This window comes from Phocoena phocoena, chromosome 7, assembly GCF_963924675.1.
Source record: "Phocoena phocoena chromosome 7, mPhoPho1.1, whole genome shotgun sequence".
NCBI lineage: Eukaryota > Metazoa > Chordata > Mammalia > Artiodactyla > Phocoenidae > Phocoena > Phocoena phocoena.
This window is the reverse complement of record NC_089225.1, coordinates 98,328,058-98,400,146: the sequence shown is the minus strand read 5'-3', so window position 1 is coordinate 98,400,146 and position 72,089 is coordinate 98,328,058. Positions and strand designations below refer to the sequence as shown.

Sequence of the window (72,089 nt, the reverse complement as noted above, 5' to 3'; positions counted from 1 at the left end):
CGACTTTAAGCAGTGCTTGATCAGATTTCTCTAGCCAGTGGGTGCAAGTGGGATAACAATAAAAATAATAGTTAATACTTACTGAGTCTTTCCTATATGCCAGGAGCACAGACATAAACTATATTCCTGTGGCTGTCACCAGCATTTGCCATTCAGTATCATTAGTAACTTCTGAAAATCCTCCAAGATATCTCACGTATGGTCACAGACGAGCTGGTATCTTTGCCAAGTTTTTCCTCTCCTGCTTCAGGCTCCTTCAGTGATGTTGGCTGCTGAAGTTGTCTATAGAGGTTTGGCTGCCTGCATTAGAAGATGCTTCATTTCCACCCTGAGGGCTTTGCCCTAAAATTCTGGTGAGTTGGGGACACTACCATCACAGGTTCAGCCATGGCTCTGGAGCCCTCAGTATACCAAAGCCTCCCTGTGTTTCAGGCAGATAGTGGAGGACCCAAGAGGCATCCACCCAAGTCAATGGCTCCTGCTGCCTCAGAAAGCTACACCCTCATGGAGATATGGCTGTCCAGCTTTCTCATTCAAACAGACCTTGAGTTTCTGAGCCAGGTGCAGACAGTGGGGAAAACGATAATGGGTCTTCTTCCTTTCTTTTAGTCCTACTGGCTTATTCACTGTCTTTTAGTGTGTAAACATTTGTTAGGTACCAGCTGAGTTTCTCCATTTAGCATCATCAGCCTGATTTAGAGGGAATACCTTTGAGAATATGGCACTCCTAGAGTTTTTGGTGGTTTTATTTTGGCCTTTGTGATTTATAAATATGTTAGTGAGAATTGAAAGGTGCTGAATCAAAGGACTGCTTAGCCATTTTTGTTACTTTTTGTTTGAATGCATTTTAGACTTACAGAAAAGCTGCAAAGAATAGTATGGCATTCACTCGTATCCCTCATCCAGCTTCCACTAATGTTAACATCCTACATAACCATCATACAATAATCAACACCAGGAACTTAACCTTTGTCAGTACTACTAACTACACTTCATCTTATTTGCTTTTCCATAGTTTTTCCACTAATGTACTTTTTCTTTTCTAGGACTGTTTCCAGGGTCCCAAATTTCCTTACTTTTCCTTAGACTCCTCCATTCTCTAATAGTCCTCAGTATTTTCTTTCATGATCCCAACACATTAGAAGAGTACTGGTCACTTACTTTGTTCCTAAATTTGGGTCTGTCTGATGTGTTCTCGAGTTATAATGAAGTTATAGTTTTCTTTTGGCAAAAGCGATGTTGTGTCCTTCTTAGTGCATCATATCACATGGTTCATGGTGCTGAATTTTCTTATGCTTGATGATGTTAACCTTGATTCCTCAGGTAAGGTAGGATCTGCTGGTTTCTTTCCAAAGTTATAATCTTTCCCTTCATAATTCATAAATATCTTATGGGACCTGCTTTGAGACAACACAAACATCCTCCCCCTCCCCCCGCCTGCCAAACTTTTATCCATCAATTTTAACTCCATTAGTTGATCTTATCTGATCTTATCTGCAATAATTACTATAGTATTTGCCGAATGGTGATTTTCTATTTTTCTCTTTCTCTCTACATTTATCATTTGGAATTGTTTTGTAAGGAGGAATTCATTCTGTTCTTTAACTTTATCAATATGGACTTATGGATATTCATGCTCTATTCAGTGGGTTAGAATCCAATGATCTCATTATTTATATTGTTTCTCTAATTGTTCCACTTTTGTCATTGGGAAGTCCTTTGGGTTGGCTCCTGTATCAGGAAGCAATTTTTACTGGAAATTGGCCTTAATATTGTTTCTTTTAAATCATATATTACACTTTTCTACAGTATAATAATCCCCTGAGGGGGTTGTTAAAATATAATCCTTGTCCTCACTCCCAATGTTCTGATTCAGAAGATGGGGTTGGGACCCTGTAATCTACAATTTAACAAAATGTAGGCTGGATTGTTAAACTAATGGGCCACAGAAAACATGTGAGGAACACTGTTTTAGAGACAATGTTTCAATATATATCCTGTAGACTTTTGTATCAGTATACCTTTATGTATTTCTATCTAGCTGTATATCAGCCAATATGTCTACCTACCTTATATCCATACATGATATGTACTAGATGTTCTTTTTTATAACCTGCTTTGTTTTCACCCAGTAATTTCAAGAAAGTTTTTGCATGATAAAGGATATGCTTCTACAGTACCTTTTCCAATAGCTATTGTATTTTATGTGTTAGATATTTTTTTACCTTTATAAATAACACTATTGACATATATCTCATATATAACAAATTTTTTTTTACAGTAAATTTATAGAAAGATGTCAACTCAAAAGTTATTTACATGGTTGAGGCTTTGGAAATCTATGGACAATTTGCCTTCTGTTGATAGTAGATGGTAGTGCTTTTTCCCCCCACACTTTAATCAATGTTTAATCATATTCATTTCGTAAAATATGTAGCCAAAGAAAAAGTATCTGTTATTTGAAATTCTTTTATTTTTAATGACGTTAACCTTTTTAATATTTTTATTGGTCATTTATATTTCTTCTTATCAAATGCAAAGTTGAACCTCTACCTCTTGATCAAAGAAGCTAAGTGGGAAAGCAAGGTTTTAGGAAGAGTGACTTTGTAACAAAATGAAGGACTGATTGTGCTATTGAGATTTAAATAGAGGGGTTGCATATCTGCTCAGCTACTGAAAAAAGAATCACATAAAAAATTTTCTCCTGTGTGTACCTCAACATAGCATTTTTGCACTGCTTTATTTGTCTATTTATTTGGCTATCTCCCAAGTTATGAATGCCCCAGCTCTTAAAGGCAGAACTTTATCTTGCTTGATGTATAAATCAATGCCCATCTAGCAGACTCTTTGCCATCGAGTTGCATTCCAAGGACATGTTAGCTGGAAGAATAAAAGGATATCCCATTGATAGTGAAACATCTCAGATCATCCATGCACCAAGAGAAGAGCATCATTCACTTTTCTGACTCAATATTAGAAGTAATAGTAACTTTTTTTCTTCTAAAAACTGTCATTTATCTTACTGCCTAGAGTAATTGTCTGCTGGCTTAACTTTTTCTGCTTTATCATTTATGACCTGCCTATTCCAAAAAGAAAGATGTTTTGTGGGTTAAATTAGTTTAAAGTAATTAAATAAACGTTTAAAATTAAAGGACAGTTTCCAGGAACTTAAAATAAATTTGCTCTTGGCAGTAAGATTTAGTTATAAGATTTCTGGGAGCCAAGAAAAAAGGTAAACATGTTGAGTTGTATAATTTTTATTGCCTCTAAGAGGAAGCTCAGCAGAGAAAAACCAGGGGAAAAAAATGTTTAATCACCAGGATCATTATGTAAAAGACACCTTAGGTAATATCAAGAACAATGTCTTCTACTACAGTTTTGTAAGAAAAAGAAAATGACACACATACAAACAATCATGCACACACACGTTCTGCCTGTAGATTGAAATATGTTTTGTCTTTCTTTGACTGCACAGTTGTATAGACTAATTCAGTAAGCACATTTTAACAGAATATAGTCCAGGTATATTGTTTTCTGAATACCCAAATTTATAGAGAAACAGCTCAGAAAACCCAGATCCACAGCAGAAAAGAGAGCTGTGACACAGGTTACGTTGTGGGGGTACTAACCTACCATGCGCAGGTGCATGAACGGGCTTCCAGATGCCTGTGAACTTCCCAAAATTCTTTGCAATACATAGATATTCTCTGGGGAGAAGGTCGATATCTACTTCATATTTTCAAAGATTGTTCATTGATCCAAACTGCTTTAGAAACTACTTAGCCAGAAAATTCCCAAATCATTTTCATTTGATTTAAAAATTCTCATTCCCTAAGCTAAAAATCGGAGGAAGTATCATGGGATTTTTCTGGGAAGAGTCCAGGGTGACAGGGGAAGTAAAAATAGGATTGATGCTCTGGGCTTGCATAACCAAGCATGCAGATGATGTAGGGGACCTGATGGATGTCTGGTGTTGGCTTTTCAGGTGGGTCCCTGCTTAGTGAGTCACTCCAGGCCATAAATCGCAATTGCTTCCCTCCTTTTCTAATTTCAAAATCTCTCATTAAAAATTTATAGTGGGCAGTCATCCAGCTATTTATGACTATGTCTAGACAACTGAAAAACAGCAGACAGTGGCAGGGGCTTTCACTTGTCTTGGTGACCAGTTCAGATCAGGGCAGAGTTGATCAGATCAATTAAGTGGAAATCAGATGTTAATGCAACCAGAGCAATCAACCTAGGGAGAGAAACTGATTGTCCCCACTGGCGGTAGCAGGGGCCAAAAATGAATATCCGTTCTCTTGTTTGCAAGCATTTGTCAACAGTGTCACTGTGTTACTCTGCTTGGGCTGGCATCACAGAATTCCACAGACAGGGTGGCTTAAACAACAGAAATGTATTTTCTCACAGTTCTGCAAGCTGGAAGTTCCAGATTAAGCTGCCATCAGAAGTAGTTTCTGGTGAGAACTCTCTCCTTGATTTGTGTACAGCTACCCTCTCCCTGTGTCTTCACATAGTGCACAGTGGAAAGAGAGACATCTCTGTGTATCTTCTTTGTCTTATCAGATAAGGATACCAGTCCTATCGGATTAAGGGCCCACTCTTGTGACTTCATTTAACTTTAGTTACCTCCCTAAAAGCCCTGTCTCGGAATACAGTCACATTGGGGGTTAGGGCTTCAACATAGGGGTTCTGGGCGGGCACAATTCCGTCCATATCAGCCACTGACTAAATAGGGCAAGACCTGTTGAAAGCTGCTTGTGCAAGTAAGGTGACACCTCATTTTTTCTAGACAAGATGCCTTCATTACCTCTGTGACAGTGAGACCTGTTAGTCAGCTCTCTTTGGGCAGGATTATTAGCTGGCATTCATAGCTTGCTCAGAAACTGTCTATGCTTTTTTTGACATTGTTACTGACAAAACACCTGGAGACAGGCAGAAAACACTCAGGACACCAGAGGGGAAAGATGAGCAATGATGAATCTTGTGGCCACTAGAGAATTCCTACTTTTAGAAACAGAAGCCTACATTATAAGGTCTTGTAACCTGTGTCAGTGGAGTTGGGCTACAGCAGTGAGAGAATGCACGATTCAGTGTCCAGATTCTGCCCATTACAGCACATTTATTTGTTTGCTTGTGGGGTAATGGGCTATGTGTCATTCTTAATGACGTGGCAAATTGGAGGATGGTGGAAGAACAGGGCATTCTCAACCTGTGTGTGGCAAGATCACAGGATCCTAGACTTTTAGAAATAGGAGACTTTTGCAGGATTGAAGACTACTAATAGTCCCCTGTGTCTGTTTGGAGCTTCGTGGTCAAGGAGGCTGTTTCGTACACTTACCACCTGGCCAAGGCTGACACCAGGTGTGGACACCTGGATAAAGCAGGGCTGACCAAATTCTCTCTGCTACAGATTTGGAATTGGAACTGAAAGAAATTGGTTAATCTTTGCTGATGTCTGGACCTAAGGGTATATAAACACAGGAGCTATAAGAAAATTGTATCCAAATGGACCCAGAGAAAGCTGTTTGGCAGAGACAGAAGAGTGAATTAGATATTCAGAGAGTAGCAGAGATAGATTATGGAGAAGGAGAGGGAGAGGGAGAGAGCTAGAGAGATGAGAGATGGGGAGGCAGAGACTGTGAGAGTAATGGTTCAGTTCCTTATGGACTCAGAAGCTAAATCTTGCATGGCTTTCTTTGTGGGTGGGGAGGTAGATAGGAGCAGTTCACAGAATAGCAGAAGGACTACTGTCATGAGTTTTGGAAACCTCCAATTTTTTTTTTAACATCTTTATTGGAGTATAATTGCTTTACAATGGTGTGTTTCTGCTGTATAACAAAGTGAGTCAGCTATACGCATACATATATCCCCATATCTCCTCCCTCTTGCGTCTCCCTCCCACACTCCCTATCCCACTCCTCTAGGTGGACACAAAGAGCTGAGCTGATCTCCCTGTGCTATGCGACTGCTTCCCACTAGCTATCTATTTGACATTTGGGAGTGTATATATGTCCATGGCACTCTCTCACTTCGCCCCAGCTTCCCCTTCCTCTTCCCCATGTCCTCAAGTCCATTCTCTACGTTTGCCCGCAAATGTTTTTAATAATTTTACAGTTTAGACTCTGGCCTAATCTTTATTTCACTAAACAAAATTGCCTTCTAGAACACATATGAAGCTATGAATCCTGTAGTTTAATCCTGAAGGTGTACCTCAGTAAAAAGAATATTAACCCTTGCAAAGAAATCCTTTCAAAATATCTCAAGATATTTCTATATAGATCCCAGAAATGTCTTAAAAATATCTTTATTTTTCCTTTCTGGTCCACTGTTCCCATACACCACAGCTATCCCCGTGCATCTTGCTCCAATGACCTGTTTCAAGAAAAACTCCTTTTGTGCTTTACCTAACAACCTCCTGAGAGTCCTGTCACCACATATTTTTTAGTTACAAATGCAAGAACTTTCTAGAAGAATAGAGAAGCAAAAGAGCATGAGAGAGTTAAGATAAAGTTCTCCTATTATAGTATTATGCAGAGGAAAGGCATAGATGGCAAATACTTTACTTTTATCATTTGTATCCCTGTAGACTTGTAAGAGCATATAAAAAGACAGTAAAATCTTAGAATTTAGGATCTGAGAAGGACTTTTTTTTTTTTTTTTTGTGGTACACGGGCCTCTCACTGTTGTGGCCTCTGCCGTTGCGGAGCACAGGCTCCGGACACGCAGGCTCAGCGGCCATGGCTCACGGGCCCAGATGCTCTGTGGCATGTGGGATCCTCCTGGCCCTGGGCACGAACCCGTGTTCCCTGCATTGGCAGGCGGATTCTCAACCACTGCGCCACCAGGGAAGGCCTGAGAAGGACTTTTGAAATAATTAAATCTAGACAACAATTCTACAAATGAGGACACTTGGTCCTAGATTTGAGAAGCACCTTCGTAAAGATTATAACTTTAAATAATCGCAGCCTGCACAGATATAGAGATCAAACGTATGGACACCAAGGGGGGAAAGCGGCGGGGGGTGGTGGGGATGGTTGTGTGATGAATTGGGAGATTGGGATTGACATGTATACACTGATGTGTATAAAATTGATGACTAATAAGGACCTGCTGTATAAAAAAATAAATAAAATAAAATTCAAATATTAAAAAAAAAATAACAGGCAGCCTGACAAAATGAGTGATTGGAAGGACAAAATACTGAACTTCTCATATAATTGTTTAGTGCTGGACCAAGAAGGAACTTAGAGGTAATTTCTCTAGCCTCCTTACTTTGTAGGTGAGTGTACTAAAGATTAAGAGCATCAAGTGACCTACCCTAGGTCTGAGATCTAATTAAGATTAGAGCTAAAACTTAACCTGGTTCTCAAAGTGCTTTGATGAATGGTTTTATCCCCTTAGACCATTGGCTTCCAAACATTATATTATATTTTAATTTAAAAAGTGGATTCATTGTTTAAACAAATTAATGTAAGGAACTCTAATTGGTAATACTGATAATCCCTTGAGTGGAGAAGAGTTTAACGATTTCCCCCAACACAAACACACACACATACATACACACACACAGAGTCCCACCTGCTTACCTTCATTATATACCTTGTGAACCCTGGGGGGATGCTGAGAAAACTTTAGGCCTCGGCAAAACACAGTTTGGAAACACCTACTTGGAAACTGCCTCACACCAAGACAGGAGGATTCAGGCTTTAGAAAGAGAATATAGCAAATACAGCAAAGAGAAAATGCATTTGCTCCAACAGGTCACATTGTAAATTTACATATGTTGACAAAGCAGCATAGGACAAGGGGGAGCAAAATAGATGAGAAGGAAGAAGAGATTGATAACTACCCTGAGATCGGGCCTAGGTGGCGTTAAAGATCATTATTTATTCATCTTCTGAAGAGGCAGAAGTGTATGAACCTGGTCTCTCTGTTAGACTGAAAATCCATCACTAATTGAAAGATGTTTGGACAAGAAAGCTGGTTGTCATTCCTCCCCAACATACTAGTCAGACACAAATCATTTTACTGATTCCCAAGGTGCTTCCTAATTCTCCAAACATCTTTGCATCATAAGGATCTGCTCACTTCATTAAGAAACAAAAGTATCTTCTTTGCATGCACATGTTTGTTTTCCTAAAGGCTTGCCTGCAACCTTAAAAAAGAATTTCCTGAACTTTCTAAATATTGAAAACACAGATTGGGGTAATGAGGCCTAAGAGAAGGACTAACTGAGGAAACTTAACAATCTAATACAAATGAGAGGCAAATTTTAAGGAATGGGGTCAAAATGAAGAATAAGGGGGGGCTTCCCTGGTGGCGCAGTGGTTGAGAGTCCGCCTGCCAATGCAGAGGACATGGGTTCATGCCCCGGTCCGGGAAGATCCCACATGCCATGGAGCAGCTGGGCCCGTGAGCCATGGCCACTGAGCCTGCACGTCTGGAGCCTGTGCTCCGCAATGGGAGAGGCCACAACAGTGAGGGGCCCGCATACCGCAAAAAGAAAAAAAGAATAAGGGGATGACATTTCTTTTATGACAGTCATTAGTGGAAGAGTTCCAAAGGTAGCTTCCCCTTAGTCACAACCATCTGTCAAATATTATACCAAAGGCCTATTCTAATAATGTTCTTAAACTACTTTGAATTTGAAATGTCACTAAGATCAGAAATAGAGATTTTTCTAAATTAAGGTTTTGTATTTATCCTTGTATATTAAAAACAAGACTAAATCATGATTTTGAAAGACTTTTTTAAAAGTTTAAAATCTTAAAATACATATTTTCTATGAATAAGAATGTGATCTTTCTGATTAATTAATATAAAAAAGAACACAAACACATATTTTTTTAAGGTAACTAAAACAGTTAACAAAGCACAAAAAGAAATCAAAGTAGTTTAAATTTAAACCTGGAAAGAAACTAAAACAGTTAACAAAGCACAGAAAGAAATCAAGGTGGTTTAAATTTAAACCTGGAAAGAAACAATCCCAGTGTCAGACTAAAAAAGATGTAGGATGTATTTTCAATAAGATATTTATTTTTACTCTTTTAAGATTTTAAAGACTCTAAGTGGAAACAGGCCTACCTGAAACTCAGACTAAAAAAGTCTGCTGTATAATTCTGGTTGTAGTATGCTCTCATTTTATCTACATTAAAATAGTCTTATAGAGAGAAGAAAGCTATTATTGTGCTAATCTTGCCCTCCTTTTAGGGTTCTTAATTACTCTGGTTATAGGCGCTATAGAAATTCTTAGACAAATAGATTTCTATGTAAGAAAATTCAGAAGCAAAGGATAAGTCACCCCCAAAAGGACTTTTATTTCAATATCCGCTTTTATAATTTCAAATAATTTCAAACTGAAACAATAAATACATTTATGTCCAAATTCATTTGGCGTGACTCTAAACTTAGAATGAAAATGAGAAGGACTCGCAGGTAAACACTGTGATTATCTTTACCCTCTCATGGATAATTGTCATTCAGGTTAGTTGGGACAGCTACTTGCGTGCATGGGCAGAAGAATTAAGGGTAAGGGTAATATTGCTATTATATCTTAATAGGATGAACCAACACCAGTTTGCATGTAACATCAGCTTTTTTATTTTGCAAAAGAGGGAAAAGTGTCTGGGAAATGTTTCAAAGTTAGTGTGCTGGGGTGAAATGAATTCTGGAAGTGGAACCAAAAAACCCAATTTGGAGTCCCGTATCTGCCATTTATGCAGTGTGTGACCTATGTCAGCTCAATCATTTGGGGCTCAATTTTCTCATCTGTAAAATGAAGAGATTGTACCAGACAATCTTTCAAAGACCCTTCAGAACTAATTGTTGTTATGGTAACTCTAAATGCTTATGAAATATATTTTAAAATCGAGAATCTAAAATGGAAATTATCTATCAGTGAATAACTTAATAACAACAACAAAGGACTACAGATGGCATAGACTCCATATATAATGAATATACAAAAGGGAAAATATGACTTAATTCCCATATTTGAGAAAAATAAAGAGGAGACGTAACTGAAAACTTGGGGCATCAATACAAAATATACAAAGGACTATAACTTCAAAAACTACCCTTTGTCTTACCACAGTTGCATTACATATTAAATATATTTCTACTGGAAAAAAATGGAAAAGATTTCAACTTTTACCATTTGGGGAATTTAAAAGAAGAAATTATTGAGTTGGCTCTTTTGATTTAAATTTTTCATGTAATGACACAAGCTGAACTGCATAACTGACATAACATTATATTTTTAGATATTTGATAAGACATTGAATATTACTGTTTTTAGTTTTCTTCTACATCTTAGAGCCAATGAATATATATTTTTTCTGGTCTCAGATATTTTCTTAGCTCTTGAATGTTCTCTAGGTACAGGACAGTGGGCTTATACTGCCTAAATAATAAAAATAGCCCTGCAGTATTTCTTCACCTAATATTTCTTGAATGAGTAAATTCTAGCCCTGTACATCCTTCAACACTTAGTTTGTCTTGCCACTGTTCCTCTTTATCTCTTCCCTTTTGAGGTGAGGGTAAAATTTCTCGGGACTGATTGACTATAAAGTCATTGTTACTCCATTTGGGTAACATAGAAACCTTGATACCGTGTCAAAGCTTTATCTTCCCTCCAAACACCATTCCGGACAGAGTAGATGCTCACTGAATTTGAGGCAGCCACAGTGGGGAGGAAGAAAGTGTCCCTTCTTCTCTCCCTCCCATCCTCCATCTCTGGGCTGGGTTTGTATGAGATCATTGCAGCCCTTCCAGTCTCCTTTTCTCTGTCCCCAGAGTGCGCTGGCTATGACTTACTTTTTGATCCCTTCCCTGGAGGACAGGATCCAGCTAATGTCGAGTTTAGGAAAACAGGAAATAATAATATCTGTGGTGGGAAGAGACAGGAAAGGATGCCCTGCGAGTTCCTTCAGTCCAACAGGATCCCTCAGGAGAAAACAAACAGACTCTATCTGCAATGAGGACCCAAGCATTGTGGAGAATGGAGTGGGGGTGGGGGGAGAAGTGGAAAATGGGCCAAAATTACTAACCAAGAGGTTATGGTAGGGATTCTGAATGTAGTCTTCAGGGGACAAATTTCTTGGAGTCAGATCTGCCTCAGCCACTCGTATTTGATGAAGAAGACTTTTTTCCCCAAATGAGACTTGTTCTTGTCTGAGTTGCTTGCCATCAGCTTGCTTTCTATAAAATCACTCTCTCCTCCACTATAGCCTTTGTCTCACAGATAAGGTTGCCAGATAAAATGTAGGATGCCCCATTAAATTTGAAATTCAAATAAACAATGAAAACATTTTAGTATAAGTATGTCTCAAGTTTCTGTACGTACTTCTGTCTTCTATTTTTTCTTTCACAAAATCTGGTATCACTGTTCAGGAATCAGTCAGCCTAGCCTGACCCATGATTCCATTTTCTGTTCATTCTCCTGATGGACTTTGCATTGGTCTCTCTATTAACTCCATCTCTTGGTTTCAAGATCCTTGTATTTGGCACAGATGAACCACTGATATGGTGGTTCCAAACAAATCATTCCACAAACAAGAATATCCGGTTGGCACAAAACTTAGTTCAGTAGATCATTCCACCCTCTCTGAGAACAACTGGTTGTGGACCCTCCAAAGGTAAAGACAAGACCAGACCTATATAAGTCCTGGCTGCATAGAATACAGTTAGCTGTTATGAAATAGATCTGGAGTTGCCTTAGAGGTTGGTGTGTGCAAAGGTCTGACTCTCCTCCAAGGAGGACACTTTGCTGTCCTCGGCTTGATGGAAAGGGCTCAGTATAGTTCCTTACCTTCTGCTGTGTATTGGCAGCTGGTCCCCTTAAGTGATGGTGCCATGTTAAGGTCTGGAGGTGAGTCATCAGAGATGGCTAATATTAGGTCCTCAGAGATGGTGGCAGTTCCCAGCATTTTAAGGGATACCCATAGAAGCCATGTGAAAATTCTGCTCTTGTCACAGATGCCCGCAGCATTGTGCCCCAGAACCAGGCAAAAGTGCAAATGTCATGTTTCTTTTTGTTTCTATTTTGTGTGTGTACTTTTCAGGCTCTTCTGAATAGAGCATCCCTAACATAGGTTGAGAACGTTGCATTTCCCACTTTCTGAAATACTTTTGTAAAATGAAAGTAGGTCAATGTCTACCTTTTAACAACACTCTTGAAAGTAGAAGAAGTCACAAAAAGACCATTTTAACCTGAAAGATGAGTAGAAAGGAGAAAGGGAAGTGCCTACTTTTCAACTCAGAAACAGTGTGAGCCCATTTCTCAGCAGGAACCTCAGGAGTTTTTGACAACCATGTTGGGTGTCAGCTTCTCCCACACTGTCAGCCTCGCAGGCAGTCATTGTACCTCCTTCTGCAAAGGCAGAGAGAATGTGCAGGCTTACATTCCCTTTCCTTGGAGGGTGTTGGTGCCAAACATGCAAAAGTCCCACATGTTCTCTTTCTGTCCTCTTGGGCTCACACACCCTTCTTCCTCAGATACTTCTGTAAGGGTCACTCATTCCATAGCAGTTGACGTTTTTCCTCATAGGAGGCACAGGGAACGTGTAAGGAGCTGGAGGGTACAGCTCAGATGCCAACTTCCCCATAAAGCTTTCTTTGATCTCCAACTCTAGAAGTAACGACTTTCTCCCTATTTTATATAAATTTCATTTACCATATACCATTCCTTCCCACCACTGGTTAGGTATATAACTGGACTGTATGATTCTGGAGAGCAAGATTCATTTCTTACTGACCTGGGACCTTGGTATCCCCTCAAGTGGGACTGGAAGAGTGTTTTATACATAGGAGTGATTCAAAACGTTGATCAAAAGTTAGCTCCTAGTAGATTTGTGTAGAAATAAATTCTCCATTTACGCTGAATATAAGATTCCAAATGTAGCACATTCTTACAATGTAATCATATACCCGTGCCATACACAAATCGTGTGCAATTAGGAAAACATAATTAATAATAGGTAATTAATTTTCCCATTAGTTGCCCTCTCTCTTTGCACTCTGAAGTGTTCTCTTTACAGAGATTACTACTTTTGGTCCCAATTCCCCAAATGGCCCACTAGTATCAGCCCACCAGCAGCAGAAGGAATTTTTAGCCCTTCGGCATAGCTAAATGGAGCATCATTAGAGCTTTTGTTTTATTTTTTAAACATACTCTGCAGTGGTTCCTTATTTCAAAAACTAGGAATTATAGAACGGTCTTCCCAATAAGACTAGATATTAACTCAGAAAAATACCTTGTCTCATGGATTGAGGTTGATTTAATTCATTATAGAAAAGTATGAAGTTATTTGAAGAACCATACCTTTTTTAAGGGGAAAATATTTTTCAAAAAGCCAATGGCTTATGGTAAATGCAAACATATAAAATATTTGCTATGAAGCATCTGGTTTGAATCCAGGGCAGGTTAGCAATCGTTAGACATGGGTTCATTTGAGTGACTGCCTTTGTACCTAGTAAAAGTACACCTCTGACATAGGAATTTCATACAACTCTGTGCTTAAAAAGCAACTTCCTACCAATCATCTACTGATTCCTTTCTACCACTTAATTCCAAACTCTGCTCAAATCCAACTTTCACTATGAAAACTTCTCTTTATTCACTGGGCTGGAGAGAGGTTAGCCGCTGCCCGGGACCACTCCCATGGAACTTTATTAAACACTGTTTCTCCTGCACCCCATATGAGTTAATGAACATGATTCCTCTTTGCTTCTCCCTTTTCACCCCAGAACAGAACACACTGCGGCCAGAGCCGCAGGGCTGGGATAGCTCCTTCTACACAGCTCTTTGATCTTCTACATGGAATGGGCTTACTGTTGCAGTGGACAATTCGGGGCTGAAAATAGCAGAAACTGGATCTACCTAATGTAAGCCAAAAGGGAAATTCTCGGGAAAAAAAGTGGGCTGCCTAACAGGATCATGGGGCCGCCCAAGGAACGTGCTTGGAAACACGGGGACCAAGGCAGCAGGGACTGCTTAAGAGCCTGCTTGATGATGGTCCAGCTCCCACTGTTTTCAGACTTTGCCTCACTCTGCTCCTAATTTCAGTTCCAGGAAGAAAGCTTTATATTGGTTTATTCTGAGCCACCAGCCCTCCTACTTCCTTATCATAAGGAGCACAAAGCACTTGAACCGTTCCATCTCATGTTAGAGGGGAATTTACCCAGCTAGAAATAAGGGCGCTATTGGAGAGAGAGATGAGGAACTGTTTACTAAGCAAGCGTAAGTATCATGCATTTACTGAAGACAGTGGCATAGGAGCCTCTGGAAATCTCTTAGGAGACCTGCTGCAAAAAGAGGCAAAGTAATAAAGGAGAAAGAGCACGGGTGTTGGAGTCAGAACCACTTGAATTTGCTACTTACTATCTGCGTGATGGGTCCTTTCTGAACTTCCATTTCCACATCTGCAAAATAGATTTACCTCTTGAGGTTATCATGGGGATTGCATTAGATAATATGTGAAAGTAGCTTCCTCGGTAACTGACATTCAGTGGGCATTCTTACTAGTTTCATTGTTTTGGTCTATGGGGAGCATTGTTGCCCAGCATTTCTAAAAATAACTCTGAAGCTTTGTGCTTGCTCTTAAGCAAGTGTTTTCTCTTTAGAAAACTTCAACTACTTTATGATATTAACAGACCCCCATCTCCCTCTAAAGTCATTGGTGCTTTCAGTAAGTAATGCTTTGTCATGCTCTTTCCTTAACTCTTCCATTTAACTATTGAATTTTACATTTTGTTGCTTTAAAAAAAATCTTTGTTGTGTATTTTCTTTATATTTTTGCTTAATATTTAACTCAGTTCCACCATCGCTGCCACACCCCTCACCTTCCCCACCATACATCTGCTCTTCTAGGCACCCCCTGTCAGCAAAGAGCATCGTGCTCTATCCAACTGTTCACTAGGACTTTGTCATTTTCTTAGTTATCCTTGACATCTTTCTCTCACCATCTTGCCCCAGAGTCTCAATCACTCAATTTTGTGGATTCTGTCTCTCAAATATTTCTTGATCCATCAACTTCTTTCCAGATCTACCACCAGCAGCCAAGTCACCATTGTTTCTGAATCCTCTCTACTTTGTTAGTTTCATCTAGAACTTTTTCCTGATGCTCACATGCTGTATCTTGTTGCCTGGAAATCTGACCTTCCCATCTTCCCACATCAGAGACTACAAGCTTACAGTTGCCTCTGCCTTCAGCTACCTCCTGTTCACACTTGTTTCCCAGCTTAGATGTTAGTTTCTCAGAAAAGCCCTGCCTAATCCCACTGTCCAAATTAGGTTTACTGCTAAATGTGTTTGTGGAACTCTGTACTTCATCATGGCTCTCATCCTGATTCCCATATTGAAAAAAAATGTGTATTTTTGGTTTGTTTATATTTTATTACACCTATCAGACAACAAACTCCATATAAGCAAGAACTAGCTCTGTCCTATTAATCACTAGTTGATGCTCAAAAATATTTAATAAATGAATGACTGGCTGTATGAATGAATGATTCCAACTAGGCACAAATATGGCATAATAATTGTGAGGATATGTGAATAAAATAAAAGTAAATTAGGAAGAAGTTTTTCATCTAAAAATTGCTCTCCATATTTGTCAGAGACATATAGGACTATGTCATTTTTCTTTCTACCTTTATTTTCTGCTGGCTTCAGGTAATACAATGGAATTGTTTTCTTTTTTTTTATGAAGAGATGATTTCATTTATTTTTAATTGGTTTCCCCTCATAAATCTTTTTTTTAATAGATAACATTAAGCTAAATGAACTCATTTAAATGAATTTCCACAAAAAGTAAAATAATCACATCGTTTATCATTTAAAGAAAACAATACAATGTGACCAATTTTACTTGAATGCTGAAACATTAATGATGATGCAGGTTTTACAAGAAAAAAATTTGGCCTTATTTATCTTGAACAGAGATTTATTTTCATAGATAACTACATCTAGCTCACAGGGATGACTAGAAAAAATGTACTCAAGGAAAGAGAGTCATGTTGTGAGTAAATACCCAGGACCTCCTTGAGGCAGTAAGAGTTAGGGTTATTCCTCAGGGTCTAGAAGTTCTGGAGGTAAGACTGTGCTTCTGGTTCTACGTTTAATTCCTCCAGTCTAAGACTCCTCCAAAGTAGGCATCTTGTCTCACCTCTCTTCCTCGACAGGTCCCCTCCTTGTGAAACATGCAACAGTCAGGTGTTGTGACAGGTATCATATATCATTGTCTTTTAATGTTAAAATTAAAAAATATATTTATTCTTTCAGAGCTAGTATCATGTATCTATAGGAGGTATATGTGTATATATATGTGTGTGTGTGTGTGTATATATGTATATATAATTTTTTCCCAAAGAGCTTTATTTTATGGGTTTTTCTGCTTTATCCACATTTGTTTGTTCAACAGGTCATATTGAAAAGTTTGCTTTATAGTTGGCTGTCCTTTAGTTCTCATCTATCTTTATTATCTTTGATCCCAGGCCACTAAAACCAAAGGTTGCCAGTAAGTTCGTGGGAGTGGTTTGAGTTAGGGAAGTTGAGAGGAAAGATGTTCTTTTTCCGTAAAAGAAACCATAAAATATACCTTCCCCGGGAATTCAATGCCAGGTTGAACTTTCCCCTGCCCCTCTCATCCCAGGACTTTCCATTTACAGACCTCTGTTTTGCTTGTAAAAACCGTATGAAATATTCAATGTGCCTCACTTAATGTAAGAGGCTTAGTTCCCTAATGCAGGAAATTTCCTATACTTTTACTGTCTGTGACCTACATTATAATAATCACAGTATACTACATTTACCAGTCAACTTGCTTGTGTAGACTATATAACAAATCCTTATTCAACTTGTATTGTGTTCCTTTTGGCAGCTTTGAAACAACTTTAAAAGGACCCTATATTCTAATATTTATTCTAGTATTTGGGTTTAAGAAACAGCCCAAGTTTATTTTCCCTCCCTAAAAATGCCACTGTTTTGTTTCCATTCGTACTTCTCAGAAACACTATGTCCCAGTGGGAACTCAGCAGGAGTCTACTGAAACTTGTGTTCCTAAACAAAATCTTGCAAAATGTTCCCATTCATCCCAGGGCTTTAGAGATGGGTTTCACCCCACTGTGTTCGAAGAGTCATCGCCCCTTGAGAGGCCCAAGTGGGCTAGAGCTCCCTGGCTGGTGTCATATTCATGCCCAATACCCAAGTCCTCCCCACCCCCTCCAATCTGCCAGAGGGATAGTGGACTCCTTTCCTCTACCTACAGTGGGAGGCTGACATGTCTGTCCAACTTTCTCATTAGCACTTGGCCAGGTGGCACAGAAGCATGGGGGGTTAGACAACCATATTGAGACAGGTTGACTGCCGTGAACACTGGAGATACCTTAGGTTGTGCTGTTGACCTCCTTACAGAGCAGAAGGGGGAACAGTACTTACAGCAGGAGGAGGCTTCTCTCTCTAGGGATGGGGATGAAGATATTGATGACAGTGGACACCATGTGTGGAACGTGGTGATTGTGCTAAGACCCTCCATCCATCATCCCATTTAATCTCAACAATCTTACTAGCCAAGTAATATTATTTGTATTATTTCCCCAGCAGTCTTCGAAGTGATTTATGCATATCAATTCACTTAAATCTCACAAAAACTATGTGAAGTATGTATTATACAAATATAATTTTACATACAAGGAACTTCAGGTCAGGTAAATTTCTGAGGTCACACAGCATGCGAAGTCTGATTCAACCCCAAGTGGTCTACCCCAAAACCCATACTCTGGACTACAACACTACAGCTCTGTCAAGCAGCTTGTTTAAATGGAACAGTTTGGTGGTGGTAGGTTCTGAAGTGAAGTCAAGGTCTTCAGTCTGTTGGTGGAGTGTTTTCTCAACTTGCCCTGTGACCCACAGCTTCTAAGATGGTTCCCAATGGTCCCCAGTCTCTGGTATTCCCAACCTTGTGTAATCCCCTTCCCTGAGTATGGGCTGGACCTGGCTTTCCATCTAATGATTAGACTATGCAACAGTGGGAGGATGTCACTTCCAAAATTAGATTAAAAAAAAGACCATGTCTGCAATTTTGTTTGCACTCTTCCTGACTGGCAGTTCTTACTTGCTTGCTTGATAGAATAAGCTGTCATGCTGTGAGCACCCTATGAAGAAGCCCACATGGCTAGCCCACGTGGCAAGAACACAGGGCAGCCTCCAGCCAACAGCCAATGAGGAACTGATGTGCTTCATCCAACCACCCAACAAGGAATTGAATCCTGCCAATAACTGTATAAGTGAGCTTGGATGTGGACTCTTCCCCATCCAGGCCTTAAGATGTATAATGGACTGAATGTTTGTGTCCTCCCAAAGTTCATATGTTGACCTCCTAATCCTCTATGAGATGGTATTAGGGGGTAATTAGATCATGAGGGTGCAGCCCTCATGAATGGGATTAGTGCCATTCATGTAAGTAGAGACCTCAGAGAGCTCTCTCACTTTTTCTGCCATGTGAGGTTACAATAAGAAGTCAGTCATCAGCAACCCAGAAAAGGGCTCTTGCCACAACTCCACCATGCTGACACCTGATCTTGGACTTCCAGACTCCAGAACTTTGAGAAATAAATTTTTGCTGTTTATAAATCTCCCAGTCTATGGTACTTATTATAGCAGCCCGAACCAACACCTTGATTACAGCCTTGTGAGACACCCTGAGTCTGGGCCCCAGTTAAGCTATGTTCAAATTCCTGATCTACAGAAACTATGATATAATAAATATTAATGTTTTAAACCACTAATTTTTGGTATAATTTTGCAGTGAAGGATAATACACCTTGGTTTACCCAAGGAAATAACTCATACTAATCTCAAGGTTTTATTAAGCACTCAAAGGGTTTATTGAGAATCACTGATTTCCCATGTTAAAATAAAAGGTGTGTATTTAATTTAATTTTTTTTTTTTTTTTGCAGTACGTGGGCCTCTCACTGCTGTGGCCTCTCCCGTTGTGGAGCACTGGCTCCGGACACGCAGGCCCAGCAGCCATGGCTCACAGGCCAAGCCGCTCCGCGGCATGTGGGATCCCTCCGGACAGGGGCACGAACCCGCGTCCCCTGCATCGGCAGGTGGACTCTCAACCACTGCGCCACCAGAGAAGCCCAAGGTGTGTATTTAATATTTACCATTAACTGAACAGTATTTACTATATGCCAATCAATCACTATACTGAGTTCTTTCCACATTCAATATTAAATATTAACACTTAAGCCTCATAACTTTGGGGAGGGGCATTTTTAGTCACAACTATATTCATCAAATTATATTTAATAATGGTGTTTTGATGTTTAATTTCAGTTATCTCATCAATTGTTTAGCTCTTCCTAGAGATCTCTTTACTCAGATCTTACCTGGATTCTTGGTTTCCCTGTATTAGCCAACTTGCTGAAGGTCTTATTGGTGGTCCCACACTGCCTTGATATTTCTCTTATTTTTACTAGGACCAGTATCACATTAAGAAAATGATCAGTCTTTGCTTTTATGAATTCACATTGTACTTTAGATACAGAATCTACAGCTTACTTTTTGTAATATCTTCTGAACAAATGTCTCTTGCTTCAGATCACTTATTTTGGGGGGCAAGTTCCTTTTATTGTTGTTATGTCTCTGCAAGGTTTTGACTATTTCTATACTTCATCCTCTGTGCGTTGCTGATGATGGAGCCACAGGGTTTGATGTGTACAAACTTCACCTTCTTGATTAGCATGCAGGCTAAAATTAGATTCCTCTTCCCACATACTAATAATGGCCATGTCATCATTCATTATGTAGCCCCCCAACACACACACACCCACACACCCACCCCCTAGATCAGGATGTTCTGTTTGAATGCTCGATGCTCATTATAAACCCAAAGTAAATCTGTTAAACTAAGTATGTTAGTTCTATTAGTTGCTTCTTCAAGATTTTTTCATGTGCAGACGGGTAACTGTTTGGAAAAAGGTATATCACTCTCAAGACCATCATGGCCAGCTTCCTGGGTTTTTCAAGGCTATACAGACTGTGCACTCAAGATTTCACACCAAGAGCAGAGTTGAATAAACCCACATGGCAGATTCATTATTTGGGAAAAATTTGTGTATATTCAACACATATGAATTTCATTTGCCCAGTGCACAATCTAGAGATAAATTTTCAGTCCCTTTATATTTTATAATAAAAAAGGATTTAAAAATTGATGTTTAGCCTTTTCTCCTTAGATAAACATTTCTAACATAATTGCTGAGCTCCTTAGATTCCATTCCATTTATTTTTTCTGTATGACTTTTATTGAAGTTCTGTTTAAGTTCAGGCACCAGGCCACTGAAAAGCATGGAACATTTAGGCATTAACAATTTCTTCAAGAGTCTCGTGCCAGATAACTGCTGGTGTGTTTTAACTTTTAAAGCCCCTTTCTTCTCCTTAACCCTTGCATTGAAAAACTTGATTTTCAAAAGGATTGATCAGTTGTTAGAGAAGATGGGAAATCTTTCTTTCTTGGGGTTCTCTGGAAGGCTCTTCTCAAAACCCTACATGGCTTCAGGAACATTAAAACAATCAATGGCTTTGGCATTATTGTTCAAAAATAGGACCCCACATTTTTCTACCTTGGGGCTGTGTTGTAACCCCAGCCAGCTTATTATGGGAAATGAATGACTCTGATATTTTAGTGATCAATATGGATTACTAAAATACAAATAGCAGGGCTCCTGCAGGCCAAGCAAATTGTGATGGATAGTTTTTGGGAGTGTGTGGACCACTTTAGTCATTATAAGGTTTGGGGGAGGGGAGCTGAAGGAAAAAAAAGGATGAAGTATGACTCTCAAGTCTTGGCTTCATGATGGGTGGAGTCATTGAGAGAGACAGGAAATCCAAGTGTCAGTTTTCAGTGAAAAATAGTGGATTTCTCTTTGGATATGTTGAGTAGGAGGTGCCCGACAGACCTTTAGTTGGAAATGTCTAACAGGCAGTAGAATATATTTGTCTGGTGTTCAAGACTGTGGTCAGGACTTGCAGTTGTGGGGAATGGAGGTATTTAAAGTAATGAGAGAATGTGAATGTTAATGGATTGATATGTTGCTATTTTTAGAAAAGGAGACAAACCTACAAAAGGTGGGTAAAAGAAAAATGCCTTTGGCATCGATATCTGTTCAAGAGTTTCATGTCCATAAATTTAACTGTATGTGACTTAATCCTTTGAAAATATTTATTTAGCTCTTACACAAAGGCTCATCTTACGACCGTGAGATTATTGGGGCACTGGGGAGCATCTTGCTCTGGTTCCAGGTGGAGATAATTAACCTTGCACATCGGATGGATGTTCCTCTCAGGAGCCATCCTTCTATACCTCTATTGAAATAACTGTAAATTAAAATCTGGCATTATTATACTTATTTTATAATCTTTTGTAAAAAAAAAAACAGCAGGCATATAACACATTTCTTTGTAGATTACACACCACGTTTTTTTAAAAAAAATATTTCTAAGAATGACTATCACAGTTACCTGTTGCCATAATAATGCCACGTATGTTAAAAGCCACAAAACATCAATGGCATACAACAATTAATTTGTGTTCACATGTCTGGGAAAGCTGAAGATTGGCTGGGTGTCTAGCGGGGCTAGCGGGGCTTTCTCAGGTGTTTGGGTGTCCGTCAGCTGCCAACTCAAGCATCTGGGGTTACTCTGCTCCACATTTCTCTTATCCTCTTCTAGCTGGATCTGACATGTTTTCATGGCAATGGCAGAGGCACAAGAGAGTAAGCCTGAATGCAAGTGTACTTCAAGCCTTTGCTTGGATCCTATCTGTTAATATTGCATTAGCCAAAGCAAGTCATGCATGTAGTTGACCCTGGTAAAAAAGGTTGTACAGCAAAGTTCCTTGTCACAGGGTGTGGGTATGGGGACAAGGAAAGAAACTGGGCTAGCATTGCAGTCTATCACAACAGCATGGCTCCCGTCCATGAGAATGGGTCCCTGGAAGCAACAGTTAAATATGTCTCTCCTATCGTCTACTTAGAGTTAATTGGATCAATGGCTATCACTATCCAAAGCTAAGAATCTAATTAAGAGGGTAGAGATGCATATATATAAAATAAATAAACAACGAGGACCCACTATATAGCACAGGGAACTATATTCAATATCTTGTAATAACCTATAATGGACAACAATCTAAATATATATATACATGTATACATATATGCACAACTGAATCACTTTGCTGTACACCTGAAACTAACACAACATTGTAAATCAACTATACTTCAATAAAAAACTAAAACAGTGTATAGATGCAAAAAAATCTCTCCATTTGAAGTCAAAATTCATATCATAGTTTCCTAATAAGTTCAAGATTTTACTACAGTTTAAAACTTATTTCTACTGTATTGCCCTCAATAATATCATACAGAGAGAATCCTTTCCATAAATACATCACTAAGTACATTCACCTCTTTATTAGCTCAGTATTGTTTATCATATTTATTGTGTTATACACTAAAAATATATTAAAACATGGCTTCTGCTCTCAACATATTTAGAAAAATGGGAAATAAGTAACATATAATGCAAGGTGATAAGTGACTATAATCTAAGTTCTACACGATTTTGTGGCATCATGTTATGAGCCCTATGTTAGTTGCTCTAAATTTTTCATCTCTTGTAATCCTCAACAAACACATAAAGTAGATATTTGTATCTTCATTTGGCAACTAAGGAACTGAAGTCTAGAGCCTTGAAGAAACTTGGTTAAACTTCCCTCACCTGCCAAACATTTGATTCAGATTTGAACATAGCTCTTGCTCACCTCAGAATCCAGATACTTTCCACCAAGCAAAATTCCCTCCTTCTCTTAGGAATCCTCCCTATATTATAGTGGTTCTTTGTGAAATTTGGATATGAGATTATATTTTTAATAGGAAAAATAAAAGAAAAAATTCTATTTGGTACTATATCAATTTACTATTGTTAAACTTTTGTACTGAGATTACATTTTCCACCTATATCTGTTATGTAAAGTATTACATAACACTAACTATTTATTTATTTATTTTTAACATCTTTATTGGGTATAATTGCTTTACAATGGTGTGTTAGTTTCTGCTTTATAACAAAGTGAATCAGCTATGTAAAGTATTTTTAACTCATCTTTTCACTACACAAAATTCTGTTGCAAGTGCCAGTACATATTAAACATTTTTAGCAACATAAACAAGACATTGGTTGCATCTTTAATATTTTGCTGATGAAATGAAAGTCTTCCAAGCATCTATAATAAATTCTATGGTCTCTACCCTCTGAGACTAGTTAATTGGTACTACAGAACATTTAACGAAATGAAGCACCATGGGCAAACATCAACTCTTCCACAGAAAGCTTCCAAATGACACAGAAATGGGCTTCATGAATTTAGTCAGGCAAGACATACGTTAAGATAATGTGAATATTACTATTACTTGCCCAATAAATGTATAAAGAAACTTGCTTGAATGTATAATTAAATATATTAATTATTAACCATGGTCATTAACTCATTGTTAATATACTTATTAAAAATTAACATCTGAAAACTATTGAAATTTTTGAAAATTTAACCCTAAGTCAGGATAGTAAACAATCATCAAATATTTTTGCTTTGAAGTAATAAATGTCTTCAAATTGAGTATGGAATACATAAAGCATATTAAAGCAACATATTTAAGTAAACTTTAGCAAATATTTTTATTTCTCTTAACTCCTAAATTGTCAAAAGTTTTTATTTTCCGAGTCTGGACAGAAGGGCTACAATGAAAATTCTTGATCAGATTTTATATCTGTTGCATAAAGTAGAGATGCTAGACTTACCCCTTTATTAGCCTTATACATAAACAGGTACTTTCTTAAGAGATTCATAACAAGAAACATAAGTTCTTAAATCTGTACCACTACAGACATGAGAAAATATCTTAAAGATGACAAATATCAGATACCTATAAAAAACTACATACTTTAAGACTTGTATATGTGTATAGCCATTGTGGACACATGCAGTAAAATTAGCACAGAAACCGAAGTCAGAAAGCCATGTTTCAAAATTTGGCTGTTTTACTTATAATCCTGGCTGCACATTCGAATCATCTGAGACACTGTTAAGACATATCAGTTCCCTGGGCACCCTCCCAGGATGCAGAATTAATCGGTGACGTTTGGGCTGCTTTGTTCAAGCACCGCTCCCACACCCTCAACGGAGGCAATTCTAGATGCATACTCTGAGAAACACAACACTAGGTCAAGTTCCGGATGCTGAATTCTCTTCTGCAAAATGGGATGATGTTAATTACTACCTAACCAATTTCTCGGGGTTTTTAGGAGGCTCAAATGAGATATATACATGTGTTATGTCAGCTTTCAATGCTAGGCCTTTCAGCTCTGTTAAATTGCTTTAGTGACCCAAGTGGTGCTCTATAAGAGTGCTGCAGTGTGTGTGTGTGTGTGTGTGTGTGTGTGTGTGTGACAGACACAGAGCCACAGAGAGACAGGGAGAGCTATTCATCAATTTGGTTGTCATTTCTTTTCTGTGGATTTGCCTTATTTTTCATGCAGAACAAAATACTGTTAATGGATATTTTAAAACCATACTTGATAGATGTAATATGTGATACATGTTTTTCCAGCTAGTCTGAGCACCTTGTGCTCAGATAAGATAAATAAGATAAATCTTATTTCTGCGGTTTTCTATTTATAAGCTAATTTATATTTCTACTCTTAAAAATTCTGTTTATTAGAGAAGTTTTTTTCCCAGAACATAGATACAATACAGGCTAACAGATAATAAGCTGGAAAATATAGAAATATAGCAAAAGAAAAATAAATCAGCCATGATCCAGAGAAAAAGCACTGTTGATATTTTGATTTGCTCATTTCTCCATTTATTTAGTACTTTTGAAATTATTTGTATGAGGTCATTCCGTTAGAAGTTGCCAGCATTTTATCTGTTATATGTTTTGCAAATATTTTCTAATTGTGTCACCAGCTTATTTACTTTTGTTTTTGGTACATACTATTTAAAACTTTTTGTAATTATAAGACTGACTTTTTTCCCTCTATGATTAGTTTTATTGTTTTCATGTTTATAAAGTCCTTGCTTGATCCAATGTTAGACAAATATTCACCACATTTTCTATTTTGTGACTGTTTTAGTTAGCTCACCGATTCATTGTTATCATGCGGTGTGGTTCCTATATCACATATAAATATAATTTCAGATACAGGTACACAGTTAAATTTCCCTGAACAATATAGGGATACATTTATTCTTTTAGTTTTCTTTTAACCCTTGCAATTAAATCAAGGAGAAAGTCTAAGACGGAGGTTAGTGAGTCTTTGAAACTTTTTACACACATGCTAATCTCCTTTAAAAAACAAACTGGAGGAGGCCTTGGGCTCAAAGTCCAAACAATAGCATCAAGCTACATTAAGAATCATTGCTTCATGTGTGGAATTTATTTTTACAAGCACTTTCTATATTTAGAAAGTGATATAAAGCTTTTTATAAAAATAAATGGATTTAGCGTTTCCCTGGTGGCGCAGTGGTTGAGAGTCCGCCTGCCGATGCAGGGGACACGGGTTCGTGCCCCGGTCCGGGAAGATACCACATGCCGCGGAGCGGCTAGGCCTGTGAGCCATGGCCGCTGAGCCTGCACGTCCGGAGCCTGTGCTCCGCAACGGGAGAGGCCACGACAGTGAGAGGCCCGCGTACCACAAAATAAATAAATAAATGTATTTAAACTCTAAAAAGTGTATTCATATAAAACTTTAAATGAAGAAGTGTAGAGATGATATGGGATAGCAGAGAGATTAAGGTGAATGAGGTGATGACATGGGTTTCCATCCTGCATGTGATATTCCCCAGCCAAATGCCCCAGGCATTCCCCTTGCTGAGCCTGCCGGCCCTCACCTGTAAAATAGGGACAATAATAGTGGCCACCACATAATTTGGTTGTGAGAATTAAATTATTTATTTTCTGAAAAAGCACTTATAAAAGCGCTTAATAAATATTATTAATTATCATCCTTATTAAGTTACCTGAAACTAACTTAAAACCACCTGAAATTTATTTTAGAGATTGTTTAGGGCAGTAGTTCTAAACTTGGGTGTGTGTGTGTGTGTGTGTGTGTGTGTGTGTGTGTGTGGTACGCGGGCCTCTTACTGTTGTGGCCTCTCCCGTTGCGGAGCACAGGCTCCGGACGCGCAGGCTTAGCGGCCATGGCTCACGGGCCCAGCCGCTCCGCGGCATGTGGGATCTTCCCGGACCGGGGCACGAACCCATGTCCTGCTGCATCAGCGGGCGGACTCTCAACCACTGCGCCACCAGGGAAGCCCTAAACTTCGGTATGTTTAAGAAGCACCCAGAGAGATAAAGTAACCGAGAGGTCCAAGCTCACTGAAACTGAACGAGCCCCGGCACTGGTATTTTCATCCAGTTCCTTGAGGGATCTGATGCCCACAGAAGTTTGTGGACTACTGGGACTCCATCAGAGCACTACTGATGGATGTGAGGGGCTATCCTAAAATTCTTGGCTGACTAGCCTGTTTTCCCAGGCTGCTGCCCTTTGTGATGTCAGATATAGCCCTGGAAGAATAGAAAAAAGACCAATTAATATTTGTTGAATGAATAGATGAATAAATGAACAAATAATATGACTAAGTTAGTACTAATTAACTAGAGGATTATCAAGCTTCTCAAATCAAATTTTAGCTTTAATGTCATTCAGACTAATACCCCAAAGGAGCTTTTTTGAAACTTGACAAAATGGTTTTGAATTTCATATGAAAATAAAACTAAAAGTGATTAAAAAGCAAAATAATGCTGCAAGACTTTTACCATTAGGAAGAAAATACATTATAAAGCAACTATAAAGAGTGTGGAAGTAGATCCAGAATTATAACTGAGATTAATGGGAAAGAATAGATATCCACTCCAACAAATTACTTATAAGTATTTAATATATGATAAATATAGCATTTTGAATTCCGGGGAAATGGTTTTTTTAATAAATGATGCTGGCATTGCAATCTATAAAATACATTTAAAAAGAAAGAAAAATGAGAACTATATCATACAACAACGTGTATTCCAGCAGTATTAAAATTATATGTACATCAAATTAAAATCATAGAACTAAAAGAAATGTACATGAATATTTATATAATATTGACTAGGGAAGACCTTTCTAAACATAAAACCAAATTTTTCACAAAGGAAATGAAATAAATGTATACCCAAAAAACAAACACAACCAGCATACACATATATAATATATATACTCATATAAAATATATACCATATAGAGATATACATATATAAATATACATATATAAAACTAGGAAAAATATAAATACAGGGAAAATGTTCATTATCACAGTCACTCAAAATTATGCCAATAAAAACAAACCATTTTCAACGATCAAATAGGCAAGTATTAAAAATTCAAAAATATTGACAAAGAGATTGGGAATTAAGAAACCTCAGGCCCTGTATTTCAGAGTATAAATTTTCATAGAACTTCTGGGGAAAAACATGGCCAAAGTCTTTTTTTTTTTAACATCTTTATTGGCTATAATTGCTTTACAATGGTGTGTTAGTTTCTGCTTTATAACAAAGTGAATCAGTTATACATATACATATGTTCCCATATCTCTTCCCTCATGCATCTCCCTCCCTCCCACCTTCCCTATCCCACCCCTCCAGGTGGTCACAAAGCACCGAGCCGATATCCCTGTGCCATGCTGCTGCTTCCCACTAGCTATCTACCTTACGTTTGTTAGTGTGTATATGTCCATGACTCTCATGGCCAAAGTCTTTTAAAAGTCTTAAAAATGTACAAACTCTTTCACCAGTAATTTCCTTTGTAGGACTGTAGCTTAAGGAAGTTATCTAAACCATATAAAGATTTTGATAACAGAATTTGTTTCTCTGAAAAAAAAGTAAAGAAAACATCAGAAAGGATAAGCAAGAAGAAATTGGCTAAGAAAATTACACCACACTTTTGAAATAAACAATATAAAAAATATATATTATAAACTACATCACTAGAATATATATTGTCTAAGGGAAATGTTCACAATATATTTCTTCTGTGAAAACAAAATTCTACATTTTGTAAAAAAGAAAATGATACAACATTCAAAGGACATACACTAAAATCTAAGCAGTGGTAACGTTTGGTTTTTGCAGTTATTAACAAACAATAAATCATCTTAGTATAAAGACTGTTAGAAGATAGTAGCTTCCATAATTCACTGAAGTTAATATTTGTTCATCTGTAAGGAACAGATGCTGGCAAAATGAAAATGACATTTGATAGTCTCCTTTAATTTTGTCCAATAAGTTAGATTAAATTAACTTGTTGATCCAAAAAGTGAAACTTTTATGTATGATAGGCTTATCCGCCCTGGAATACAGGTAGAAAATGTTTATCCATCCCTACAGGATACAATTCTAGATTTGATGGTGTGTTAGTTTTAGAATCAGAAGGAAACTTGAGTCCTGTCTTCATGTTGAGCAAGTTGCATAATCCCTCTAAACCTTCGTTTCCTCAAATGCAAAACAGGGAAAACACTTGCCCTGCGGGTAGGAGTGTTTCAAGGATTCAATATCCAATGAGATGGTGTGTGTATGTCTGTATGCATTAAAAATGTAAAGTTATAAGTCAAAAATAGAATGTTAGCCCTGGAAGGGAACTTAAAGCCATTTACAACCATCTCCCAATCAAGAGGAAACTATTCATCTAATGAAGGCATACACACTTGGAGATCCGAGGTTTGACACCTCTACAAAAGTTATCAGCAAACTCGATTCTGAAGGAACCTGACCCATTATTAAAAGCCCTATACCATTCAACAATTAAAGCATGGCATAAAGGTAAATCAAGGAGTCATGTTCCTTCTCAAAGAAACACACAGTGTAAAAGGAATAATAAAACCCCTGGTGATTTAAATCCCTATAAAATTAATGCATTGTATATGAAGAATTAGCATAAAACATACTGACGTTTATAGAATTGTTTCCAAAATACACTAAAGGAATTCCTTGTTAGAGAAAACAGTGGTTTGGAATCGTTTCCTCATGTGAGCCATAAAAAGTCTTATACTTGGGTACTTTTATTTAGTTGCTTTAACCACAATTGAGTTCATGTAAATTGGAGCTTAGCTCTCAAATATGTCTAATCTCTCTATTCCCATGCTGGAACCAGCTACTGAATTCTAAGGCTTTTAAAAGGACACTTCAGTGATATGATTGTTTTTACTACCAGTGAAAATCAGTAAAGAAAGTACAGATTATGATGAAGAGCTATCTTCTTAAACAAAATCTCTAAGCTTGAGATGTGCACATGAACTTTTTGTAAAGAGTGCACAAATTTGCAAATGTTTTTAACTAGGTCAATGAGATTGTTTTGGGGTTTGTGTCAATTTAAGCAGCAGTTTTTAATTGGATTTGCTTGATCCACTTAAAATAGAAAATCCTAATTTTCAGTTTTCAAGACAAATACAAAATAGAATTGTCTTATATTTGAGGTAGAAAGATTCACTTTTTTTTTTGCAAATTGTCCTATAGGAATTATTATTTTCTTTTATTTCAAAATACACATAAAACTTACCATTTTAACGAGTTCAATATGTACAATATTTTGCAATCATCACTGGAACTGCTATCTATTTCCAGAACTTTAGTATTATCCCCAAAGAAAACACCATTAAGCTGTTACTGCCCATTGTCCCTTTCCCCAAACTGTGGTAACTACCTATCTGCTTTCTTTCCCTATAGATTTGCCTACTGTGGATAGGGACTATTCTTTTTTTTTGTAAATTGACGCACAATTGACATATAACCTTATATTAGTTTCAGGTGTACAACATAATGATACAATATTTGTATATATTGCAAAATGATCACCACAATAAGTCTAATAATATCCATCACCACACACATGTTACATTTTTTTCCCTTGTGATGAGAATGTTTAAGATCTACTAAGTAACATTCAAATATATGAGATAGCATTATTCACTGTAGTCACCAAGCTGTACATTATATCCCAGGACTTATTTATTGCTAACTACTATTTTTAGTCTAACTGTGCTGAAAAGTCTTTGCCCTTCAGGATCCATTCTTCACTCTTCTCTATTCAGCTCTGGACCTCAGAAAATGAATGTCCATGGACTACACTCATGGGGTGCCCCTCCCCTCTGGCTTCTGCTTGGCTGTGGTTCTCAAGAAGCACTGCACAAACTTTGGAGAATAGGAGAAGCATTTATTTCCTTAGCTTCTTGCCTTCCTGGATGTGGGTCACACTGACCATGGCTGTGTTCCTCTATCCAGGGCCAAGACTTCTGTCCCAGATGTCTCTCGTCCAGCTAAATTATCTCTCCAGATCCCAGTACCCGTTCTGTCCTTCCCTTCTCTCTTTAGGCCTCTGCCATGTGGTAGTTGCTTCCTGGTTTTAGTTTCACCCTCCCTTTTGATGTCTTTGAACCCAGCCCACACATTCATAAACATTTCCTTCATTAAGAAACTATTCTTCAGTTGGTCCATTTGAGTGGGCTGTTTCCCTGTGGAACACTGACTGATACAATAACTTGGCTGATACACTAACTTGATTTATCATGAGCATTTTCTTTTTAATTATTATTATCATTCACCATTGAGAAGCCATATTAAAAATACGAGGACTTGAGAAGTGTATCATTTCTTCAAGAAAGGCAGATAACAGGGAAGCTGAGGATGAGGGGACGGTAAACAAAGAGTTATGCTGTAAATTTATTTAAAAATGAAATCTAATTACAGGTGTTTTGCTTTCTGTACATAATTTGATTCCTGTTTGTAGAGTATTTTTCATTTAGCCCTCTTTGATTTCACCTTCCAATCCTGACTTGGTACTTTCTCTTCACACTGAGCCTGAAAAATGTCCAGCATACACACATACATAATACATGTAGTGTAAATATCAAAAATAAATGTTTGTATATGTCAATCCCAATATACACACTACTATATATAAAATAAATAACTAATAAGGACCTACTGTATAGCACAGGGAACTCTTCTCAATACTCTGTAATGACCTATATGGGAAAAGAATCTAAAAACGAGTAGATATATGTGTATGTATAACTGATTAACTTTGCTGTACAGCAGAAACTAACACATTTTAAATTAACTGCACTCCAATAAAAGTTAAAAAAATTTTTAAATACATTTTAAAAATTTTTAAATAAATAATTTTATATAACAATAAATAAATTTATTTATATAAAAATAAATAAGTATAGCACAATCAATATAACTGAACAAATTAAAATGAATACATAATTGTGAATATATAAACTACAAGGAAAGAATATTTTATGACTATTATCTCAGAAGGAAAAAGATATATTAAAAAATAAATAACCAGAAAAATCTTTTTAAAAGATAAAAAATATTTTTAAAGGATAACTGCAGCATGTTATAAATGCATTTTAGCTTGATCTGTGCTTGATCCATAGGACAGAATATCTTAAATTGCTAAAGTCATTATTAATGCTGGTTATTTAGGACGTGTCTTTCAGTTTGAAGATCATGCTTTTAGAAACTTTGTCTTTGAGATGAGGTCAAGGCTCTGGTTGTGTCTGTAGCTATTGAAATTCTAGGCAGCATTTTGCAGTAGATAGTATGTAATTCTTTATGATGTGACTGAATTTTAACTTGGGTAAATTTGAACTATTTTGTGGATTTTTTTTCTCAATTGAGAGGGACTAGAGATCTGGACAGTTTTAAGAGAATTTAGTCAACTTTAGTATTAAGAGAGCACAGCAACTTTCATTTATTAATGTATTATTAGTTTGGAAATGTCCTTGTGTTCCTCTTTAATTTAATTTTGATCTTTTGAATTTTTTTTAAAAAATGAGGATGCCAAACACTTTACGTATTAGCCAACGAATAGAAAAATCTTGTAAGAGAATTTTGTGTAAGGCATAGCACCTTATAATCACCCCATAAAAATAAGAAATATTTACAAATGCCAGGCTTTCAGTCGTGCAATAAATATGGGCAGTGACTTAAATAAGTTATTCAGTACAACTGCTAGGGAAATAGACATGTAAGGATCTTAACGAGCTTTGTTATTCAACTCTGAATATGAATATGAGCTTTACAAAATGATTGAAAGAGAAACAACAAAACTGCAGTGGCTTTCAACTGAGGTCAGCTGTAAATCATCCAGTTTCTTGGTTTAGACTCAAGAATCAGAGCAAAGCTTTACTGCTTCTCAAAGATTTTTCAATGAATTTACTTATAAGGCATGTTTCATAGACTTTAATATTACAAATTTGTGGAAATGACAGCTGTTTCTTCTCTCCAGACTTAGAGGGAAAAGGTAAAGTAAAAAGAGGAATGCAATTCTCCCAATAGAAAGAAAAATTTACCATGAGGTTTGTCCAAAAAAGAATATCAGTGGATTCTGACATTAACAAGTTTCTAAATATAACTTTTACTCTATAAAAACTAACATAATGAAAAGACTAAATGAAGACCAAGTTAATGATGATGTCATTAAACAATTCATACTGAGGAACTATCTCAGTAGGTAAAACAAGACTGAATTAATGACTCAGTGCAGAAATAAAATCAATTCTTAGGGCATAAACTTGTTTTAACCCCTTGAGAATTTAGGCCTAGTCCTTTTATAATTTGTTTTACACCCTTGGAAGCTAAGGGTTTATAGCTCTGAGGTCATACCTTTACCAAGAAGTAAGTTTCCTTATGATATCTGACTTGTGGATTATTAAAGGTTTGCTTGTTTTAATTTTTTAGGACATTTGAAATAATTCATGCCACTTTGTGTCTCTATCCATGTCAAACACCCCAGTGATGTCAAGAGTATGAGGAAAAGTAAAGACAAATTATGTTCTAGTTTCAAAAAACTATATTAAGAAAACTGCTCCATTTTAGTAGTGAATTAAAGAAATTATATGCATATAACAGATTAGTCCTTCATTAAACCATCAATAGAATTAGAGAAGGTAGTCAATAAAGCTTGAGATTGAACAAATATAAACTCTAGTCTCCAGATACGTGAAGAACAGAGTTTGCATCCAACATAAACACACGAGGAACATGCTATTTAAACTGTTGGATCCTCTCTGTATATATGTGTTTTGATAAACTGCAAAGAATCTGTCAACAAAAACAGTAACATTGGCCTGTTTTTCCAACAGTGTTCTACAAATGCAAACACAAAAAGTACAATGCATTTTTTTAAATGCTCAAGATAATAAAGTTAATTGATAGCATTTTGTGCTTCTCAGTTTATCAATTATCACTTTTATCTAAATCTTTCTTCGATCTCATTACAATTTATGTTTCTACAATGGGGCTCCTAAGAAGGCTCCATGGTAAAGAATCCCAAATTGATCAAATGTCCCATTGAGAGGTCTCTCCTGAAATAAAAAAGGAGATGATGGAAGAGTATCTCTATTTGATAAAGAGAAAGAGGGAAGGAGTGGGAGAAGAGAGGACAGAGGAGGGAAGGGGCTCAGGGGGTGATCAAAGCGAGGGGAGCAGGTGGGGAATTGGTCGTTCATGGTAGCAGAGCTCAAGAGAAGAGGAGGGAAGGACTTAAACATTTATGTTTAAAATACCCGCAATGTGATTGTTACTTTTTGATTAAAACAAATTAACACACCCTACTGTACCCTACTGTTGGAACCCAATACTCACCATGCAATTTTGTATTTGAACAAATTTTGATTTTTAAACAGAGCTCACATTGATAACAGTAAGACTCTTCTATTTGGATTGCAATTGAAAAGTAACAAGGGAAACAAAGTCACGGGCATTTTTACCTTTTCTCACTATGTATTTAGCATTCTAATAAAAATGCCAATGAAAATAAAAAGTAAAACCACCATACCTTCTAATTAGATACATAGAAGATATTGTCTTGTTGATATAGCGTCGTTTAATAATCATTGGTCTAGCTTTAAGTACTCAAGGCCTCCCAACAAATTCGAAGTCCTATCCCTGCTCTCCTTTCCTAGGAAGATTCTCATCCTTCAGTCCCCTATTTAATGGTGTCTCAGTCACTTCAGGTCAGTTTGGGAAGTGTTTTGTCCTGACCAAAAGTTTTCCCAAGATCTTTCTAAAGTAGAGAAGAAATAGAATTCTATGTAAAGAATACTGTTGCAGATTTATCTTGCTTTGTATTTAGTTTAACTCAAAGTCATTTCTCCCTCTAACAAATCAGAAAGATTATTTTAAAAATATCTTTTGGGATAAGCTTCAATTCAATAAACATTTGTGGAGCCCTTTCTTTATGTTAAGATTTCATTCTAGGTTCTCTGAGATGCCTGGATTAAGAGGATTAATTTACTGACCTTGAACAACGTACAGTCTAGAAAAAGAGGCAGAAACATTCATAACAACTCAACTTAAAAATGCTGTAATATGGGCTTCCCTGGTGGTGCAGTGGTTAAGAATGCGTCTGCCAATGAAGGGGACATGGGTTCGAGCCCTGGTCCGGGAAGATCCCACATGCCACGGAGCAACTAAGCCCATGCGCCACAACTACTGAGCCTGCACTCTAGAGCCTGTGAGCCACAACTACTGAGCCTGTGTGCCACAACTACTGAAGCCTGCACACCTAGAACCCGTGTTCCGCAACAAGAAAAGCCACTGCAATGAGAAGCCCGCACACCGCAACGAAGAGTAGCCCCTGCTCACTGCAACTAAAGAAAGCCTGCGTGCAGCAACAAAGACCCAACGCAACCAAAAATAAATAAATAAATAAATAAAAATTTTAAAATGCTGTAATAGTAGGAAGGCAAGATTGATGCCACCAGGATGATCAGGAACATTATGAAAATAGGTTTTGAAAATTATCTTGGATTGGGATCATTATGTTTGCCTTGACACATGTGAAAGAGGTCTTGGGTCTTATGCTACTTCTTGCCAATGACTAAGGCCATATTTATCAGGAATCCTTAGAAGTTCTGAGGTTTTCCATCACCGTTCCTATTCTTTCTTACAAAAGTTAAAAAAACGTCTGACTAATTCAGTGACTTAATTAGCCAGAAGCATTGTTTGGTTTCTGAAAACTGTGCTTACCTGTTCAAAATGAAGAGGTTGAGTGAGCGCCTTAGAATACATCTACAGGATGACCTCCTGGGATAAGTAATCACGATTCAACTGTATTTTTCAGGTGCAGAGTTTAACCTTTATATTGTCGGAAGTGAATAAAAATGGATCAAATTTCAAAAATATACAAAACTCATTGGACTATTGACTTAATTGCCCCCTTCTGGCAAAGGTGACGTTGACAAAAAGAGAATTCTGAGGTGCCCTTGGGATATAATATCAGTATTGGTTTTTAGAGGAGAGCAAAAGTTCAGGCAAGTGGCGCTTGAAACTTGCCTGCGATGGTGGTGTTTTACAATTCATTTTTAAATGAAAAGTTGTGAAGCTCATGAGCTAAGATGATAAATGAAAGGAGTTGAATTGAAATGTCCTCATTTCATTCATTTATTCTCAATAAGATCCTTTCTACTTTAGAAGAGTAAGCTTCCCTACTTTTAATACCAACTCAAAACAACTATTTGGGAAGTCAATCTGCTGCTCCATGATTGGCTTACAAGTATGTAACCCTAACAGTAGCAGCAACTCAGCCATGGTTATAATATACTGGAAACTTGATGCCTCAAATGTGTGGTGGAAAAGCAGCATCAGCACCACATGGGAGCTTGCCAGAAATGCATCTTTCAGACCCCAGCCCAGGCCTCTTGAATCAGGATCTTTTTACCAAGATCCCCAGGTGGTTACTATGCACATTAAACTCTGAGAAACACTGAACTAAAGTTTTGACTTAAAAGGAAAATAATAAAGAAAAATAACACACCCTGCAGAAATTTAGAGTTGGCATTGAAGAGAAACAGCACCACAAATGATTAAGGATCCATAGATGTTTTTGCATCTGTGTTGTTTTGCCTTGGTATTTAAACATGGTGATGTGATCAACAATCACTTCCATAAGAAAAAGAAGCACCACTTCTCTTTCCTCCACAGAGTTCTTTGTGGTTCACGTCACTGTTTTTGATAGGCCTGGGGCCTGCAGTTTGTCTCTGAGACAGAGACAAAGAAGAATAGCTTGCTGCTGACACAAACAAGAGAGCACAGCTCAATAATTCAACTGCCACCTCCCAACTGATCCTCCTTTTAAACTCAACCCTGAAGACTCCACAGATCCTGACTCTCTCCCACCTGGTCCCTGGTGGACATTCAAAGGACTAGGATGAAAGTTGTTCATAGGGGCAGTCAGGACAGTGATGAGTATCATGGCCCAGCAATTGTTGGCACCTTCTTTCTGCTTACCATTAAGGGTTCTTCCAATCCATCAAGGGTTCCTTTTGATCTTGGGCTCACAGAAAAATCCCATGCCAGAGTAGTTAGTATCTCTAGATCTCAGTACTCTACAACACTTTGAGCAATGGGGTTGACTTGTGAGCTCATTCACTATTATTTGAGAGAAATTAAAGTTATACACAGATGTGAGTAAGAGAAGAAGAAAGAAACTTCCCCACAGTCTCTGCTTCCCAAACCACCTTAAGTCCAGGGAAAGAAAATGAGATGCCGGGTCCACTTGAAGATACCGAGGGGAACTCAGCCAATGAAACAGATGTCAGGATGATATTTATTAAAGGCAGGGTCTAAGCATATGAGTTAGGGTCTTTTATCTTCTATCGCACTCAGCTTACCAGTGAGTATAGCCATGTGTCTTTGTGTGTGATCGGATAGGATGTTATTAAAAGGCTCATGTTTTGACAATTGCCATGACCATTCATGGAGCCCAGAGTCAGTGGGTACCCAGATAAACTTCCTCTCATGAGGAAGTATCAATTAGTCAAAATGAGAATATGGGTGGATCACGAGCAATGAACTCACCTGTGTACAGGTAGTATATAAATTAGTCTCTTTGTTGAAAGTGTTCATTAAGGGTATGTGAGAGTTATGAAGCTGGGGTTATAAAGTTGCTCCCTGTGAGACTTGGGGCTAATATTTAATTTTTCTGGACTTCATTCCATTATTCTTAAAATGATGAATTTCAAATTATTGTCCCACCAAACACTGTTCTAGGAAATCGAGTGTTAATACAAGGAAAAGATGTGAGGGTTCACCATGTACAAAGCTTTTCATGTTCAATTGAGTGGGGAGAACATGGGATTCAAGACAGGTAAATGGGCTACTTTCCTTCAAAACATTTCAGTGTTTATTACGTGTCAGTTTGGAAGGTGAATATCCAAGAGAAGACACAGCTTTTTGGATCTCCCCAGATCCTTGACCAAGGTTGCCCCTGACTGTGGTAGATAAAGCCACATCTCCTGGTTCAAGCTGAGGGATGCTCTTGAGGATGATCTGCAAGATTTGTGACTGGGCTGACATTTCTTGATTCTGTGATCTTGGAGGCAACCCATATTCCTCCTTTATTTCTTCCTCGATAGAACTGTCCTAAAAAGCTTCAGTGGTGGGGAGGTCCTTTATATTCTGTGACACTGCATCCCTGGTCTCCCGTGCCTTCCTAACTGTGTATTTAGGTAAAACAAATTAACTCACAGTTACAAGCCAACATTGAATGTAGAATAAGTTGAAATATAAATTAACCTAATGGAAGAAAGCTGCATTTTTTATTATGATTCATTCCAAAATAAAGTTTGTGTAAAATTTACATCAGTGATTTAAAATGAAATCATTTACTTGAAAGGGAAAAAAAAGGTCTCTCAATCTATTATCAGATAGTCAGTTTCAAATGTTTCTGGGGGTCTCGCTTGTATCCTTTTTCTCTAAATAAATAATATAGTTGTGACAGCCATAAGGAGAACCTTTTTTGGAGGAAGATATTAAAATTAGAAACTTGTGTGCCTAGGGTGTTTGTATTAAGCTTGGTAATTGAATGTTAATACACCTTGAAAAAGTGCCAGCTCAGTATATAATGTGTCCTGCTAAAATGAATCATTATAGTATAGTATTTTAAATTTTGAAGAATTCTAGGACCAAAAGAACTCCAGGTGAAAAGATAGCCGACTAAGGTTCTAATGTCTTTGGCTTCTAAGAACCGTGCTAGAATTAAAAGGAAATAATAGATTCCCAATTTGGTTGTAACAAAAAATGATGTAAATGTACTTCGTTATTTTCAGGGGGCTGTCTGAAACTGCAAACTATTGGCTTTTTCTTCTCCTTTTCAAAACTATCAGTAAAATTTTCTCTTTTTAAAATGACTCATCCTGTTCACATCTACTTTGGGGGAAAATTGGTAAATTATTTCACTTCAAAATAAGCCATATCCCAGCCTTCATAAGGGCGGTTCCTGGAATCAGTCTAATTTTGAGTCCTCGTTCCTGGCTAGAGCTTATTATTACTAGAAGAATACGTGCTGACAGGCAGAGACAAAAAGGTCATGGAGAAGGTCGCTTTTAAACAGAAATATGATTTATATACTATAAAGCACTCTATTATTATTAGATATGAATGGAAGTGCAGGGAAAGAATATGGGACTTGAAAAGTCTCTTATTTCCGAAAGTTCAGACAGATTTTAAGGGGAAATTGTGCCATGAATCTCTATTTCACCAAGAATGAGGCTGCATGGTGAGCAGTGCAGACAATATTACAGACAGATCTATAAACCAAAGTAATTGTATTATATTTTAGGTTAAACTAGCTAAAATATGTGATTTTGTCTGGGTAGGGAGAAATAACATTTGTGTACATAAAAGTGAATGTTTTCTTAAATTAGTAATTATTGGTTTTGAAATACAAACTCTGCTAAACATGGTGTTTTAGGCAGCTCAGAGCCACAGGCTTTGCAGTGGCCAGTGTTTTGTATGTTTTCGTATTGTTTTATTTTTTCGTTTTTTGGGGGTGGGAAGGAGAGGAGGGAAAAAAGGGGCAGGGGAGAGAGAGGAAACTACTATAGCTTTGAGTCAATGTTAGAATACGATAGATTTTAAAGAGTCAAAACCAGCTTTAGACGTATATACTAAATGCTAAAAAACAAAAGAAGGTTAATAAATTAAAATGACATCACAAAACCGCTTGCCTGGAGCAGTGTCCCAAGTTCTTCAGTTTATCCATCTGCAACCGGTTGACTGTTTCACATTGGTGATGAATTATTCCGTTTCCTCAGTCTAATCCTTTTCATTTATTTATATTTTATGGAGGAAACATAAAAGCCTTCTTAGAAAAATCCAACTGTTTTTGATAAACCTTGTCATGTGCAAATAATGGAGCCTTGTCAGGACCAAGCTTTTCTGGAAATTTATACCTTCTAATAATAATTAAAAGGGAAAAAAAAAGAAAACCAGAAACAAATAAGAAGTATATTGAATTGGATTCAAAGCATGTTTGTGGCTTTGAATCAGTGGCAATAAAGCTTTTTCTATCAAAAAATGTTTAAACATGGCAGTGGAACTAAAATCCATGTTCAGCTTGAATTTAGCATTTTTCAAATAGTGAAACCATGACTTCCATTTTGAAGCCTAAGGAAGAAAGAAAACATTTAGTTCTCAGCGAAGCATTAGATGAATAGTCTGGATCTGGAACAATGAGAAAGAACTGGGCAGTAGGATGGACTGTGTCTTGATGAAGGACCTTAAGACAGGCTGTACAAATTTCTCAGCAAAACGTTTCTAATTATTTCTGAAGAAGTAAAATTTATAGGAACAAAGACATATATTTTAGCTACGGATCATACATATCTGGGTTTTGATTTTCTAAGTATTTTTTCTGGGGTTTGACAAAGATATAAATATTTTTAAAAATTAGTAACAATGATTAGTAATGTCTACACATTGAATATTCTGAGAAAAAATGTCCAGTTGTGTGTTGATTTCTGTCTTTTACTTCCTTGTATATTTCTTTTTTTTTTTTTAATTTATTTTTGGCTGCATTGGGTCTTCGTTGCTGTGTGCAGCCTTTCTCTAGTTGCGGCAAGCGGCTCCTACTCTTCATTGAGGTGCACAGGCCTCTCACCGCGGTGACTTCTCTTGCTGTGGAGCACGGGTTTAGGCGCACGGGCTTCAGTAGTTGCGGTGCAGGGGCTTCAGTAGTTGTGGTGCACAGGTTTAGTTGCTCCGTGGCATGTGGGATCTTCCCAGGGGGCTTGAACCCGTGTCCCCTAAATTGGCAGGCAGATTCTTAACCACTGCGCCACCAGGGAAGTCCCTTCCTTGTATATTTCTATTAAATCAGTCGAAACTCTTCAGCTAATTATAAAAGTTCTATTTAACAGATTTCATTTGCTTTGAAAATTTAAGGAAATATCCTTTTCCTATCTTCCCCCAATAGTGTAGAGCTTCTGTTTATGGTAGAAGTTCTCAACACTGAAAGTTTATTAGAATTTTCTAGGAACCTATAAAAGTGTTGATGCTTGGCTCACCTCACACCAGCTGAAACCAAATCTTTGGGGACGTGGTCCTGGTCATCTGTGCTTTTAAAAGTTCTTCAGGTGATTCTAACGCACAGTGAAGTTGAATCCTATTCGATTAGAATATTGTTGTGGGACCAATAGCCTTATGCTCATTTAAATGGCCAGAATTCTACCCACTTTCCACCACTGCAGAGAGTGGACAGAGGATAGGTGTTGGGAATTCACAGAATTCTGAGTTCAAATCCAGATTCTGCTATTTACTTAAAATATGATCTTAATCTTGCCTATAAAAGAGAGACTGAACAATTTTTAGAAGGCTGCAGAGAGAATTAACTAAGACAACTTGACTGCTGAAGGTACTAGAGAAGAGGCCAGACTGCATTCATACTATAAGTGGATTTGTCAGGAGAACACCTAGTCCATGCAGGTGATGAAAGATGTCACCTCCCTTCTTTGTTGAAATGGCCTTTGGGGGCAAATACAGCAGTAAAAGGAGGAAATACTCTGTGGCCAAAGGAAAACATTATTACTTAATTATTAGAAAAGAAATCATCTCTGGACACACCCTGTACATCATAAAAAATGAGAGAATCTTCAAGGCCACCCAGCCCTTCCATCAACTTGGAAGATGCTGCTGTACAGAAATCACAAGGACCGAAACGGCAAGTTCGAGTCAGCTGCTCCCTCCTCACCCCGGATCTTCTTTCCTCCTTAAGGAAATGAAAGAGAGAGATTTAAAAAGAATTCCTGTATTTCTGTGTGGGGTTGGCCAAGAGACCTTCTGTATTCACCACTATCATTAGGACCATTTAGCCTCCTTGGGTCGTTGGTATGTTCTATATTGGGTTACCCGTGTCAAACAATTTGCAGAGGGCTGCCATCTACAGCTATTCCACAAATGTTGCTTCCCTTCCATTCCCCACCACATCACTTTCCCCTTCACTGTCTCATTTTTGTGTGTCAGTGTTTAGTATCCCTAGCTCTTAAAATCTTCTTGGCATTCTTTTTACAACTTGACCTAGCACACCTTCCATATGGTTGATTGCCCAATGCAGTTTCATTGATTGTATTAATTTGCTAGGGCTGCTATACAAACTACTGTGGACTGAGTGGCTTAAATAACAGAAATTGATTTTCTCACAGTTCTGGAGGCCAGAAGTCTGAGACCACGGTGGCAGGAGGTTTGGTTCCTTCCAAGGGCTGTGAGGGAAGACATGTTCCAGACCTCTCTCCTTGGCTTATAGACGGCCATCTTCTTCCTTTGTCTCTTCACACCATCGTCCTACTATGAATGTCTGCGTCCGTACCTCTTCTTATTATAAGGACACCACTCAGATTAGAATAGGGTCCACCCTAACAACCTCATATTAACTTAGTACTTCTGTAAAAAGGCTGTCTCCAAATACAGTCACATTCTGAGGAAATGGGGGTTAGGACGTTCAACACATGAATTTTGAGTGGGGTGGCAGGGGGGACACACATAATTTAACCCATAACATTGACTAAATCATGGATGGAATGAATAAATGTTTGATGAATACAGAATGTATATAACTCCTTAAAAGGTCGGCCAAACTAGAGGCTTTTAAATATGCAAATAAATTTTTATAACCTTAAAAAACTTGTAAATTAAAACTTTTGTTTCAGAGGAAACATCTACTTTTGTGTTTAGAACTTCTAGAATTATCTTTATGAGATAAGCATATTCAGTAACCCTGAATTTTACACACAGATTTCTTAACATATAATTCTTATTTATTTTTTTTCCTGGAATGATAAAGACAAGATTAAAGGACCAGACACAAATATTGTGAATTGTTTTCCTCTTTGCTTAAATACTTTCCAGCTAGGTCCTTTAGCAGTTATACACGTTTTGAGACAAAGATAACGCCTTTGACATTTTTAATCTCAGACATCTCCTCCCTAATCTCTTTTGGTGCAAGTGAGTTCACATTTAAACTAGCTTAAAAAATGGAGCACTGTAGGTCCCTGTCTTGGGGGTAGACTGTGGGTGGCAAGCATCCAGAGATGGCTAAGCTGGGAAAGGGTTAAATGACCTGAGGTCTGCATTCATTTGGGGAGCATCACACAAACCAGGAGGGCAATGATTACAAGCCACATCAGGAATGAAAATGTTAGACAACGCCATTAATTTCCAAAGTGCCCAAGGAAATCAGTGGATTAATCTGGTCTACGGCAAAGGCATGGAATCTAGCTGTGGATGCTTCCACCAACTGTGGATAGTGAGGCCAAATAGATGAAAATAATTATGCCACGAAAAATACCTTTTCTCTAGAATCAGAACTACCATTGAAGACAGGCTTCATAGAGTATGCCCTGATTTAATAGTGAATTTTTATGTGTGAATCATTGGGACTAATATGCACTTTGTAAGTAGCAAACATTTTTAAGTTTCATAGAGAAGATAAAAATTAGCAGAATTGGGCTTCCCTGGTGGTGCAGTGGTTGGGAGTCCGCCTGCCGATGCAGGCAACACGGGTTCGTGACCCGGTCCGGGAGGATCCCCCATGCCGCGGAGCGGCTGGGCCCGTGGGCCATGGCCGCTGAGCCTGCGCGTCCGGAGCCTGTGCTCCGCAACGGGAGAGGCCACAGCAGTGAGAGGCCCGCGTACCACAAAAGAACAACAACAAAAACAAAAATAGCAGAATTATGAAACTTCTAAAAGGTGTCTCTAACTGTATCTGGAATATTCACCAGGATGCACTGTGTAAAATTGTAACAATGTGTATATATGCCAGTTTTGTGTTATAAGCACATTTAGAGAAACGGTTTCTCTGTACCAGAAAATAATTAAATAAAGTAATCTATTATCCATGTAACTCATTACCTTACCTTCTAATTTTTGCCTTATTTTCTAATTGTTTTCATATAATTATTATTGGACTGTGAAATTTATAGCAATGATACCTAATTGGAATTTTTAGTGACAAAGTAAAATTAGATATTGGCACCATCAAACCTGAATTTTACTAGAGATCCATCAAAATGATCTTTTAAAATGTTAGCTATAATCATTTCAAACTAATTTTTTTTTGTGTGTGGTACGCGGGCCTCTCACTGCCGTGGCCTCTTCCTTTGCGGAGCACAGGCTCCGGACGCACAGGCTCGGCGGCCATGGCTCACGGGCCCAGCTGCTCCGCGGCATGTGGGATCCTCCCAGACCGGGGCACGAACCCGTGTCCCCTGCATCGGGCAGGCAGACTCTCAACCACTGCGCCACCAGGGAAGCCCCTCAAACTAATTTTAAATCTTATAGTTTTCATTTTAGCCATATGTATCGCTCTGGATATGGAGAAACAGTAGCTGATTAGCAGTATTCCAAAAGTTATTACAAGTGAAGAACATGTTTTAAAATAATGACAATGTGTTGGATATAAATCATTCTGAAGTATCTGAGTTTAAGTTAGATTTAGCAAGGCTTGTTGGAGGAAGGAGGGGGAGAAAAAATAAAATCAGCCACTGTTCCTAAAATTTATCTGAAAAGACAAATTTTTAAATTGTATTAAATCTTCTGAAATTTTGGGACTAAATTTTTTTCATCTATGACACAGCACTTCACTAGAAACTGCCCTGCATGTCCCTCCATAACTCAAAAATGTATTCCATTATCCATCCTTCTGCCTTTAATCATAAAGCTGCATCCGTCCACCCATACTGGCACACATATACTTCCACGTGTACCACTGTCTCCACCCACTCTTTAGTCTCTAAATGATTTTGAAATCAGGACATTTTCCACCTCATTCACATTTGCTAAATTGTAATTCACATGAGTCAGATGGAAAGCATATCTCAGTAATTTCCAATGAAAAAGGAGACCCTAGCAGGGAATAAAGGCTCATGCTGTATACAAGGAGGGTTTAATAAATGCATGTTTTTACTATTCATTTGGGGAAAAATTCAAGAAGCATTCTGAGATTTGGAGACATGTATTTGCCTTTCAGATATCTTAACACTTAAAAAAAGGCAGCTTTTAGACTTGGGCTTGAATAGCAAGCAAGTGACTCCAGATGACAGTATTTCCAACCAGGTAAAGTTCTCACCTGGCAATTTGAAAATTGGGGCTCTGAACAGCTAACTAATCAAGGAGATCTGCAAACCTCTCAATGAACCCTAGCCAACGCTTAGATGAGTTTTCAGCAAACCCGGGCTGAGTTTGGAGAAATTCAAATAAATTTTATGGTTGCAGATGGAAACCAGGCCCAACTCAGCAGTTTAAATGAACCTGAAACTCAAGGGCCATCTCAAGGGGTCTGAACCCAAGCAAACCAAAACAAAGTAATGATTCCCAGGGAACACTGGTAGCCCTCAGTGCATTGTCTTGGCAAAAGCTGAGCACAGATTTATTTTATATTATTCAAAAGTGGTAAGTGAGAAAATTAAGAAACGTTTCCTAAATGGATTGTCTGGAAGGTCTGTGTGGTTCAGAGGCAAAATGAACAAACTTTCAGGCATGGCTCCCTTCACACAAAGTTTTCAGAAAATAATTGAGAACTTTTAACTACTATGATAACTATATAAAGACATTAACAATTAGACATAAGCCAGAATGCCTTTCCCTAAAGTGAATCATTCTGGCCATCTGGATTCAAACCTCACTTCAGGTGTTCTGGTTGACCACCGGGTTCCACGTGATATGGGGTCAGTGCCTCACATGCCTGGTGTAGCTGAACATCTTTCTAATTTTGAGAGCACCTGGAATCCAGGCAACTAGAAAAAGAATTCTTTGACTTCTTCCTGAGGGCTTTCATAAATAACAATGTCAATAGTTCACAAGAGAGGGGTATGTGTGTGCGTGCGTCTGTGTGTGTGTGTATCTGTCTTTCAATCATGTCTTCTGGAGCATCAGGGAAATGTAGTTAGAAAAATAATTTTTATAATTGAACCAGCTTTTAATTTCCCAAGAAAGTCCATTAATTTTTCATCTGGTTGACTCCTGGTTTCAACAGTTATTAAAGATCAAAGTATCCCAAATTGTTTCTACAAGGGAGAGGAGAAAAATTATAGTGACTAGTATGTACTGGAAACTGGATATGCTCGTTCGATATCTGTTTCTTAGAAATGTTGTAAGAATTGAATAAGAACAACTCCAGTTCCCACTATAGAGAGGGAACTTGATAATTGTTAACTCTCCTCTTTATATTCATCGTCATTATTATTGTCGTCATCGTTGCTCTTCTACCAGGGCTGATTGCCAGGAACACCCTTAACTGCCTTTGGCAAAAAAGAGGCATAGGAAGAGTGTGTTTTCTATGCCTCTACCTCCTAGTTTTCATTCTTGTCCCCACTTCTAGAAGTGCTACTTGCAGTCCACCCACTGGGTGTTCATAAGTATTCTCATGTTCTTCTTACCAACTTTTCTATTAAAATTCTCCTGGATAGTCTCTGTCAATCTTCCCTTTAGAGAAAATGGCTACTTACCTTTGAATATTCTGTGAAACATGACACAAACAAGTTATTTAATATAATTATAACAAATGAAATTAGAATCTCTGAGTTTGGGACCCTATGATTACTTTTTTTTTTAACATCTTTATTGGAGTATGATTACTTTTTAAAGCCTTTCCCCCATCTCCCCATCCTTGTGATTCTAAAATGTAGACAGAGTTGAAAACTACTGCTTCACATAAATTAACATAACTTTACCTATGCTACAGACATCCAGAGATTCCTAATAATTGACTATTCATACACTGACTAAAAGGTTGTTTTGTCACAGTATATTTTCCTGCAGTGGGTTTTCCAATAGAGACAGAAGGCTGATATTTAATAGGAATCACACATTTTTATGTCAAGTTCCTGTAGGCAACATTATTTGACAGTCTGGTTTACTCTGAGACCTCTCAAGTTGTCACCCAAGCAAGGAATTCACTTTGGATTGCCAGTGGTCCACAGATCATGGTTTGTGAGCCATTCACCTAGGAGTTTCAGTTTTATTTTTACGCAAATAACCTGAACAGCAAATTCTTCTCTCATTACCCAAATTGCTTAAGGAGATATCTATAAGAAAATTTATTCAGTAAGCATTTATTTAATTTTCCAATAGTCGAGGCACTAATGCCCAGTGTTAGAAATACAGGGGAATAGACATTATTCTTTTTCTTATGATCTCAGTAGAGAAAAAAACTATAGACAGTCATGTTTACATATAGACATCCCAATCTTGTTCCAACCACAGTCTCTGACTTAGAAATCAGAAAAATAAGTTCTCCAGAAGAAAATGTATATTAATGAAGAGTATTTTGATGTTTTTCTCTCCCTGATCAACTTCCAAGACTCCAAGAAATATGGTCATATCTATGGAGTTCAAGTGGTAGCCAAAAATATAATCATCCCGTATCACTCCCTAAATCATTCTAGGTCAAGTCAGTTCACAAAGTGCTACTTGCCCTCTTGTTTGTTTTTTTCTTTTTTAAGCTTGTTTTATGGAGTACTTGCCATGGGCCAAGCATTGCCCTTGCCCTTTCATTCATTATCTCATTTAATTTTCCTGACAATTCTGTGAGTCAGGTATGATTATTCCTTGTCATTTACAGACAGGGAAACTGAAGCACAAAGAGGACTGATACCCTTGTAAGTGGCCCAGTTAGGATCTGAACCTCAGCATTCCTGCTCCAGGGTGTGTATTCTTAAGTGTTACCCTACAGCTTCTGTACACGTTATTGTGTTAGCGGTTCTAGGTAGTTGTGAGGTAGAGAGAGTTGGTTAACACTGTTCAAGCCTGTATTTGACCAATTTACTTGATTGTGTTTGCTGTTGAGGCAAACCTACTGAACCCCCGAAAGGTAGTGTCCCTTAAAACAGAGTGTGGGGATTACTGCTTTAATGTGTGACATTTGATTTTCTGATCTTTCATGTCTTCATCCCTGCTGATCCCTTGTAGATACTCTGGTGGTTTTAGACTGAAGATTCAAAAGCACAAGAGGACTCATGGTGATACACTTAGGATTTCTGAGTTTTCAGGAAGCTGCCCTCAGGACCTGGCAGGGTCATGTGGTAACAGAATGAATTGCAAAATGTGTGTTCTCATCTCAAGTGGACAGTGGTCGGCTTGCTCCTGTTGGCTATCCCAGCATAGGGTCTGTCTAACATCCATCCACCTTGATGCCTTCCTTTTATATCCCAGCTGCTTGTGTTAGTGCTTATGAGTGTAAAATAAAGTAGCTGAAGCATGATCAAAAGTGTAACCAAAACTACTTCCAAGCCCCCGTTCTGTAGAAATGCTGAATCAGTTGGACACAGGTGCATTGCGTCCAGTCAGCAAGCAAAGTAGCTGAGGGAATTTGCAGGGAGAACCATTCATAAGAGTGGTGACCTCATACACACTTATAAGCTGGATCAACTTGATTCCGATCTGAATGCTACCAACAGATGAAATGCATCTCTGAAATCTATATCTGAAATGATTCTCAGGCATGCCTCCCTCTCTTCCTTTACCACAATCCTTATCACAGTAATAACCCTCATAATTGCTTGTCTATATGATTACAATAACTTCTTAATCAGTCTCCCGCCTCTGGTGTCCTTCTGGTCTATTTATCCTCAACAGCTCTGCGAGTGGTTCTCATACTTTACTGTGCATAAAAACCATTGGAAGAATGTGTTGAAAAATGCAGATTTCTAGCCCATTTTTAGTCCCATTTATTGGGTCTAGAAGTGACCCAGTAATCTAAGCAATCTGTATTTCTTTGATTAGTCATCCCCATGTAATTTTTGTGCAGGTTGCTTTCACTTTGAGAAATTGTTCCAGGCTGTTATCTAAAATACGGTAGTAACACAGCATGATTTTTCTCCACAAAGAAATGTCTCTCTTTCTGTAATAGAAAATAGGTATGGACTTGGAATGAATATGAGAAGGGACTTTGAGACTCAAAAGACAAAATAAGAAGGTCAAAGGGAATTTGTGGGTCTAGTGTAGATACCAGAACTTGTTCTGATACAACTTTCCTGGGAGATCTGGGGAAGTGACTGTGTAAACAAATAAAAATAATTGGATTTGAAAGATCAGGGTAACGGTGGTGTAGAGCTCCCTGTCTACATGAGGTCACCATAACTTGGACAGAAACCTCCACTTTTTTCCACTTAAAAAAAAATAAAACCATTTTAGATCAAGCAATATGATCCTTGCAGCAGTGAGCAGGGAAAATATCAGATTTAAAGAAGCCACTTATGGGACTTCCTTGGTGGTGCAGTGGTTAAGAATCTGCCTGCCAGTGCATGGGACACGGGTTCGAGCCCTGGTCCAGGAAGATCCCACATGCTGCGGAGCAACTGAGTTAGTGTGCCACAACTACTGAGCCTGCACTCTAGAGCCCACGAGCCACAACTACTGAGCCCATGCCCCTAGAGCCAGTGCTCCGCAAGAAGAGAAGCCACGACAATGAGAAGCACGTGCACTGCAACGAAGAGGAGGGAGCCTGCAAGCAGCAACGAAGACCCAACGCAGCCAAAAATAAATAAATAAATATATTTATTTAAAAAAACAATAAAGAAGCCACTTCTCTAAATGAGAAAGCCACTTTTCAACAACGTCAGTGACAGAAGCAGAAGCAGCAGAAAACAGATCTCATTTCCCGCCCCCCCTTGGCCTGTAGTCCTTTGTTTAGGTTCATGATTATTCTCTTTGGAATTAGTTATATAATTCTTAGACTAGTCTTAGACTATTGGTGAAAGGGTGGAGGTCTAGAGAAAAAGGTTGGAGTCCCTGCTTATCTGAGAAATGGAGGCTTAAGTAAATAAACTTCAATATTAAAAAGAGACATAGCATTATTCATACTCCAAGAAATAAAGCAAACCATGCCCCTGATCATGCCATTTCCCTACTTAAAAACAGTCAGTGTGTCTCCATTGCCTAGTCTACATGGTTCTGATGCCACAATATGACATGAAAGCTTCTTCACAACTCTGTCAACAAATAGTTCCAGCTTCATCTGCCTCGCTCTTAAGTTCATGCAGTTTGGTCATATTATTTTCTGGTTTTTAACTTGCTGAGTGTTTTCAGATTTCCATGTTTCTTTTCTCTTGTTCTTCCCTTTGCCTGTAAATTACAACTATTCACTCTTTAAAACAATATTAAGGGCTTCCCTGGTGGCGCAGTGGTTGAGAGTCCGCCTGCCGATGCAGGGGTCGCAGGTTCGTGCCCCGGTCCGGGGAGATCCCGCATGCCGCGGAGCGGCTGGGCCTGTGAGCCGTGGCCACTGAGCCTGCGTGTCCGGAGCCTGTGCTCCGCGGCGGGAGAGGCCACAGCAGTGAGAGGCCCGTGTACCGCACACACACACACAAATATTAAATGGAACTTTACTTGGATAAATAACCAAATGAATATATTTTCAGATGAGAAAACAGATTCAGAAAAAATGAAAGTTTTCTCCTGAAGCCAAAAAGTTAATCAGTGCTGGAGATGTGGTAGAAGTCTAGTTCCCTGATCCTAATCCCCTGCTTCATATGCCGGTAGCATCTTCATTCAGAATCTCATTGATGCTGATCTGATCCAGGTCTTCATAACAATTGTTTACCTGAATCTCAGGTGACCTGCCCCAATTCATGTCTCACCTGATGCACTGTGTGTGTGTTGCCACTGTAACTTAGAGACACCTATTCACTACAGCTCCTACCACCTCCCCTAGACTTTGGACAGCCCTAGCTCTAACTGCGATAAACTGCCAGTTAGAATAGTTAGAACTGGTCAGTTCCCTGATCACTCTATGGATAAGTTACATATACCAAAAAGAGAGTAACCATTTAAATTTTTCTGTATTTAGGACTGTTGTAATCCTTAGTTACTGGCCTTACTTTGGGACCTGAGAGATCCTGAAGATGCTCTGTTCCTGGGGAGGATGAGAAAAGAGCCTATTTCAGGGCAAAAGGGCACAGAAGAGATGGAAGGGAGTGGACATAAGATGAACTTCACCCAAGGTCCACTCTGCTTCCTGAGCTACAGTTTCCATTTTAGAAAAGAAATCTGGTGAAGTAAATTTTGTAAGGGGGGAGGAAATGTAACTTCAGCTTGAAGGTTGCCTGGAGAGAAAGGAATCTGATTTTAGAATTTAGAATATGAGCGTTTTAGCTTGCTGCGTTGTCACTTTATTTATGCTCATGCTTAACTCAACTGTAGCTTCTGGGTATTTCTTATGTCATTAAAAACCAATGGTGCAGCCAGGAGAATAGAAAGTAAGATGTTGCTTTGTTTCCTTTTGTTGCCATTCGGCATTTCTTCTCACAGTCCACAGGAGACCTCTGGCTATATTCACAATTATAGTGACAGAAGTTTAAATAAATGCAGCGGGAGCCCACTGGTTCGTAGTGTAATAAATCTGAAGGCACGAATGGAAAGTCTCTTGGAAGCTTCTTTTTCATAGATGTGAAAATAAACCACTGATACTTTATTTTTCTTTAGCTTTGTGGTGGGAACAAAGTTAGGGAGAGAAAACTACAGGCAAAGATGCAAAGATTCTTTCACTAGAACTTCGGCTAAGTTCCTGTCACTTTTGATCCATCCAGTTAGAATTTGGAAAACACAGATTCTTAAATACAGCAAAACACTAGATCTTCTCTGATAAAACCCATTGGAAGTTAGAGCTATAAGGAGAGCCTTGTTGACTGAGACTAACTTGTTGATTTTGTAAGTGAGTCACCTGACCTAGGTGTCTTTCTCAAGGTCACACATCTAGTTTGTGGCATCTGTAGGTCTGGAAATCAGGTCTCCTGACTTGTTGCCCAGTGATCGCTACACCATGCTTCCTGGCTTCCCCTCAACCTCAACAGTTGAATTCTTTCCTGGAGTCTGGGAGACATAAGGCAAAGTTGGAGAGCAAGTGCAGGATAGAAAATATGCAAGCAAAAGATGTGTACATGTAACACTTTTCTGGTTACAGCACTATGAGGTGAGGAGCTCTTGTCTACAGCAGCAGCCCTGTGATCTGAGGGCCCTCTGCAGTTGGTGCAGATCTTCAGATGCGAGCAAGAAGATGGCCATAGCCATGGCACACTGCAAATGGAGCAATGGCCTCATCAGGGTGAACGGCACCCCTGGAGATGATCAAGCCATGCACACTGCAATATAAGCTACTGAAGGCTGTTCTGCTTCTGGGCAAGGAGTGATTTTCTGGGGTGGACATCTGAGTCTCAGTGAAGGGTGGTGGTCACATGGCCCAGATTTACACAATCTACCAGTCCCTCACCAAAGCCCTGGTGGCCTATTACCAGAAATACATGGATGAGGCTTCCAAGGTGGAGATCAAAGACATCCTCACCCTGTATGACTAGATCCTGCTGGCAGCCGATCCTCATTACTGTGAATCCAAAATGTTTGTAGGTCCTGGTGCCTGTGCTCACTACCAGAAATCCTACTGATGAACCCATCATGAGGGTCAAGGATCACCTTTATAATAAACAGTGGTTGTAGGATTTGAAGTTTAAAACAAAAAAAAAGTACAAGGAGCTAGCATTGTTTCTGCAGTAAGGTAGATGTCTTGGATGGTCTATTCAAGGGAGTTCACCTAGTCCAACTTAATGAAACCTACATCCTTTATGTACTGAGGAAACACTGGCTACACATACTGAAGCAGTATTTCTGGATTATACATGCCAGTTTGAGCAGATGTGGCATGGGCAAGAACCCCGGCTGAATTTTCTCTGGTGGCTCCAGTAGAGCTGTTGATGACCCATCTTACTTTCTCAGATGCAATGAGGCACAACGCAAAGAGACATGTACCAGTGGAATCTTCAGAGATTATGCTATATCCGGGACAACTTGCTTTGGTCTCACAAATTGGTTCTGCAGGAATATATACAGTCCCTCCATTTAGACAAACTGAGGACTGGGGTGTTGAAGTCAGGATCAGGAGCCAGTACTGGATACTGAGGCAGAGTTCACTGGTCTCTGGGCTTTAACGAGAAGGGTTGAAGGAGATGGGTAGACCTGGAGACTAAAGGGAAGTTACTGAGTTAAAAAAACAAGACCATAAATTGTCAACTTGAAGCCAGGCTGAATGGGAACATACAGATACAGAAGCAATGAGATGGAAATCTAATGAGAGAGAAAGCTTCAAGTTCAAGTTAAAACCTACAAGGATGAAAGGACAGCTGCAGCACCTTTGTATCTAGCTCCTCCCATCTTAGGTATGTATGGAGAGGTACCTCGTCCGCACTATCATACTGACACGACTGTTAAAGAGATTCTCTCTGCTTCAGCTCTGATGGAATCAAATTTGTATTCACTCCCACTCCCCTCACTAAACTTTGTGGATTTCTCTCTTCATGGTTATTTTAGCCTATTGGTCAAGTGATGTGTTTGGAACCAAAGGGTTTCCATTATTATTCATGACTTTACAAGAATTGCTATAAAAAGACAGTTGACTCAGCATTCTTAGCTTTATCAGATGAATTCACATGAAGCTAGATTATTTTTCTCTCCTTTATGCTCTACTTTTCTCCTCTTAAAGGATTTTTGAATTAACTTAAATGTCCTATTTTTTAAATTTTTTATAGACCCATTCAATGACATAGTTCTCCTTTCTACCTTCCCAAGAAACATCATGAATTCATAGTTTAAAAGCTTACACATAATGAGATCATGTCATTTTTAAGGTCATGGCTTCCATAAACAAATTATCAATCTGATTTTTGTGAAACTCTCCCTTTAATTTCTTTCTGGGATGTTGTATATCTAGAGGCCTTCCTCCAATGCCACCTAGTCTGAGTGTTGATTTACATGTTTTTAAATACAGTGGGCAATTTCTGATTGGATGTCATTTCCAGCTACAGTGAGGACAGATCTGTACCCTAACTTCTCCCCTTTTTTGTGCCCACTTGTACATTCAGTCATGTAACCTTGGAGATGACTAATCCATTTTCACCCAGCATTATATGAGTGCTGAGATACAGTCTGAGTGGTGCTAATGAACCCAATGTTTTGGGGCTGATTGACAGGAGAGCTCCTTATTCCATGAACTACCCCTCATAGAGCCATCTTGAGAGAGTGTACCATGGGTTATAAGGAGAACAGGGCAAAAGGAGCATGGTTGCACAAGTCCCAAAACTTGCTTATGAGAAAAGTGATTAAAAATCCTGTTGATTGGTAGTCAGAACCATCATATTTTCAAGAAAGACCAGAACAGTACTCTGGGTAGCTATGATTCAATATTAATTCATTGCTTGGAGATTTCCATTTCTTGTTTATATTCATTTACTTCATTGCTTTATTATACTCAATTTCACTCCTTATTTCCCACATTGTTATTGTTAATGGTGTAATTGATGAAGTATGCTCTGCTAAAGTGATGTGCATTTTTTATAGCTGTCTTCTCTAGGCACAGTAAAAACCCTAAACAGCCTTGAAATTAAATGTAATATATTTGCATCTGTATAGTTTTTATTTTAGCATCTGGAAATCATTTAGCCAGTTATTTATTTGAAAACTGACCTTAGAGCAGTAAAAGACCATGCACTGAAGTGTGTCTATACTGAGCTACCGAGTCAAACCCAGGCTAGAAACTGTGATTGAATCCAGACAGGCTGCTGACCCAGTGGAGAAGGGCTGTTCTAACACAAATTGGAACCTTCACTGATTCATGAAAGATGAGAATCACAATCTACATCACCTGAATTTCAGTTCTAGCTCCAACCAGCATTAGCAGGTAGACAGCAAACCAGTAAATTCCTTGCTGGTTTTCAAGATTAGATCTGAAACCCAGTTATCATGGGGATCCTGGGAGGGAATGTTTTCTCCTACTAAGGGGAGCAGAAATATGAACAGGTTGAGCTTGCTATCAAAGGCATATGTTATATGTTTTCTACAAAATTAATCTCAAGGGATTGAGGAGGGGAGTGGGGTGATATGAGATGGTAATTGACAATTTGGAGAAAATGCAAGGAACACAGAGGAACAGAGTTTTTGAAGACAATAGATGCATATAAAATATATGAGAAAGCCTTTGAAAAAATAATTGCTCAAATTTCAAAATAAAGTTACAAGGTCTGATGTCCCTTAACATCCTGACCAGTACACAGTATTGTTCCATAAACCTCAGTTGCTTCCACCTTACCTCTTATCACTTCTCCCTCATCCCTTCTTTCTTGCTTATATCGTTTTCCTTTCTTCTTAAATTTTTTTGAATAGGCTTATTTTATGGTAAATTTTCATAATTAATGGAAAAATTGTTTGATGTTCAAAAATGTGGCTTATGTTCTATTTTTCAGAAATGCTGTGCTGAGGTACATTTTGTAGACTATAGTAACTCTTTATAACCTTGTCACGCTCAAGCCAACCCTTTATAAAAAGTGAGTATAATGTTGGCTTTCACAATTAAAAAGGAATCTGGAAAACTGGGAAAGGTGTCAATGACAGGCATATGGAAAGCCCTGAAAGGATGAAACTAAAGAACTAGATGAGTCATTAATCCAGACCCTGTTCTCTTACAGCTGAAAAAAACTGCGGTACAAAAGGGGGAAAGTTTTTTTACAGTTACAATTTTATCCTTCCTGTTTCCATGCTTCTGAAGTCCACACAACTTGAGAGCTGGACCTCCAAGTAAATGAGTATTGTACATAACAGTTCGAGTGTCATACCTTGCCATAGTAGATGCTCAATAAAATGTTAGCTCCCTGTAGTGGACAGACTCTAAGATGATCCCCAATTATCTCCATTTCCTAGTATTCATGACCTATGTAATCCCCTCCCTTCTTCAGTGTGGGCTAGACCCATGATAACTTCTAACAAACAGAATTCAGTAAGAGTGATGGAGTCCACTTCCATTAAAAATTGCATAAGATTTTGGCTTACATTGTGCTAGCAGACACTTTTCCTTGATGGTTTTGAGGAAGCAAGCTGCCATGCTCTGAGCTGCTCAGTGGAGAGGCACACAGAACAAAAAATTGAGGGTGGGCCCCAGTCAACAGGCAGCAAGGAATGGAGGCCCTCAATGCAACAGCCTTCTAGGAACTGAAACCTTCCAACACCATAGTGTTTGGTAGCAGGTCATTACCATTTGAGCATTCAGATAAGATCCCAACTTTGAGTACCACCTTCACTGCAATCTCGGTTGAGACACTCTAAGATGCTCAAAGCCCTTTGCTTATATTTCTGGCATGTTGAGATTATGAAAATAATACGTGTGTATTGTTTTTAGCTGGTAAATTTTGTGGTAATTTGTTACACAGCAATAGGTAACTAATATACACCATCATTTACCCTTCCCTCCCCAATATATGAAACCAGTTTTGCTTCTGGAGCCCTATAAAGAAGTTTTCTCAATCTCCTTTTACTAAATCTTCACCCTCTGCCACCATTTTGTCTCTGGATGACACATTCTTTGTACTACATAGTCCATCTTTCTTTTTTTTTTTTTTTCCTGTTTTTATCTTCTCCCTTGAATCCCAGACACCAAGAGGAAGTCCTGGGCTCCTTTTTCCTGCTACTGGACCATCCTTAAGAAGATAGGATTTTCATTAACTACTTGCTGTGTTCATTTGCTATAATATATGCCCAACTTTGCTTGAATCAAAACCTCAGATCTTGGACACTATATAGAAGAATGCTACTTAGTCCTTCCCTGCCCACCTTAGATTATTATTTCAGATCCTTGTCTGTGTAATAATTAGTTGGTGGTTATATTTCTAAATCTATATTCCAGACTTTACCTAGTTTTTCTTTCAGATGCATCCAAACTCCCGATCTGATCCACAGTGTTATATCATTGAATGAAATTATTATTAACAGTGTCTATGATATCACTGAATCAAAGGCTTAGAGGCAAAGCCAAGACCAGATTGGATTTTCTTAGCCCTTGTTACATAATCTTTCTACAACCTTTTGCAGCTTCCTTGAAAAGATAAAAAGACAACAGACCATCTGGTACAGACAAAATAAAAACAATCAATGATGATTTTCAAGTATATTCATAAAGGATGTTGCTTTTTCATTTCCACTGGGGTTAGAAGAAGAGAAAAGGTGCTTAAGCTGTGTGCCACATATCGAAAATTATTTATTATGGCAATATTTTCTTGAAAATTCCTTCTAGAGTAAATTTCTTTCTACCTAGGATATATCCAGTATTGTACATGAAGGCAGAAAATGGCCTAAGTCACCTCGAGCATCCAGCACAATGCTTCTTATCTAGTAGGGATTTAACAAACAGTTTAAAGTAAAAGGTAAATCTAACCTTGAATTCTAAGATAAATGAGCCATTGACAGAAATGGAAACTACATAAATAAAATCCAAGAGACAGCACAATTGGTATTTAGGTACATAATAAAATCTACTCTCTGTAAAGTTGGAAAATAATATTTGAACTCCTACCTTAAACTGTCTACTTAAATGGTTCATGTTGATATATCTACCTAACTCAAAACACAGGGTTACTTCCTCAAATAAGTTAAACATTTGAAAACACAATGTTAAAGAGTGAAAAGATCAAGGTAAAGTTATGTCTATCTCTTACTGGAAAAGTGATCAGTTTTGACAAGTCAGCCTCGGACAAGATAACAACCATTTATAATAACCATACATATGTGTGAAGTTTGATTTCACCAATCATAATATGGTCAGTTTAAGCGCTGAGCAATCTTGATGGCCATTTCTCAAGTGATTAGTGATATCAATAGCTAACAGGTCTTGTGCATTTAACAAGTTTTAGATATTATGGTAATTGTTTTCCATGAATTATCTCATTAAATCCTTATAGCAACACAATTACATATAGAAATTATGATTATATCTATGTACTAGATAAGAGAAACAAAATAAGAGAGGTTAAGAAATTTGCCCAAAGTCACATAGTTAATAAGGGATGGAGTCGGGCTACAATCTAAACAGTCTGATCCGAGTACAGTAAGTGCCCTACATCTGAACCTTCAAGTAGCGAACTTTCAAAGATGGGAACGTGCATTTGCATGTCCAATCATGTAAGTTAGTTCACCTGTCTGGCATACATTGTCAAGTGCGTGCATCCTCTACAAGTGGTTGTGCTTTTGTGTACTTTACTGTACAGTACTGTATAGAGTACAGTAGTACAGTATTTTAATTGCAAGCCCAGGATGTCTGGAAGCAAGTGTAAAAGCAGCGGTGGTAGGTATTATAAACCTACGACAGTACAGTACTATATGACCGATTGTGTTAGTTGGGTATCTAGGCTAACTTTGTTGGACTTATGAACACTCTCGGAATGGAACTCATTTGTATGTAGGGGACTTAACTGTATGTGCTCCTTACCACTGCAACATAGAGTGCCATGGCTAATCTGACTGTAGTGCACAGAAAAGTATTTCAATCTATTGATTACAAAATCATGTTAACTGTGTTGAGCACTTATGATCAGTCCCTTTGAGGATAAAGTAATGAACAAGATGTGGATCCTGTTCTCAGGAGGCTTACAGGTTACGATTATAACTTGCTTACAGCTTCATTACTGAAATTACAGGAAGAAAAGAAAATCCCATGATTCTCTGAGAGTTGAGATTCCCTTTCAAATGAAGTGGACACCAGCACGGCCTGAAGGCTTTTTTATGGTCCTCACATGTGTAGAGAGCAGGCAGGAAATTCCAGGAGGTTCATGCTTCTTGGAGATGCACTCAGCCAATGACTGACGGGGTTGGAGGATAAATATTTCCGCTTCCTCACCCTTCAGATAGAATATCTCTGAAATGTAATCTATATGACTTCTAGAGTTCCCCAGCAAGACTAAGCCTCAGTTGCCCAAAGTGACAACCTGCATATGGTAAAATAGTTTATTGACTTGCATCCTTCCTTGTCTCACTTTTCAATCCTCTCCCAAAACTGCATGGAATCACCTTCATATTACACTTACTTATATTCAAATCTTTGATTCAGAATCTACTTCTGGGGGAACCCAACATAGGATAATTTTTGAAGTAATATTATTTCAATAATATGAAAATTCACTGTCTTGTTCTACTTCTTAGTGTTTTCCCCATTGAAAAAGAGTGTTTTGCTCTAAGACCGGCAGGTTTGAAAACTTCAGGTTTACATAAAGTTTGTTGAATTATTTTATGACAAAGAAAGTGAAATGCAATGGGGAATTCTTGATAGAAGAGAAGATTGAGCTATCTTTGGTATGTTTCTCAAGCCTAAAAAACCTATTCTAAGGCAGCCTCCGGTACCTGTCAGAACTGAAGCCTTTGTGTCTTAACATATCAAGTAGTGACTACAACCTACAGAGAAGAAATTCTTCCTCAAATATTTTCAAAAGGGATACTGTCTAAGAGAAGTCAAGTAAAAAAGATACATGATCAGGACAGTAGGTCAAAGAGTGGAGGAGGTTTTGTATAATGAACAGGTCTCAAAAATGAAAGTCATGAAAATTGGATTCTAACCCTCCTTTTGTTCCTAAAAAGCTACATCACTCTAGGAAAGCCAGTTCATTTCTCATGGCTTTATTTTCATGTAAAACAATGTTTGATTAGATTGATTTATTTTTAAAATTATTTTTGAATAAAATTATATATTAGCAGACTAGTAGTTGCCTGGGGAATGTGGGGAGAGAGGTGTGAGTTACAATGGATAACAAGGAAACTTTTTGATTTGCTCATCTTCTTGATTGTGGTGAAGGTTTCACTGTTGTATATGTGTGGCAAAACCATCAAACTGTGCATTTTAAATAACATGAAGTGTCAAAAGTACATAGGAAATTTTTCAAACAGTATATAAAGGCAATTTCCCCTTTCTGTTCATATTCCAGTGTCCCCAAATCCACTCCCAAGAGATTAACTATTTTAAAATATTTAAATATTACTAAATATTTGAGTTGTTCAGAGTTTGGTTCAGATTTCTCTTCCTTTTCTATACTCTCTTCTTATATGATATAATCTATTGCCTTAATTTTGATTTCTCTCTATATGTTACTGACTCTGAAATACATAAAGCAAGGCTAGAACTCACTTCTAAACTCCAGACTTACAAGTAACATTTCTTACTAAACTCTTCTATTGGATGTCTCATAGACAATTCAAATTTAACATGTCTCAAACTACTCTTAATATTTCCTTGTTCACATCCTCCTACAGTCTTTCCCGCCTCTTTGTAAATGGCACCATCAAACCCTCTCTAAATTAAGAAACCTTTCTGTCATCTTTTAGAATGCAAATCAAATCACATCTCTCCCTGGTTAAAATCTTATGCAGTGTAATTGGAATAAAATTCAACTCCTTCTCTTTGTTTGTTAAGACATTGTTCTGTGTCAGCAGTTCTCAATGATCTGCAGATACCTGTAGCTCCCTGGACTTGAGGGGTCAGTTTGACCCAAGCTAATTTTATAATACTACTAAAATGTCTACTAAATACTACTAAAATTTTTCCTTTTCACTCTAACATTTTCATCGATGGTACAGAGGCAATGTTAAGTAAAACCTCTGGCACCTACTATGCATCAAGTCTGTGGCACCAACCTATACAAGTAACCATTGCATTTTTCTCTGCCAGACATTAGCAATTAAAGAAAAAAGAAGCAGCTTCACATAAGAATATCCTTGATGAAGTACTAAAAATTAAAATTATTTATTTTGTTAAATCACAACTCTTGACCACGTCTTTTTAATATTCTATGTAATGAGATGCGAGATACACATAAAGCATGTGAACAATTGTTTGCATTGTGAGCTGAACTAACCTCATTTTTTCATGTAATACCATTTTTATTTGAAAAACTAACTGATAAATTATGCTTATTCAGATTTGAATGAGTTTGTCACTTCAAGGAAAGCAATTGACAACATTTGTTGCCAATGTTAAATTCAAACTTTCAAACAAGCAGTAACATTTTGGAAATCTTTGTCTACCACCATAAGTTTGACAGCTTCTCAATACTTAAAAACTTTTCTGATAGCATCAGTGATGATTTTAATAAATGTGATTTTCCTTGATAATATACAATGAAATGTGTCAACATTTGAAAGATCTGCATTATTTCCAAAATATTTCCAAAATATACATCATTCTTTTCTTTCATTTATTTTAGTTTTAGAAAATTATTTATCATAAAACTGTTATCTTTATATTGTCATGTGTATTAATTTCTTAACAAACCACCACGAACTTGGTAGCATAGAACAACAGACATTTATTCTCTCACAGTTTTGAAAGCCAAATGTCTGAAATCAAGGCGGTGGCACAGTGAGCTCCTTCTAGAGGCTCTAAGGGATTTTGCTTCTCTACTAGCTTCTGGTGGATGCCAGCAGGTCTTAGTGTTCCTTGGCTTATAGACCCATCACTCCAATTTCAGCCTCTGTCTTCCCATGGCCTTCTCCTCTCCTGTGTCTCTATATACCTGCTTCCCCTTTTCTTCTCTTATAAGGTCATGTCATTGGATTTAGGGTCTATTCTACACTCACCTTTTCTCTGCTACCTTTTCTCTTGGAACACTCCAAACTTTCTCTCCTTTGGTGCTCCCAGAATGGGAGTTTGTAAACCTGTGGTCTAATCTCTGTTATGTCAATGACACTATCTCTCATGTTCCTCACTAGTGAATGAGTAGGATGGGGCTAAAGTACTCTGCATGTCCTTTAGATCAAGAATTATACCATTATTCTCCTCAGGTCTCCTCAAGTTGAAATGTCATCTATTCTAGAAAGCTTCACAAACCATCTTGTATATAAAAGCATCCTCTCATTCTATCTCACAGCATCTTGCATTTTTTCAAAAGTTTTATAAATATTTTAATTACGTTTAGCTTACTTTTTTACTTTAAAAGATTATTGTCAATACCCTTCAGTAGACTACAGCTTCTTGAACACTTGTACCATAGGTGTTTTATTTAATATTATACATACTCGGCTTTATTATATATACTCGAAATAGTCAACCTGTAAATATTATTTTAATGAATAAATAAATAAATAAGTGGACTCTGAGTTAATCTATATATATTTTCTGAATTAAGTTTATATATATTCTCTGAATATGTATATAAAATATGGGGTTTTTTTGAAACACAAATGGACCATACTATAAGATGATCAATAACTTATATTCTTTTTTTCTGAATACGTGTTAGACAAGTTTCCATTTCAGTATAAATGAACTCTAGCTTATCTTTTCTTAATTGCTCCATAGCTTATCATAGTATGGTATATCATTTCATAAATTGACTACTTTCTAATTGACAGACACTTAAGTCTTTTCTTAATGTTTGGTCTTATAAATATCATCCTTTTACACATATCTTTGTACATACATTTTTAACTGGATATAAAGCTGCTGGGTTAGAAGACTTGTGCATTTAAATTTTTGATGGAAGATGCCAAACTGACCTGCAAAATGGCTGAACAAATTCGCATTTCCACCAATGGTTTAGCTAGTGTAAATCAACCAGATGATAAGACTTGGGAAGTAGCTAAACTTGTCTAACCAAGATCTTTTCTCCCACTGGCCTATCACAGTGCTTAAAATCTTTCTTCAGTAATTGAAGGTGACGTTTGTATAGATATTAACTTAAAATAATGGCAAATTACTGTGTCCACGTTGAGATAAATTGTAAGTCTTTAAAAACAGAAACGAGATAAGGAATTAAAATTTTAATGAAGATCAATATCATTATTAGAAAAACACAAATCAAAACAACAATGAGGTATCACCTCATGCCAGTCAGAATGGCCATCATTAAAAAGTCTACAAATAATAAATGCTGAGAGGGTGGAGAGAAAAAGGAACCCTCCTACACTGTTGGTAGGAATGTAAATTGATGCAGCCACTATGGAGAACAGTATGGAGGTTCCTTAAAAAACTAAAAATAGAGTTACAATATGATCCTGCAATCCCACTCCTGGGCATATGTTCAGAGAAAACCATAATTCGAAAAGATACATGCACCCCAATGTTTATCACAGCATTATTTACAATAGCCAAGACGTGGAAGCAACCTGAATGTCCATAGACAGATGAATGGATAAAGAAGATGTGGTGTGTATATATACATATATATATATATATATATATATATATATGTATATATACACACACAATGGAATACTACTCAGCCATATAAAAAAGAATGAAATAATGTCATTTGCAGCAACATGGATGGACCTAGAGATTATCATACTAAGTCAAGTAAGTCAGACAGAAAGACAAATATCACACGATATCACTTATATTGTGGAATCTAAAATAATGATACAAATGAACTTATTTACAAAATAGAAATAGACTCACAGACACAGAAAACAAACTCATGGTTATCAAAAGGGATAGTAAGTGGGGGCAGGGAGAGAGGAAAAAATTTAATGAAGAGAAAGGGACCATTGGTATCTTAAAAGGGAGGCAGCTTGAACAGAACTCTAGGCTAGAGCTCATTATTGTTCAACTAGAGACAGTAGAACAACACAGGACAACTGAGAGAGAGAGACACTCGGATGTCAGAAAGCCAGAATAAAGAAATATTGAAGACAAGCATCTGAGGAGAAAAACTCTGGCCTTAGAGTTATTTACAGCTGTGTTCCCCTCCCTGCTCAGTCACCAACCATCTCCTGACTCTGAACAAGGCACTAGTTCTTTCTGGGACTCACCACTACCACCAGTGCTGGATGCTCTAGTCCCAGAGCCCTTTCTTATTCAGACCTAAAATATATTATTGCATGACCCTATGATGAGGTTTTGCTTAGGGCTTGTCCTGGTCCCAGGATCAGTTCAAGGAAAGGGAGAGATTACTAAGCTACAGATATAAATACTTTTATTAGTTTCTTATTGCTTCTATAGCAAATTACCATAAATGTTGTGCCTTAGAAAAGCACAAATTTATTATTTTGCAGCTCTGGAGGTCAATAATCTGAAATCATACTCATTGGGCTAAAATCAAGGGCTATACTCCTTCTAGAGACTCTAGAGCGAATTTGCTTTCTTGCCTTTTCCAGCTTCTAGAAGCCACCTGCTTTCCTTGGCTCATGGCCATTTCCTCCTTCTTCAAAGCCAGCAGTGGAGCATTTTCAACTCTCTTTGACTCTAAACCTCCTGCCTCTTCCTTTATTTATAAGGACTTCTGTGGTTACACGGGGGGTCCAACTGAATAAACCAGTATAATCTTCCCACGTCAAGATTTCTTAACTGCAAAGTCCATTTCCCATGTAAGGTAACATATTCGCAGGTTGCAGAGATTAGAATGTGAACATCTTTGTGGGGAGAGATTATTCTGTGTACCATACAATTTAAGTAAAGAATGCACTTACTGATGGTATGAAGCTGGAAGCCAGAACGTACGTTGTTTCTTCCTTGGATTGTTTCAATTATTGATTGCTGTATAGCAAATGACCGCCAAATAGCAGCAGTAACTACAGCTGCCCAGGTGTTCTACTTCCAGCAAGGCTTACTAACAAGTCAGGCACATTGAGTCTGGCTCTTGGCTGGGAGTTTGATCAGGATTTTGGGCTGGGGGCCTCAGTTTCTCTCCATGTGGGTTTCTCCATAGGCTGTTGGGCTTTCTTCATGCAATGCGGGGTGGGTCTCAAGAGCAAGAAGCTCAAAAAAAAAAAACAGTCAGAAGCTATATCATGTATCGTATCGTATATGATCTAGACTTGGGAGTCACATAGCTTTACTTCTGCCATAATTACAAGGTCACTTTTATTCAAGGGAATGTAACCCCAGCTTCTTTTTAAGAGAAGTGTGAGTCCCACTGTGAGGAAAACTTGAGGGATGGGGATAATATTGTAGCCACCTTTGGAAAATACAAGTAGTCTGGAATCTTAATTAAACTCTTCTTGGTAGAGCCATATAACCAATCCCTGAAAACTGCACAAATTGTGGGTTGACACAAGCAATTTGAAGAGGTCTGGCTGGCTTACCCTTCAGTAACCATATTGGAAAATTAGGTGTGCCTTTGGACTGAAAAAACTCTTCTGTTGTTATTAGATGTGGCCAGTGGAAACTTAACACATTCTCATATTAGTAATCAGAACTGACATTAAATATCCTCTACTCAAAGGAAATCATGTTTATATTTCCTTCTGCTTAACTACACTGGCATTCTCTCTTTCCTGGTAAATGTCTTACTGTATAAATTATAGGATAGATACATGCAGGGGCTTTTATGTATTGATACAGCTCCAGACTCATAACATCACTGGTTGTGTTAAAGCACATAAGTGGCCAATAAAAAAATTGAATCTAGATGTTTCGTCTATCACCATGCCAAACATCTGGATATTGGGATGTGTTTCGTGAGGGATTTTTTTTTAAATTTTCCACCTGGATGTTTAACCTTGGTTATGTACAAAAACTGAGTGGATTCTGAAGCTGGAATAATTTCCAGGTCTTGGCAAATCCACCTCCTTATTTTAAAACTTGTTTGCCTGGTTACCTCTAGTTAAGTAGGTATTCATTCATAACTAATCCAAATTAGCTTTTCTCATCTTTTGGTCTCCATCTTCATCTGTGGAAGAAAAAGCAAACAATTCTCTACTCTTTTGCTCATCCCATAGATGGTTGTATTGGGTGGGTAAGTATGATTTTTCTTTAAAGTATGTTAAGGTATCTATGCTTCCTACCTTCCTTCCTGATATTCCTTCTTCTTTCCTTCCTCCTGCCTTTCAACATATGTTTACCGAGCACTTACTATGTGGGCATTTGTTTGCTCACACCTAATGGGATGCAGAAAATGGGCAAAAGATATGGTATCTGACCTCAAGTTGTTTACATTGTAGTGGAGAAATAGTGGGATAGAGGTTAGAGGAACAGCATTCCAGAGGAATGAGGATGAAGGAGTGGTTGTTCCAATAGGAGATGAAGGTCAAAAAAGGCTTCACAGAGAAAGTGATGTCTCAAATGGGCCTCAAATGGATTAATAGGGATGGGCTGGAAAAAAGGAGAGTGGATGACCTAGGGCACAAAGGGGCTCAGAGCAAGAGGGTGCAGGGAAGGCTCATATCAACTCAATAGTACCATGAGATGAGAATATCAGGCTTTGGGGATGAGTCAGATAAAGGCTAAAAAGATAAGTTGGAAAAAAATACTTTGTGCTGCATTCTGTCGGCAGCTGGTGCCATCATTTTGAAGTAGAAGAGTGACAAAGTTGGCTCTGTTTCATGAAGCTGTCTTTGGGAGCAGTGTAAAAGGCTGACTGAGAAAAAGGAGATTAGAAGCAGGAAGGAAGGCAACTCAGATGCAATCTCAGTAAGACTGGTGGGAGAACATGACTTCTGTAGAATTTTAATTTAATTTCAAGTCAGTTACTCACTGCTTTCATTTATATAAACTGTATTAAATGTGTGTCCACAAGTCTACAGCAGAACACTTAATTTACCACATAAATTTGTACATCTTGTAGTCAAGTACTATCCTGCCATTCTTTGAGGTGTTGCTTAAAAAGGCAGGCATTTCCCATGGGTTATTTAAATTCATTATGTTTGGGTCATGTAAGCATTTATGAAAACAGAAGGGCTATTTAAATGCGTCCAGAGACAATTTCACTGTATAGAATAAGGACTCTGTTAATACTAATTGGAGGGTATTTGTAGGTTTGCCTGGTGAGGTCCATTTAAAACAGATAAACTTGCAACCACGGGCTATGACAAATCTGCATCTTAAATTCATTTGAAATAGTAATATTCAGCAAATGCTTACTGAATTTCAACTATGTGCCAGGCACCAAGAATGCAATGGTAAGGGAGGACAGCATGTGCAGAGGTCCTGTGGTAGGAAAGGAGATGTGTTAGTCTGTTCAGACTGCTATAAGAGAGGATCATAGACTGGGTGGCTATGAACAAAAGACATTTATATCTCACAGCTCTGGAGGCTGGGAAGTCCAAGATCAAGGGCTTGGCAGATTAGGTGTCTTGTGAGAACCTGTTTCCTGATTCATAGGTGGCTGTCTTCTGGCGGTGCCCTCACATGCTAGAGAGAGTGCTCTGGGCTCTTCATCTGTTTAAAGGACACCATTGCTATCGTGGGGGTTCACTCTCATGATCTCATCCAAACCTAATAATTTTCCAAAGACCCCACCTCCAAATACCATCCAACTAGGGATTAAGACTTCAATATATGAATAGTAGGGGAACACAAATAACGAGTATAAAGCAGAAGACTAGCAAGGACTTGCTAAGGATTTATTTGAAAGTGAAAAGATCATGACAAGCATCTTCTGTGATGGTTACCTAGTAAATTTTCACTAAACCACTGCTTGATTGCAAACAAGAAGAAAAATCTCATCAATGATAGGGAATAAAAGGCCTCACTTTATCAGAAACAGAGAAGATAAACAGAGAAATCAGTCTCCTGGGAAAAGGAAAAGAGCTCTAGGGACAGAGGAAAGGGAGGTATAAACCAGGTGCTTAATAAATAGTTGTTGCATTAGGATATTGTTGACTCAGTGTGCTATATAACAGAGTGGTTAATAGTGAGGATTCTCAAGTGAGCCCAAAGGGGTTTGAGACTTGATTGCAATTTATAAGTTGAGGGTATGGGTTTAATTGTACCCCCAAAATTCCAAACTTCATGTTGAACCCCCATGACCTCAGAGTGTGATCTTATTAGAAATAACATTGTTGTAGAGGTGACTAGTTAAAAGAAGGTCATACTGGAGTAGGATTGGCCCCTAGCATAATCAGCTTAGGCTGCCGTAACAAAATACCACAGACTGGGTGACTTAAACAATTGTCATTTATTTTCTCACAGTTCTGGAGGCTGGGAATCCAAGATCAGGGTGCCAGCATGGCCAGGTTCTGTTGAGGGCTCTCTTCCTGGCTTGCAGACAGCTACCTTCCTGCTGTGTCTTTACATGGCCTTTTCTTGGTTCACATGCATGGAGAAAGAAAGATATTTCTTCCTCTTCTCATAAAGCCACCAATACTACTGGATTAGGGTCTACTCTTATGACCTCAATTACCTTTAATTACCTCCTAAAAGCCATATCTCCATATACAATCACAATGGGGGTTTGGGCTTCAATATATACATTTTTGGGGGACACAATTCAGTCCATTGTAGTCCTTAATCTGACTTGTGTACTTATAAGAGGAAATTTGGACACAGACACACTTAGAAGGAAGACAGTGTAGAGAGACATAGAGAGAAGATAGCCATCTACAAGCCCCGCAAAAAGGTCTGGACCAGATACTTCCCTCAGAAGGAACCAACCTTGCTGATAACTTGATTTTAGACTTCCAGCTTCCAGAACTGTGAGACAATGAATCTCTGTTGTTTAAGCCATTCAATTTGTGATACTTTGTTACAGCAGCCCTCTAAAGCCAGTATACTGAGTAACCTCAGACATTTCTATGTCTCAATTTTATCACCTGTAGGATGGGAATGATGATAATAATACCTGCCATTTAGGGCTATTGGAATAACTAAATGTACTAATATGTATATAACTCTTAGATTAGTCACAGAAGAGGCTATAAATAAAGGTCAGCTTTTTTGGGGGGCCGTGCCACTTGTGGGGTCTTAGCTCCTCAACCAGGGACTGAGTCTGAGCCCTCAGCAGTGAAAGAACCAAGTCCTAATCACTGGACCACCAAGGAATTATGGTCACCTATTGTTTTAATAATACTTTCCTTAGCAACATAGAAACCTCTGTGTTTTAGAATAAGTTATATAAGACTGCTTCTGCCAGATGCCATTCAATGCCTATAGTCTCATTTAATTCCTCCATGCCCAAAGAAATTTACGACAAACATTTATAAGCGCAAAAAAAGCAACATAGCTCAGTGGAAAGCCCACCAGGCCTGAGATTGGCAAGTCATGACTGGAGTAACTTTAATTTCCTCATTTGTATAATGGAAATTAACTTCTCTGGTACCTGGGCTTGTTTGAAGATAAAATGAAGAGCCTAGCACCTACCAGGTGTCCAATGACAGAAGCGATGTTGAGGGGTTTAAGATTAGATCACTAGGAGGCCTGCAACATGGCAGAGGAGTAAGACGTAGAGATCACCTTCCTTCCCACAAATACAACAGAAACACAACTACATGTGGAAAAACTCCTACACAACACCCACTGAATGCTGGCAGAAGACCTCAGACTTCCCAAAAGGCGAGAAAATCCCCATGTACCTGGTAGGGCAAAAAAAAAAGAAAAAACAGAGAAAAAAGAAGAGGGATAGGACCTGCACCTCAGGGAGGGAGTTGTGAAGGAGGAAAAGTTTCCACACACTAGGAAGCCCCTTCACTGGCAGAGATGGGGCGTGGCAGGGGGGAAGCTTCAGAGCCACGGAGGAGAGCGCAGCCACAGGGGTGCACAGGGCAAAGCAGAGAGATTCCCGCACAGAGGATCAGTGCTGACCAGCATTCACCAACCCAAGAGGCTTGTCTGCTCACCCGCTGGGGTGGGTGGGGGATGGGAGCTGAGGCTCGGGCTTCAGAGGTCAGATCCCAGGGAGAGGACTGGGGTTGGCTGAGTGAAGACAGCCTGAAGGGAGCTAGTGCACCACAGCTAGCCTGGAGGGAGTCCGGGAAAATGTCTAGAACTGCAGAAGAGGCAAGAGATCATTGTTTTGGGTGCATGAGGAGAGGGGATTCAGAGCACCACCTAAATGACCTCCAGAGATGGGCACGAGCCACGGCTATCAGTGCGGATCCCAGAGATGGGCATGAGATGCTAAGGCTGCTGCTGCAGCCACCAAGAAGGCTGTGTGCAAGCACAGGTCACTCTCCACACCTTCCCTCCTGGAGCCTGTGCAGCCCGCCACTGCCAGGGTCCTGTGATCCAGGGACAACTTCCCCGGGAGAACGCATGGCGCGCCTCAGGCTGGTGCATCATCACGCCGGCCTCTGCCGCCGCAGGATTGCCCCGCATTCCGTATCCCTCCCTCCCCCCGGCCTGAGTGAGCCAGAGCCCCCTAATCAGCTGCTACTTTAACCCTGTCCTGTCTGAGCCAGGACAGATGCCCTCAGGTGACCTACACACAGAGGCGGGGCCAAATCCAACACTGAACCCCAGGAGCTGTGTGAACAAAGAAGAGAAAGGGAAACCTCTCCCAGCAGCCTGAGGAGCAGTGGATTAGATCTCCACAGTCAACTTGATGAACCCTGCATCTGTGGAATACCTGAATAGACAACAAATTGTCCCAAAATTGAGGCGGTGGACTTGGGGAGCAACTGTAGACTTGGAGTTTGCTTTCTGCATCAAATTTGTTTCTGGTGTTATGCTTATCTTTGTTTAGTATACAGAGTTTATTATCATTGGTAGATTTGTTTATTGATCTGGTTTCTCTCTTCCTCCTTTTTCAATATATATATATAGATGTATATTTTGTTTTTCCTTTTTCTCTTTTTGTGATTGTGTATATGTATGCTTCTTTGTGTGATTTTGTCTGTATAGCTTTGCTTTTACCATTTGTCCTAGGGTACTGTCTGTCCAGTTTTGTTTTTTGTTTTTTTAGTATAGTTTTTAGCACTTGTTATCATTGGTGGATTTTGGTTTGGTTGCTCTCTTCTTTCTTTCTTTCTTTTGCTTTTTATTACTTTTTAATTTTTTAAATTATTAATAATTATTTTAATAACTTTATTTCATTTTCTTTCTTTCTTCCTTCTTTTCTTTCATGTTTTGTTTCTTTTTATTTTTCCCCTTTTCTTCTGAGCCATGTGGATGACGGGGTCTTGGTGCTCCAGCCAAATGTCAGGCCTGTGCCTCTGAGATGGGAGGGCCGAGTTCAGGACATTGGTCCACCAGAGACCTCCCAGCTCCATGTAATATCAAATGGTGAAAGCTCTCCTAGATAACTCCTTCTCAACGCTAAGACCCAGCTCCACTCAATGATCAGCAAGCTACAGTGCTGGACACCCCATGCCAAACACTAGCAAGACAGAAACACAACCCCAACCATTAGCAGAGAGGCTGCCTAAAATCATACTAAGTTCACAGTCACCCCAAAACACACCACTAGATGTGGCCCTGCCCACCAGAAAGACAAGATTCAGCCTCATTCACCAGAACAAAGGTACCAGTTCCCTCCACCAGGAAGCCTATACAACCCACTGAACCAAACTTAGCCACTAGGAGCAGACACAAAAAACAACAGGAACTACGAACCTGCAGCATGGGAAAAGGAGACCCCAAGCACAGTAACTCAAGCAAAATGAGAAGACAGAGAAACACACAGCAGAGGAAGGAACAAGGTAAAAACCCACTAGACCAAACAAATGATGAGGAAATAGGCAGTCTACATAAAAGAGAATTCAGAGTAATGATAGTAAGGATGATCCAAAATCTTGGAAATAAAATAGACAGTATACAAGAAACGTTTAACAAGGACCTAGAAGAATTAAATAGCAAACAAACAAAGATGAACAACACAATAAATGAAATTAAAAATTCTCTAGAAGGAATCAATAGCAGAATAACTGAGGCAGAAGAATGGATAAGTGACATGGAAGATAAAATACTGGAAATAACCACTGGAGAGCAGAATAAAGAAAAAAGAACGAAAAGAATTGAGAACAGTTTTAGAGAACTCTGGGACAAAATTAAATGCACAAACATTTGAATTATAGGGGTCCCAGAAGAAGAAGAGAAAAAGAAAGGGTCTGAGAAAATAATTGAAAAGATTAGAGTTGAAAACTTCCCTAATATGCAAAAGGAAACACTCAATCAAGTCCAGGAAGTGCAGAGAGTCCCATATAGGATAAATGCAAGGTGAAACATGCCAAGACACATACTAATCAAGCTCTCAAAAATTAAATACAAAGAAAAAATATTAAAAGCAGCAAGGGAAAAATAACAAATAACGTACAAGAGAGTCCCCATAAGGTTAACAGCTGATCTTTCAGCAGAAACTCTGCAAGCCAGAAGGGACTGGCAGGACATATTTAAAGTGATGAAAGAAAACCTACAACTAAGATTACTCTACCCAGCAAAGATTGCATTCAGATTCAATGGAGAAATTAAAATCTTTACAGACAAGTAAGAGCTGAGAGAGTTCAGCACCACCAAACCAGCTTTACAACAAATGCTAAAGGAACTTATCTAGGCAGGAGACACAAGAAAAGGAAAAGACCTACAATAACAAACCAAAAGCAATTAAGAAAATGGTAATAAGAACATACATATCAATAATTACCTTAAATGTAAATGGATTAAAACCTCCAACCAAAAGACATAGACTGGCTGAATGGATACAAAAACAAGACCCGTATATATGCTTTCTACAAGAGACCCACTTCAGACCTAGGGACACATACAGACTGAAAGTGAGGGGATGGTAAAAGATACTCTGTGCAAATGGAAATCAAAAGACAGCTGGAGTAGCAATTCTCATATCAGACAAAATAGACTTTAAAATAAAGACTATTACAAGAGACAAAGAAGGACACTACATAATGATCAAGGGATCAAACCAAAAGAAGATATAACAATTGTAAATATTTATGCACCCTACATAGGAACACCTCAATACATAAGGTAAATGTTAACAGCCATAAAAGGGGAAATCAACAGTAACACAATCATAGTAGCAGACTTTAACACCCCACTTTCACCAAAGTCAGATCATCCAAAATGAAAATAAATAAGGAAACACAAACTTTAAATGATACATTAAACAAGATGGACTCAACTGATATTTATAGGACATTCCATCCAAAAACAACAGAATACATTTTCTTCTCAAGTGCACATGGAACATTGTCCAGGATAGATCATATCTTGGGTCAGAAATAAAGCCTTGGT

At 38.3% G+C, this 72,089-nt stretch overlaps 2 pseudogenes; one reads left to right on the top strand and one right to left on the bottom strand.

The window, feature by feature from the left end:
- The first annotated feature begins 51,400 nt into the window (after positions 1–51,400).
- On the top strand, positions 51,401–51,834 carry LOC136125801 (small ribosomal subunit protein uS9-like; annotated as a pseudogene).
- A 146-nt stretch (positions 51,835–51,980) lies between these two features.
- Positions 51,981–52,149, bottom strand: LOC136126017 (small ribosomal subunit protein uS14-like; annotated as a pseudogene).
- Between the last annotated feature and the right edge of the window lie 19,940 nt (positions 52,150–72,089).